At 40.9% G+C, this 61,112-nt stretch overlaps 1 protein-coding gene across 1 annotated transcript; it reads right to left on the bottom strand.

Moving 5' to 3' along the window:
* Window positions 1-4,622: 4,622 nt before the first annotated feature.
* COL1A1 (collagen type I alpha 1 chain) lies at window positions 4,623-50,777 on the bottom strand. Its single transcript, XM_060780820.2, has 51 exons — window positions 50,531-50,777; window positions 47,989-48,180; window positions 46,310-46,344; window positions 46,141-46,176; window positions 45,430-45,513; window positions 45,252-45,320; window positions 43,988-44,032; window positions 42,540-42,593; window positions 42,194-42,247; window positions 41,212-41,265; window positions 40,104-40,157; window positions 39,480-39,533; window positions 39,340-39,384; window positions 37,861-37,914; window positions 37,674-37,718; window positions 37,311-37,364; window positions 36,311-36,409; window positions 36,154-36,198; window positions 35,966-36,064; window positions 34,923-34,976; window positions 34,710-34,817; window positions 33,192-33,245; window positions 31,657-31,755; window positions 29,864-29,917; window positions 29,649-29,747; window positions 28,950-29,003; window positions 28,059-28,112; window positions 27,891-27,944; window positions 27,366-27,419; window positions 25,507-25,551; window positions 25,294-25,392; window positions 24,286-24,393; window positions 22,677-22,784; window positions 21,609-21,662; window positions 21,455-21,508; window positions 19,529-19,636; window positions 19,363-19,416; window positions 18,589-18,642; window positions 17,489-17,650; window positions 17,029-17,136; window positions 15,085-15,192; window positions 14,371-14,424; window positions 14,134-14,241; window positions 12,630-12,683; window positions 12,231-12,338; window positions 10,811-10,864; window positions 9,910-10,017; window positions 9,533-9,815; window positions 8,532-8,722; window positions 7,577-7,819; window positions 4,623-6,572 (listed from the first exon to the last, which is right to left on the bottom strand). The coding sequence occupies exons 1-51, from the start codon at window positions 50,610-50,612 to the stop codon at window positions 6,426-6,428; spliced, it is 4,350 nt and encodes a 1,449-aa protein (XP_060636803.2). The 5' UTR covers window positions 50,613-50,777; the 3' UTR covers window positions 4,623-6,425.
* Between the last annotated feature and the right edge of the window lie 10,335 nt (window positions 50,778-61,112).

Raw genomic sequence — 61,112 nt, 5'->3', positions numbered from 1 at the left:
CAGGGAGTAGAAGCAGGGAAAAACTTAATCATTTCCGACTCACTTCATGAGTCATAACAAAAATGGCGGAAAAAGCTTCAGAAGAGCTAAGGGACTTCCAGTTTTCTTAAAAACTTCAAAATCATTTTGAAAAGGTAATTTTTCCGAATTTATTCTTAATTACGAAGATTCCGACAGTACCTAACCATGCCTAGCAGTCTGCTGTTCTGAGTTCTCAGAGCCCTTCTATACAGCCCTATATCCCAGAATATCCTACATTACCTGAGTGTGGACTTAGATAACCAAACTCAAAACAGATATTGTGGGATTTTCTGCCTTGATATTCTGGGATATGGGGCTGTGTGGAAAGACCCTCAAAAGCAGCCCCCTCCCTGAGTGCCAAATATCACAATAATCCTCTTCCCACCAAGAAATGAGTCTGTTTCCTTTCTTGGCAGACAGAAACACAGACAAGATAGCCTTCATTGTCTCTTTTCCAGGAAAGTAAATTAATGACTTTCTCTAGAGAGAGAAATGCAGCTGGGCTTTGGTTGCTTCTTTCTCCAGAGGAAAGAGCTAGACTCCTTTCTTGATGGAGTGAGGTGTATGACTCTGCACAGCTGTACTTCTCAACAGATTTGGTACCCAGAGAGGGGTGTGCTTTAGACCAAGTAGCAAAACCAAAACAAAATTTAGGTGGTCCTGCATAAATATTCTACTCTTCTCAGTTACCTCTCATGAATACTCCTTTCTCACTTCTTTACTAAGAAAAATGATAGCAACACATACTTAGTCACTCAGTAGCTTGCTTAGAACTCCTGCAGGGAAAAGAACATGGTGATGACATGGAAAATCAGGCCAGATTGGAAGGCCCCTGGCTGGCAAGGCACAAAAGGCCTGTTGTAAGGAGAGATGAACTGTAACATAGGCTGTTTTGCTGGTCTTCCTATTTGAGTGGGTTTCTGTGCAAAAGGAAATGATCACTGCCTGGCAGGAACTTGGGGCTGAACTAGAGTGGCCACGTTGGTGAGTGCCACAAAATAATTCATTGGTAATAATTATTATGCCATTTGCATGCAATTCAGAAAGGAGTACATTCAAGATAACACATGTCATATAAGTATGGTGGGCTTTTAATATCTGCTTGAAATTGGTTTCAGGACCCGACATGGATCCCCAAATCCTTGGATGCTCAAATCCCAATGGTATATGACAAGTTTTCCCCTATGCTTTTGGTTTGTAGCAACTGAAACAAGCTGATAACAACAAGAGAAAGTGGGAGAAAGAAAAAGGGTGATGTTTTGAAGCAGCTGAAAAAATGTTAGACGATTAACTGGGATTATCTCTTCCAAATCAGTATAGTTGGAGAGAAGAAGGCTCAAGAAATCAATAAAGAGACTGTGTCTAAGGCAGTGTTTCTCAGCCTGGGGGTTGGGACCCCCCCCCCCGGGGGGGGCATCATGAGAGGGTGATAGGGGGATTGCCAAAGACCAAAAGAAAACACAGTATTTTCTGTTTGTCATGAGGGTTCTGTATGGGAAGTTTGGCCCAATTCTATCATTGGTGGAGTTCAGAATGCTCTTTGATAGTAGGTGAACTATAAATCCCAGCAACTACAACTCCCAAATGTCAAGGTCTATTTTCTCCAAACTTCACCAGTGTTCACCTTTCGGTGTATTGAGTATTCGTGTCAAGTTTGGTCCAGATCCATCACTGTTTGGGTCCACGGTGCTCTCTGGATGTAGGTGAACTACAACTCCAAAAGTTAAGGTCAATGCCCACCAAACCCTTCCACTATTTTCTGTTGGTCATGGAAGTTCTGTGTGCCAAGTTTGTTCAATTCCATCATTGGTAGAGTTCAGAATGCTCCTTGATTGTAGGTGAACTATAAATCACAGAAACTACAACTCCCAAATGACAAAATCACCCCCCCCCCCCAAAACCCCACCAGTATTCAAATTTGGGTGTATTGGGTATTTGTGCCAAAATTTGTTCCAGTGAAAATATATCCTGCATATCAGATATTTACATTACGATTCAGAACAGTAGCAAAATTGCAGTTATGAAGTAGCAACAAAAATATTTTTATTGTTGGGGGTCACCACAACATGAGGACCTGTATTAAGAAGTCGCAGCATTAGGAAGGTTGAGAACCACCGATCAAAGGAGTATAAATTGCCAAGGGTGTTCTTTTATCTCTATTCAAGCTTGGCTGGTGGCTGTTTCGAAAATACAAACAACCCCTGATCCGCTGTGTATTTAGAGGCTCATGCACAAGCAGTGGGATAGCAGCTGTGCTTTGCTACCCTCACAAACCGGCCTCTTAGAAAAGGGTAAAATATTTGCCATGCAAGCGTGTGATGCCTCCGGTGTACCTTCCTCCTTTTACAAAGCATCCTTTGATGGAAAAGAACCCCTCTTCTCGCTCGCTCCTGAATGAAGGCCATTGAACTATGTCTAGCTATCTTGGCATGTGGTAAGAGGACGCCAGCTCTCATATTTGACAAGGATGGAAGACTTTTTTTGGTTTATTTAGCTTTGCTCCCTGCTCACAACATCGAGGAGGAAAAAGATTCAGACAGCTCAGTTCATTTTTGAAAAGATCTGGGGAACGGGAGACAGCTAGACAAAGTGCAAGGACATTGACGGGTGCAGGATGCACAAGGCATAATGGAAGATGGAAAATACAAAGGCAATGAGAGTGAGAGGCCAAGAGTTAAGAGGAAGAAAAAAAAAATCCAAGAAAGAGAGGCTACTGAGGTGGAGCAAGGAACTATACTTGACAAGGCTGTGAAGATGGAGCAAGAACCAAGAACCTGCATCTCCTTAGAAGAAGGATTCATTCTGCCTTGAACTTCTGTTACCGAGATATCAGCGTGTTATGTCTATACCAGGGCTCATTGCATGTAAAGCAGTACTACGAGGAAAAATTTCTGAACATGCATAGAGTGTCTTCTGCTCGCAACTGAGCCAACACAGCTTCTCATCACACTTTATGGATCAACGCATAAAGGAGGGTGGAGCTGGTCTGTGGGTGGGTGCATATATGTGTGGTATGGGATTGTGCATCTCATCCTTCTTGCCACTTAAAAAGAGTGGGAGAGCTTATTTTTACCAGATGGTGGTCCTGTGAATTGGAGGTGTCTCTTGTATGGAATTGCTGGAGAAAAAAAAGGTAAGTCCTTTTCCATCTGTAAACACCATGTTGTGTTTTTGAAATATCCATGCCATCAGGATCGTGGAAGAAAAAGAAGAAAATGGGTGAAAAATAAATCCTAGGTACTCTTCAAGATGGAATATGCCCAGAAAAAATAAAAAACATGATAAGTGGGTCAGCTTCATATTTTTAGGACCATCATCTTCCTTGGCATTTTTGGTAAGTCCACATTTCATCATTGTATTTGATCCCAAATTGGATTGGTTTTTGTTTTTGTTTTTGCTTTTCTTATTACTGTTGCGGCACTTTGCAAAGTGGAAGGAAAGGATTTGTTGGGTTGTTGTAGGCTTTTCAGGCTACAACCTCTGAGGATGCTTGCCATAGATGCAAGCGAAACGTCAGGAGAGAATGCTTCTAGAACATGGCCATATAGCCCAAAAAACTTACAACCACCCAGTGATACCAGCCATGAAAGCCTTCGACAATACAAAGTATTTGTTGCTTTCACATCTTATTGCTCTTTTGAAAAGATTTGAAGGAATCCATGTAGGGGGAGAATGCAGAAGCATAAAGGAAATATTTGAAATGGCCAGAGAAGTCCTTCATCACCTCTCCATACTGAACTGGTGGACTTGCTAGTGCAAGGCCTGAGGTGAAGACAGAGCAAGTGAAATGCTTGGTGGCAGGCAGATAAAAACAAGGAGATAAGTGTTGCCTGTTTATTAGTTTGTTTTCTTTTTTGCATTAGAAATGTAGAGGAGCAGGGCTGGTAACAAGCTGTGCTAATGCCATGGCTTGTGGCAGCTTTCTGGAGGGGCAGATGGGGAATATCAACCTATTCTAAGGAGGTGCAGAGAAGGGAAAGGGAATTTCCAAGCATACAAGAAGAAAACAAGAATGAGAGGGGAGGGGATCATGCAAAGTGTTAAATAATAGAAGAATTAAGTGGACGAAACCAATTCTAATGTCTTTCCCTGAATCCCTTTCCTCTCTTCAAGGCAAGGATGAAGAATGTGCAGTTGGCCAAGCATTGTTGGACTGAAACTCCCATCATCTTGGCTGTGCCAACTAAACCTGATGGAGTTTGTAGCTCAGCAACATTAATAAAGCCTTACAGTGCTTTTCAACCTTTGGTCTTCTAGATGTTAGGAATTTCACCTTGGAGTGCTGAAATCCAAGACATCTGGAGGGGAAAAGTTTGAGGAGCGTGGCATCCATGCTTAAAATGTCAATTGTCATGACTGTCATGGAACCCATTGTCAAACAATGGCACTTTTGCAAACCTATAGGACAGGTCATACAAGTGTCTGCCTGTCTGTCTGCCTGTCTCTCTATCTCTCTATCTATCTCCATCCCTAAAGTGGTCTATGTTTAAAGTATTGACACATCAATAAACTGTAGAAACCATTGTTGTTTCCCCTCCCACCAACCAAAACCACACCAGCATCTGGTCTGGTGTGACAGAAAAAGTCTGAAGAACAACTGGTATTTTTGGATCATTTCACATGCTTTATTTCAGCAGTCAAAATAATTAAAAACATCTCAAATTATTATACATATACAAAATAGGTACAGAATCTTCGGTCGCTCACACTCCCTAGAACATCTGCCTCTTGTTAAAGAGAGGAATGGGTTTGCTTGAAATTGGAAACCCACCGAAAGACAGAGGGGACCCAGAGTTGAAATGGGGGAAACAAAGGAGATGAAGTGAATGAGGAGAGGAGAAAAAGGATGATGGATCAGCAGCAAGTGAGGACCATGAGTCAATGAGAGGGTTGGTGCAAGAGTTTGCTTTCAAAGGGTGGAAGGAAAGATGGAAAATCAGAAAGGGATGATGGTGGAGATGGAGAAGAACTGGATGAGTAGGAGGAAAAAACAAGCCAACAGGGAATCCACCAACTTTACAAGAGAAAGACAGAAACTGCTCAGACCTCGATCCCTTTTAGCAATGTTTGATTTAGTTGTTTGTTTTCTTATCCTGTGTTGATTTTTTGTTGTTGCATGTTTTTTTTAAAAAAAGACTAAAAATAATTAGCACCTTTTGAAAAAAATTCACAAGTATTGTTGGGTAGCAAGGCACCAAATTTGCTTGCCCCCTCCACTACTCTCATTCCTATAGCACCAAGTGGCCCCCTCTTTGCAACACATTCGCTCGGGGGGCAAGGTTTTTGTTTGTTAAATAGATTTCATCATCTCAAAAAAGAATTCCATGGGACCTGGAAATGATTAACATAGCAGACTAAAAAGTGAAAAATAAGAAGACACAGTTAGCACCTTTATCTAAACTTGGAGCCCTGGCCCATTCCCTCCTGCCCTAAGGCAACCTGGTATGGTTAGTCTTTATTTAAATTCGGAAAACCCCAAAACTACCCCAAAGAACTTGAAACTGACAATGGTGAGGTAGCTGTCCATACAACAATAATATACATTTAACATTACATTTTCTCTGCTTTTTTGGTATTACTGGACATTGTTTTCCTACAGATGTTCACCAACAAAATCTATATAACTCTTGCAAACCTATTTTCCCTCTCTCTGTTCTTTCAGGGAGGGAAATCTCTGGCATCTTTCACAGGGACATGAGCTATGACATCTCAACAGTTCCCTATTTTGAAAACTACTCTTATTAATACGGGTTTTATCAAATTTTCTTTCTACTGCCGGCTGGACAAATGAGGAAAAAAATGCACATTTATAAAAGTCTGAAAGAATAATCTTTTCAGTGGTATTGCTCTGTAAAAAAGAAAAGAAAAATCTTTCTGCAGAGAAAGATGACTAGTAGGTAAATTTTGGGATTTTTCCAACTCCAGGTTAAAGAAGTCGGACTTACTTTATAGGATTGCGATGGGCAGGTTCTACCAGTAGTTTAGTATTACTCAGGTTGTAAAAGTAGATATTTCAAAACTGGTAGAAGTAGTATATCAGGTGTTAGTTGGTTTGAACTAGATGGCTTTTATATATGTCTTTCTGGAATGTGCAAATCGTGGTCCCAAGCTATTACATGCTCTTAACAAAAAAGAAGAAGGAGAAGAAAAAATTAAACCATTCTGTCTTCGGGGATTTTTTAATTAAAAAACTCAAGCAAGTGGATGCACTTCCTTAATTATTTTTGAAAAGTCATTTATTTTTATTTTTTTGGTTTAATGCTTTTTTGTTTTTTTTAACGGAAACAAAAATAGTTTTAGAGATGATGGATAGAAAAAGACACAAATTCAAGTCCATGTGAAATTTCCTTCTTTTTTGGCTGTTTTTTATTTTATTTTTTAAACTGTCAGGTTTCCTTTTGGATTTACAAGTAGCAGACGGATCCAATCTCAAGGCCGAATTCCTGGTCTGGGGCACCAACGTCCATGGGAGCCACATCAATGATGGGCAACCGGGAAGTTTTTGATGTTTTGTATTCGATGACTGTCTTTCCCCAACTGCCAGTGTGACTCTGCGGAGGAATGGAAAACAGGAAGAAATCAGACTTCTGTGTACTGCAACAACAGATTTCTAGGGTTCAAAGACAGAGGAATGGCCCTTGCCTAAATAATCTTTTCTGGACATTTGTGTTCTTAAAACACTGGTTGCGTATCAACGATACCTCTTCCATCATGATTGCTCATTGAGTCTACCATGCATGAGTCAAACTTGGAATTTTTTTAAAAAAAGAACTCAAAGAATTCAAGGAAGCATGAGATAAATGGACCAAAACAATGAAGGAAGTTGTGTTTTCTGTCATGGCTGGATTATCCCCTCTGAATACCCCCAAACTTAAATCTGGAAGAAATTAGTATGCATACATGGGTGGCCTTTTGTGCTCTGTCAACACTCTCAACCCACCATTGCTTCCCAGCCCAGAGTTCTGAGAGCTGGTTAAGAGCTGCACAGTTGCCTTTGTGTCAAAAGGCAATATGTGCCTGGGAAGTTAAATACAAAAACAAAATTATACAGGATCCTCTCCTTTGGTCTGATCCAAATGGTGGAAACAATTAGAAGATTCGACAGATACTGCTACGTCAAGGTACATATGGGTATATGAGGGTGTCTTGTGGGATCACTCAGGAAAGACTAGGGATGCTTTTTCATTATGCACCATGCCTCAATGCACACAAGCATCTACTCTAGCTGCTTGTAGAGAAATATTTCACTGCAATGGCTACATTTACTGGGGAATCTACCTACTACAACCCCAATTTTCTTGTTCACTGTCTATTTCTATTTTGCCTCAGTTCTTATAAACACCTTGCCTTCCCCATGGGCTGTATTACTTCAATTTCAGAGTGTCAACAAAAGTTTTAAAGTAGGTACTGAAGCAATATGGAGTAAACCCTTCCCCCAGGAATGGAAAACTGTTATCTCCAAAGACCTCTATTTCTGTACCAGACAACTGAAAAGGACTTGGTGCTATATCTTTTTTGCAGTCTGGCTGACTCATCCAAAGGCCCAATGACTCACCGTGCAGCCATCTTCAATGACTCCATAAGTGAAGCGGCTGTTGCCTTCTGCTCTGATCTCGATCTCGTTGGAGCCCTGGAGGATCAGAGCCTTCTTCAAGTTGCCAGTGTGTTGGTCCATGTAAGCTACGCTGTTCTTGCAGTGGTAGGTGATGTTCTGGGAGGCTTCAGTGGACATCAAGCGCAAGAAAGTAAGTTGGATGGCAACGTCGGCTGAGTTGGAACCTTCACTACCATATTCGAACTGCCAAGGGAGAAAGAGAAAAGCAGGAAGTGGTTAGTGTTTATGTCATCTTCTCTAAGAATCTCCCTGTAAATCCAAAAACGTCTACATACCCCCTTTGCTTTCCCACCACATGCCTGATCCCTTTAGCAGGAGAACAGGGGAAATCTAGCTTATGGACAAAGTCTAAAGAAGTCGAGTCTGGGCATCAATGACACATAGAGAAAGTTGGGACAATAAGTGGATCTTCAGCCTCCCTTAATAAAAACTAATTCCCTTTCCCATTTGTAGTTCTTTGAAAGTAGTCTACTCTGGCATGATAAGCAGCATTTTTGAAAATGGACTTTTCTTTGACTTGTGAAGGCAAAGAATCTATTGCCTGAATGCTGTTCTTGCCTTGCTTTTGATTTATCCTTCCATCTATTTTTGTCATTGTGCCTATAGAATTGGAAACAAATTCATGGTTTATCAAATCCAACCTTCTGCAAGCAATAAATACTCTCCTCAACACTTTTTGGTCCATAGAAATTAGACACAAATATACTGTTATGGACAATCCTGGATAGATGGCTGAAGCTGACCTCAAGGGATCACTTGAGTACTTTTACTATATCAATGGATCAAACTCACCCTACCTAATCTGACTCTAAAGTAATTTCTTAACTTCTGATCAATGTACAAGTTTGACAGTCCTAGCAAAACCTTTCCTATCTTCACAGATTTCTGGTCTCACCTGGAAGCCATCGGTCATTGTCTCGCCGAACCAGACATGCTTCTTCTCCTTGGGGTTCTTGCTGATGTACCAGTTCTTCTGGGCAATGGTAGACTGAGATGGCTGAACACAGGTTGCTCCAGTATCCATGTTACAGTAGACCTTGATGGCATCCAGGGTGCAACCTTGGTTGGGGTCAATCCAGTACTCGCCTGATGAGGAAGGTTGAGTGAGTATGTTGATAAAGAATGAATCACAGAAGAAGCAAATGGACCACAGAGTTCAACCCGCTATTCCAAAAGGAGGCAAATCAACTTCTTGTCCCCTCTGCCCTTTCATCTGCTACAGATTATCCTATGCTGGTAATTGTCAATATGAGTCAGAAAAAAAATGTTCAAAGCTCACTAAGAAAACAGGCCATTGTCTTAGGGGCAAGCCGAGGACTATACATGTATGTCCACAAAAGAGTAGTGGTGACAGGTATTGCAAAAACACAAAACAAACAAACAAAAACCAACCAACCAACAAACAAAGATAATTGGGTTATTGTTCCAGACTTCAATCATCTCCAAAACATTTTCTTTTTCTGGAAAATGTCAGTGAAAAGATTGAGTGGCCAACATTTCTAATTCTCTGCAGAAACTTTGGTAATCTAATTCACTCTTTGAGAAAGATCTAAGCGAAAGAGGACTATACATAGACAGAAGCTACCTGTAATATTACTAGTTCTGTATAAATCAAGCAATTCACACTAAAGAACAGATTGTATGAGAAGATTCTCAGAAGATATTTGCTGATACACTGACTGACCTGTTGTAATGGAAAAATTATTTCTAAACTGTGACCTGAGTTAACAACTATGACTGATTGCATAACCAGACTCTGAGAGAAATCAATGAGTAGTGAGAAGAGAGAAAAAGAAAGAGCTGCATAAGACACATTTGGTCCAAAATAAAAGAAGATTCATGACATTAAGAAGAGTATCACTTTGACAGCTCAGATTTGGTTTTTCTTCCACTCACCGCTCTTCCAGTCTCCATGGCACATCTTCAGGTCACGGCAAGTGCGGGCTGGGTTCTTACGGGTTCCCTCAGGGCTACGGATGTTCTCAATCTGCATGGACAGGCTCTTGAGGGTAGTGTCAACTTCCAGGTCACGGTCACGCATCACATTGGCATCATCAGCTCTGTAGTAGCGGCCACCATCATGAGCTTTCTCCTGAGGAGGCTGGGGCATGAAGCTGAAGTCAAAGCCACCGCTAGGTGGGCCTGGGGGACCAGGTGGGCCAGGAGGTCCGGGAGGACCCTGAAGGAGGAGAAAAAGAAGAGTTGGAACAAAGATCTCAACTAGTCAATGCAATCAAGCTGTGACCACCTCTACATTTAAATGCAATACGTACAGCAGGGCCAACATCACCAGTACGACCACGGGGACCAGGTGGGCCAATGGGACCAGGAAGACCATTCAGACCATCTTTGCCAGCGGCACCAGCAGAGCCAGGAGGACCCTGTTAGGAAAGAGGTAATATATTATTGTTAATGGAGGTTCGATCTGAAATGAAGAAAAAGAAAATATCCACAGATACACTAAGTTCTATCTGCAGCTATCCAAGTCTCGTTTCCATGATGACTGTCCCCCTAAGCTAAACTCTAGAAATACAAGGTAATTATTTGGCATGCTATGGTATTTCAGTACTATATAATGCATAATTAGGGAGCAGGGCCGGATTGTGGACATGGCATTACTGCAATTAAATTGATATTTGCAGCGATTCCCATATGAAGGCTGTGTGTGTGTTGTAGCTTCTACATAAGGGAATATGCCATATTGCTCCCTGCAATCAGATTCTTTCAAACACAACTTCCCAAACTTCTCAGTTAGGGGGAACACATTAATTGTGTCACAGAAAATATCTCCTCACTCTCTTTCTCAAGTCACATCACAATGAAATCAATTGTTCAAGATTGCCCCCAAAATAGGCACTGCTAAACTCATTCCCATTCCATTTACTGTTCTAGGATACTTTTGTGGCTAATGAGACAACCAGATACTACATCCCATTGCTCTTGAGTGGGATATGTAGGATGTAATCAATAGAGCTTCCTCTCATACATGTTTGCAAAGGATGTTCTGCAGCATCAGTTGAGTAACGATGCTATGACACAAATGTGCAGCATCTTCACAATGTAGTGAATATATTACAGCTATTCAGTCTTTTTAAAAATTGCTCCTTGCATGATTTTCAACTCGCCTCAAATGTACATTCACTATTTACCCGGGCGCAAAACTATTCCACTTACTCTTGGACCAGCAGGGCCAGAAGAGCCGGAGGGACCTTGTTCACCAGGAGAGCCCTACACAAGAGAAAAAAAAATTTCAGGTCAACATGATACCAGTTATCCTGGCAAAGTGAATAATAGTGTGGTAAGAATGATATAAGAGTAATGGAAGAGATTTTATTTTAGTGCAACACACTGATCTGACTTGGCACTTCAACCACAATGGATCGAATTATGTTGATTAGTCTTCAATAGGACAGATATGTTGAGTCAGTTGTTGCAGGGTGAATCAACAGATGGGTAAATCTAAATGATTTAATGGCTCTACTTGAGACAGGAGTAAAACCAGAATTTAGGCCAAATATGCTATTCCAATTAGCAAATTCTGGAAACTTCACAGGCCTCTCCTACTGCCAGAGGGAACCAGGAGACTGTGCCATTGCTGTGATAGGCATATATATCTCTTATTTCCTGCAACATATTAGCTTTGATTTCTAGTCCTTACAGGGATGGAAAACTACAGAATGGAAATAAATGCATGCAATCAGTTGTACATCTATGAGGAGTGTAAAACCCAGAATATTTCGGCTTTTTTGGAGATCTAAATAGTTGCTCAGTACTCAGTGTCAGAAGTCTTTCCCAACATTATGTGACTCACTTAGAAAAGTATTTGAACATGCTATGCTATCATAGCACAATGACATCGTAGTAATATAATGTTTGCATTGTAAAATATTGATTTTTTTTTCCTCATCAGAGAGATGAGACTGCTTTGTTCAGTATTCATCGGGAAATGCAGTGACAGTTAAATGCAAAAGGACAGAAGTCTGTTTCTAGCAGCCTCAGAAACAACCTCACCAACTAGGAGGCCATACTATAGATCTTTCATGCACATACTTCTCTGTGCAAAATAGTCTTAAAGTTACCTGACAACTTATGGCAACTTATGGCAACCCCATGGATTCCATAGGGTCTTCTGAGTCAAGGAATAGTGATTTTGCCACTATTGAAATATAGCTTAAGGCACCTGGTATTCATTGGTGGTTCAATCCAAGGACTAACCAGGACTGACTCTGCTTAGCTCCCAAGATCAGAAGGGACTTGGGGCCTTCAGGGTATTTAGGCCCTAAATCAAAGGTGTATATGAAGACATTTATTGTTTTTATTTACTTCATATGGGCAGTTATTCTGTAAATTACTGACGGGACTAATTTTTTTAACAATTGCACAACTGACATTATTTTGTCTCCATTGTACTGAGCTTAGGTGGGAGACTCATCCTCTCCAATCTTTAAAATAGCAAATGAGAATCATACACAAAAGATGAACTATCTCACTCAGGTGCCCATTCTTGGAAAGACAAGCCCTAGGACACCTCTCTAGAGGCTCCCAACAATTAGGACAGCTCCATGTCCCAAAGGCAAGGTCTATCAATACTCACAGGGGGACCAGGGGGACCCTGAAGACCAGAAAATCCTCTGTGACCCTTCATGCCTCTGTCTCCTTGTTCACCAGTCTCACCCTTGTCACCACGAGGACCTTGTGGACCCTGGAAAGGAAGAAGAAGAATTAAAAGCTCAGCAGGGAAAGCACTGACACATGAAAAAAAATCCACAAACAGGCCATTTTATAAAGCTGTAGAGCCATACTCAATGTTCAGTTGTCTTTGAAATGGAAAAAATGTGGACAACAAAAGTCTGAAGCATGTCTTGCTAGTTATCATACAATGCCAGACATTTTGAATGCTCTAGTAGTAACTGTCAAAGCAGTATATTGAACAGTATATCATTCTTTCATTTAAAAAAAGAAGAGAAAGGAAAAGTTGAAATTTCAAACTTACATTAGGACCACGAGCACCAGCAGGGCCAGCGGGACCAGCAGGGCCAGCGGGACCCTAGAAGGGAAGAGAAAGGAAGAGTGTACATATTGTTAGTTAAGCATCTTCTCTTGGAATTGGATACTTTCTTCAGGAATGCAACTTTTCAAAGGAAGTCTATTCAAAGGCGGTCACAGATCATATATTCGACGCAAGGAGGAGCCAAGCAATTTTTATGTTGACGTACTACTCTTTATTTCTTTTTTGGTAGTGCAACTATGAACCTAAAAAAACATCTGGCGCTTTGATCAACAGTGGTTAGGTTTTATCAACAAGAACTGTATGTCTATGGTTGGACATGTTTAGCCTGCAGAAGAGAAGGCTGAGAGGAGACATGATGAGGGCCATGTATAAATATGTGAGGGGAAGTCATTGGGAGGAGGGAGCAAGGTTGTTTTCTGCTGCCCTGGAGACTAGGACGTGGAACAATGGCTTCAGACTAAAGGAAAGGAGATTCCACCTGGGCATTAGGAAGAACTTCCTGACTGTGAGAGCTGTTCAGCAGTGAAACTCTCTGCCCCTGAGTGTGATAGAGGCTTTTAAGCAGAGGTTGGATGGCCATCTGTTGGGGGTGCTTTGAATGAGAGAGGGTTGGACTGGATGGCCTATGAGATCTCTTCCAACTCTATGATTCTATGATTCTAGTACATGATATGCTGGTGTTTAAGAAATATGGGCAAAAAATTAGCTTTTATTTCTGAGAGAATAAAATCTGTAATCTGGTGCATTTATTTGAGGAGTATCTAGGAGACTTTTTCCCCTGCCGCCATGCATTTTACCTTCAGTTCCATGTGGAAAAAGCAGAACTAATCAATAAACATGGAATTAAAAATCCCTAAATTTGTAGTGAGGTCTTGGAATGATCAATGGGATTCAAGTAAGAGACACCATGTTGGGGTTTTACTCTCCTTATTTAGAATGCAGAATCATAATGAAGATCACAAATGAGTAAAGCATTTAATCTTCTAGCAGAAACTCTATAAAGTAACTGTAATGCCTTCCCTCAGCTTTTAAAGCACTCTCATATGGTGGAACTAATGGTCTTAATCTAATGAATATGGAGTCATGGATGGGTGTCGTTCCATATTAATTGAAACAGATTGAAATAGCATCCCTCTAGAAAATATGAGCCTAGACTATATTATGAACTCATTAAGCCACATGGCATGGTTTAATGTGCTGTTTGCAATTGTGATATGGCAAAACAGATTGTGGAGATAGTGGCTGTAGTTATGGGGATTTGCCACATCACTGGAAATATTATCTTCCTTTACCTTTCTTATTAAATACAAACATGGAGCTTGGATAGCCAGTAGTTGTTTCACATTAATTTCTCCAGCACAATGCAGTCTTACAAGTGTGATATAGAAGGATTTGGATCAAGGTAAATGAAGGATTTTAGAATTCTGAAAAGAGTATCTTGTGATAGATTTAATGGTGCAAGAGAATGAAAGAAAGTGCCACTTACAGTCTCACCACGGTCTCCATTCTTGCCAGCAGGGCCAATGGGGCCAGGGGCACCAGGAGCACCAGGAGCGCCAGGAGGACCAGATGGGCCAGTCTCACCACGATCACCCTATTTGGGAAAGCAAAAGGGAGATGGCCAAAGTTCAGAATCAGTGTGCAAATCAGCCCACCATTACCAAGCCTTGCAATATTGGCCATCCACAACCCAACACTCACTGAATGTGTATAAAAGTCTCACCTTAGGACCAGCAGAACCATCACGTCCAGGAGCACCTTCTGCGCCAGGAGAACCCTATTTACAAAGAAGAAAAAGAGACAAGGAGATTTAGAAAGAAAGCAAGAAAATGGAAATAACTTTCTAAGATACCAGTGGGTGAGCCACACTGCTACATTGAGCCAAAATCTACAGACTCTCAAGTCCAAATATATTATTCATTTACCATTTATGTTGAATAATGCAGAGAAAAAGGAGTAAGTGGCTTCATAAAATTAGGATTTATAAATACACGAAGTTGCCTTCTATCACATTTTTCTCTACTTCATGAGGGCAACACACCTCTAGAACCTTTCTCAGGTATTTTTAAAAGAACATTTCCAGGACTTAACCTTATAACCTTCTGCAAATGCAGAATTCAGTGGGTCAATTAATTCTATCCTGAAACTGCTATTAGTCTTCTGGGCATGATCATCAATTCTGACTGGCTTCAAATTTTCAAGTTTCTGACAGAGATTTTCTATGGTGCTGCTACTTATCTTTCTTTTAATGGAAGATGCCAAGAATGGAAGATGAGACACCTTGCATAGGTATTCTGCAACTTAGCTATGGCTCTTTTCTAAATTACAGAGTTTAATTGAACTTTGAAAAAAATAATACAACTGTGGTTCCTCAGAAAAATGGAATAAGGAAGCGGACTGAAGTGAACAGAGCTCCTTTAGGTATACAAAGCCTTACCTCACGTCCAGCTTCACCAGGAGGTCCAGCCAAACCAGGGGGTCCCATTGGGCCGGGAGGTCCACGTTCACCATTAGGTCCAGATGGGCCTTGTTTGCCAGGCTCGCCCTATGAATATAAGAAAAGAGGTTGAGAACATGAAGGAAAAGAGAATACGAAAAATATACCCATACACAGTATGTGTGAGCTTGTTAATTAGCACTCAATGCAGATTAAGAAGAAGCCCAAGCTATGCAAATTTTAAACGATGGTCATGTGCCTAGAATTTGGAAAAATACCAAAGTGGATTGATCATTTGAGTGGATTGATCAACTAGGATATATGATAGCTGAACCAAGTTAAAATGGGGAACACTCAAGACCAGAAGTGTGATTTGAGCATCTGAAATAGAACATCCATGTTTTTTCCTCTCTAGCATTAAAAACAACAACAACAAATTAAATATATGACAACTTGCTGTTTTTGTGAGATATATATTTGGTACTATTAGGTACTTCATCATTTCGGGAGCACAGACTGTTATTAAGGGATGGACATGGCTCACGTTTAGATTTCGGTGGAGTTTATTGGTGTTTTATGAAGCTTATAGGACTACACTATGACATGCGAATTTCATATGGATTGCTTCTTGATCTGATGAGTTTGTTTTAAGACTGAAATATATTGTTTGATAACATTTCCCAATTTTGAAAACTGATTCTTAGAGAATGTCTAAATATTGTCTTGATGCTCAGTATTCCTCTTTCTCATTCCATAAATCCAATCGCATCCATAATAGGAAGAGTTGTATGTCATATCACATATATACAAACACACACATACACAAGATTTTGTGCATGTATTTGAGTTAGGAAAAGTGCTTAATTTTTTCCCAGACAAAATTCATTTCAGCACTAGTTTGCAACAGCTGTGGACTTCTCTAGTTTATGGAGCTATATGGACAGTTTTTGAGAATATAATTTCAAGAATTTTTGAGTTTTCATTTCTAAGAAACTGTTGCGTTCCTAGACAAGGACTAGCCCTTAAAACACAGAACATCTGTCAAATCTGTTTTGAAGGATGAGCAGGATTTCTTGGAGCTGATGAATGCTAGGGGACATCCTGTCTTTGGCCTTGTGTTTCAATATGAACTTCTCTAGAGATAACAAGACCTGTTCTGAGTTTTTGACAGTTTACAGAATTCACATATGGATCTTAAACTGGATTCATGTATGTTAAAGAGGAAGAAAAGAGGAAACTGAATTCTAGGGCTCAGTGTTTTGGTCAGGAAATGTCCACCCTCAGATCTGGTTCTAAGGCTTGGAGATAGATGTATGTGAGATCAAGGCCTATATAAATACATGAAATTAATAACTATTTATCTGAGGTGCAGCATGGAAAACAATTTGGTCTATATTTCCTTCAGGATAATGACACTGTTCAGCTTCAGAAAACAAAAGGACCCCTGGATTAATGCATAATAACACATTCGCGACAGAGAGGACTGTCTCTTTCTGTCCAAAATCCATTATTATGATTATTTTGCATGAACAGAAATAAAGACTGGCACTGGACTAGAAAGTTTCATTCTGAGGTTTCAGCTGCAAATGGAAAACTCATTTCAGGAAGTCCATCAGTGATGTCACTATAGACTTTCACATAAATATAAGATAAAACCGGAACCAAACCTTTGTATTTTCTCCTTTCATCATATTTCCCTGCATTCTTTGGGCCTGTTGCTCCAAGTACATAGTTCATATTGGATCAATGGATTCTGAAGACTTTCCTAGTTAGATTCTGAAAACTTGTTTTGCTTATAGCCTCAATTTTGCCTCAAAACACTTAAGCAATCTCGGTCTTTCCCTCTGCTGCCCTCCTAAATATTTTTTATCTGTTGTTCCCATGAAAGTAACTTGAGACAACCTCTTAAGAGCTGAGACAGAAGTACCAAATGGAAATACTCACAGATGGTCCGGGAAGACCGGGGAAACCTCTCTCGCCTCTTTGTCCAGGAAGACCAACCACACCACGTTGTCCAGCAATACCTTGTGGGCCAGGAGTACCAGGGGCACCCTGTAATAGGAAAAGAGAAGACCTTTCAGTGAGAGGATAACAGAGCACTGCTCTGGTTGAAGAGACAGATTTCATCAATAACATGCTACACGATTGAACAAACAATGAAGAGCAGACTTCAGGAACAGAAAGATTAGCATGAGTGTGACCCAGAGAAACCTGTGGACACCATCATAGTGAAGCCAGCAATTTCAAAAGAAATGTAAACGTGAAAAATTAAGAGGTACTTAATGTTGGGTTGCTTCCAGGAAGCTTCCATTAATTGTAACAAAAAAAAAATTCACAAAGAGGAGGTGTCCAACTAAGCAACTTCATAAAGACATGGGAATTGTGGAAGGCAACATTGACTTACAGCAGGTCCATCACCACCAGGAGATCCCTTCTCGCCAGGAGGTCCAGGTGGGCCAACAGGTCCAGCTTCACCAGCACGACCAGCAGGTCCAGTCTCACCACGTGGTCCTTTGGCACCTTCCTTGCCACTTGGGCCTGGTGGGCCGGGAAGACCGATGTTACCCTTTAGGGAAAGGAAGAACACAGACCAGTTAGTGACCCTCATAACTATAGACAAGATGCAGAGTTCCTTACAATGATATTACAAAGAAGCTTTTTTGGGAAAGAATGTCTGGATGGGTTGTAACCATGTTTACTTCACTCATCATTTTGGGAGCAAGAACAACTAGCCAGCTTATTTAAATTTCAGTTATAGCAATATATATCTAGAACTTGGACCACTGCATTTTGAATCTGATGCATCTTCCAGGAAGTCTTTACGGGTACGTTTGAATTGAATTGGTTATTACTGTTGTGTGTCTCCAAATCATTTCCAATTTATAGTGATCCAAAGGAGACCCTATTGTGGGTTTTTCTGAGGTTCAGAGTGCATGACTTGCCCAAGGCCAAACTGGCTTTTTATGGCCCAGCCGAATAGATAAAATCTAGAATACTGTGAATTTAGAATAAAAGTTGTTTTGGCCTGAAAACTATTTCAGCTCCATCACACACAATTCAAAATGTCTGTCAGTCCTCAAGGTTTTTTCTTTTTGGCCAAAATTTGAAAACATAGATAAAAAGTTTCTACTGACTAAATTTGTGAAATTAGAATACTTTTCAAGTTTTGGTTTCAGACTAAAACACTGATTTTACTTCAGATGAAATTAATTAATTGCCTTGAGTAACCTGTTGAATTGATTTTCTTGGGGCTTATGTGTAGCAAACTTAGTCTAGACCCACCCCAATATATATATTAAGGTCTGAACGTCTGCAGCACTATTTTCACAAGTTTATCTGTCCCTTTTTATGATCCCTGCTGGCTTTTTCTCTATGCCGAGTAGTGGAATCTTTTGGGAATTTTCCCCTGAGCATCCCATCCTATCAAGTATCTAAGAGTCATGCAGTTGCTTTCCAAATTATTGGCAATAATTTCAAGCAGTGTGTGTACAGGAAGGTACTTACAGATGGGCCAGGGGGTCCAACTCTTCCAGCGGCTCCGGGGAATCCAGTAGCACCCTGTGAAGGAATGGCAGAGAAGGGGCCATTTTTAATGACGCATTACTGCAAAAGGCAACTTTCAGTATGTATGTGTGTAATGGTGATTTATCACTCAATGGAATTGATGTAATGATCTGTACTTGAGTCTAGTTTTGTTTTCAGGAACTTCTTTGCAGTGCTAAGTCTCCTTCCCTGAAAAGATTATTTCCAACTCAGGAAACACCACTGTTTCTATTCTATATGGAAATGATGAAATAGTCTTGCCAACTGAGAGCCTCATACATATACCATGTACTGTGTAATATATGTACTAGGTTACTTACAAACAGGTGGTACTACAGTTTCAGCTAGGACTTGATGGGGGCAATTCTGGAATGTGACTGTGTTCCTATCATGTATCGGTTAGGAGCAGATTGGTTAGTGAGGTCTTTGAGCATGTGAAATTCCAGCTTCCTTACTATGAGTTAGCTATCCCCTTTAGACACAGCACAATTATCTTGGGCAGATATTAGGAACCCTGTCTTTCTCATCTAACATAGATACTATGTTTTTGGGGCTCAAGTTGATTTGTATCTATGGTTTCTCCATATGAGATATTCCTGATGCTGAGGGTTCCATTAATTTTTCCACCCACCGCCTATCCTTAAATGTACTTGCATGAATTGGAATTATGTTTCTTGGGTATTATTCTATGTGAATAATGGTTTGAATGCACATAATGTAGATAACAGTACTTACAGGGGGTCCAGCACTTCCGCGAGCACCTTTAGGTCCAGGAGCACCAATGGCACCCTGCAGTAAATAGAAAGAAATTAGCACTGAAGCAAAGAGTCAGTGTTAAACAAAAGAAAGAAGGAATTTTACAGGAATAACTGGGGAAAGGGGACAACAAAGGATTACTTACAGCAGGTCCAGGAGGTCCGGTGGCTCCAGCAGGGCCAGGAGGACCAGCATCACCTTTAGCACCAGCATCACCAGGTTCGCCTTTAGCGCCAGGTTGTCCATCAGCACCCTGTTGAGATAAAAACAGTATCAGATGATGAACAAAAGAGGGAAGGAGATGGAATGATAAATACAGCTTAATATAATGTGTATCTCTGCATCACACAAGTCTATCTGATTTAGCCACACCCCAAAAGGAGGGGCATATAGCTTCTAATAATCTGCTCCCATTTCTATTCCTATGGTTCTCTGAACCTGTAAGGAGGGATTAAACCGGGAGAAGTGGAATCAGTAGTTGATTTGCTCAACCTGCAGATGGTGAGTGTGTATGATCAGGTTTGGGGGGATTCAGTTCCAGATTTTCTAGGACAGTCTGATCAGGTTGCATTCGAGCAGAGATGAATTGCTCAAGCACCAAAAATCTGATGGCTGGCATCTGATTTCTTATGCATTTGATTTTGCAGTTGACTGATTTCGGGCATGGCAATTCAAGCTCTATTTGGCCAACCCAATTTGAATAATTCTTCCCATTCCTTTTAGAGTAGTTAGCTTTGTGCCTCAAGGCATCACCATGACTCCTTTGTTCTCAACTCATTGCCTGATGCTTTGATCTTTAATCCTTTCTCAGAACTTTTAAAGACAATCTGGGCCCATAACCTGTTTGAGTGCATGCAGCAATTAGTGATCTTGATTTAAGGAGCAAATAAGCCCGGAGAAAGAAACTAAGCTTTACTATAGGAACTCAATTCTAAGGAAATGTACTCAGAGTGCTGATCTAACCTAGCTACATCTTGGAAGGTCAAGAGAGGACTAATGGGAAGAATAAGAGGTGAATAAACATCCATAAGAGTATCAGTTTATATCACATAGGGGCCAGGATAGGTAGACATAGAGGGACTACACTTCAGGTCACTCAAACGATCTAATCCTATTAATACTACCCACTATGAAGCATTATTGCATTTCCATTACATTTATCTTACTAACTGCATTATCCCTGAAATACAAGTAAAACTACTAGTAGTGAAGTATGAGTACAACTATGTTGACTAGGATACTAGTCAACATACTTGGAAACCAACAGGGTGGGAAAATCTGCTAGTTCAAATCGTTCTTCTCAGCTGTTTGCTTACTGGATTACCAAACATCAGTATAGGTTAATCGACATCCCAGGGTTGTTGGATGAAGAAACAAGAGAGTTATCAAGTTTTTAATAGGCCAGAAGTGTCCTGTGGCTGAACCTCTAGTTCTAAGATTGTAGGTCATTTGGTCCCCAAAAATATAGCTACAATGAATTCAACTAGGTGAGTTGCTATTTAAATCTTTTATGTTTTGAGCATGAATGAGAGGGGCTTCCCTGTGAGTATTCCAACTCTATGATTCTCTTCCAACTCTATGATTCTATGATTCTATGGGAATTCTATGGAAGCTTTTAAACAGAGGTTGGATGGCCATCTGTCGGGGGTACTTTGAATGCAATTTTCCTGCTTCTTGGCAGGGAATTGGACTGGATGGCCCATGAGGTCTCTTCCAACTCTATAATTCTATGATTCTAAGATACTGAAAATAGGCCTTTGTCAATCAGCAGCATAGTCATGCTTCCCTGATTACCATAAGAATGAACTAGAATATGCCCAAATAGGAGATGTTGTTTGTTTTATTTAATGGAGCAATTTCAGTAACCTGGAGCATTTCATTTTGCTCTTATCAGAGGTCACTGGGGGAAAAAATAATATCTTACTATTTCTCTGATAGTCAGCTTTGTCTGATCACTGCATTGCTTTCATTCCACAACAAAAGAGCAGGTTTGTTTACCCACTACCATGCCCTGGGAATGGAATACATATTGACGGATCAGTAAGAAGTGAACTTGGGCCATCATACTCACAGGGGGGCCAGCAAAACCGGCAGGTCCAGCAGGGCCAGGTTCACCACGATCTCCCTGGGAAGGAACAGAGAGATACAAGGTCAGGAAAAATCAGGAGAAGAAAGAAAAGACAGAAGGATTGGATTGAGGATGTGGCCCAAGATGGAATACTCACAGGGGCACCACGAGCACCAGTAGGTCCAGCAGGGCCAGAGGGACCAGCTTCACCCTAAGATAAAAAAAGAAGAAAAGGCAACATTAAGCTCCAAAAATCAGAAGAACTCACCAGCTATTCTAAACAACAAGATAAAAGCATTAAGACATGTGAAGATTCCAAGCAGAAGCTTCCTACAAAAACGTGCTATTTGAAAAAGATATTTTTAAAAGGCAATTTATATATTTGCTATCCTCAGCTGGTTTGATAAAATTGGCTGGGATTGAAGAAATTTTATCTCCCCCCCCCCCTTTATTCACTGAATTGCATGGATGATTGAATTCAACATGTGAATTTATTACATGGAAACCTTCCCAGGGGTTGACTGGAAAAAAAGCTCAAAATTTTTCATATTTGTGACTGTAATGCAATAAAATCTGGCTGGTGAAGGTGAAGTTAGGAATTGGATTAAGACACACAGAGGGAAATCCTGCAACTTTGGAAAGGAGGAAGTTGGAATCCTGGCTATGAAGAACTTATAGGAATGGATGGTTCAATCAGCTCATAGAACGTGTCAGTTTTGTATGAGAATACCAATCCTTTCCATCCCATTTCTGAATGTTTGATTATAATAGGAAATATTACCTTCTTTCAAAATATGTAATCTTAGATGTAGAATTCAGTGAAATCCAGCCATGTCATTGGCCTTTGGAAGCCTTTCTTTATACTCATGTAAAGACACAACAGCTGTCTATGATACATTTAAGTTGAAGATCTTAACAGATCAATTGGCAAGTGGTCACCTCTGAGGCAAACTTTTATGTCTACTTGTCCTTACTACCTACATATTTCCTTCCATTTTCCACATGCAAGACCTCTAGTAGGACTGAAGCTTTGAGGTTCAGCCAGCCAGACATAGACATCCACCTGTATCAAGCATATAATGTGATACTGGCAAGTCTACACCCCTGACCCTTGTTTCCCACCCTATACTTACAAAGGGATGTATAAATTCATGAAAAGGTCCTCCTTGGGACCTGCCAACTATACACTTCTGGGATGAAAAGGTTAAGTCATCAGAACACTTGCCTTGTCACCAGGAGAACCAGCAGGTCCAGGTGGGCCAATGGGTCCAGTCAGGCCTCTAACTCCATCCTTGCCAGGAGCACCATCAACACCTTTGGCACCTGGGTCACCCTAGGGAGAAAGGGAGACAAAACAGATCATGAAGCATTCAAAGGAAGAGACATTGGCAAATATTGGGAGGAAGAATTCTATGGGACTCAATATGCCCCATATTTGAAGACCTGAGAGAAATTCAGCACACTGTAAATTACCCCAAGCAGTGAGGGAAGGTATCTACATATGACTGGATTGAATTTAGGATTATATTTTAATTCCTCCTTGCTTTTATGCCAACAACCTCCTGGAATGATTATTGTCAGGGACATAGTAGCATAGCTTAATAGTTACATCAATCTCAATACAGTTTCTGGCATTTCTGCTTGGACAGAAGTCTACATGGCAAGTCTGGAAAAAGCATCAGCATAAGATGATGTAGATCCATTGAATGTAACCTAAGGATGGCCAAGAGGTGGAGGGGGGTGGTGGAGGGTTCTCTATATGTTGTTGGATACTTAATTTCCATCATATCTAGACAGTATGACTAATAAAAGCAGACATTTATTTATTTATTTATTTGGGGTTCTTGTACCCCGCCCTTCTCACCCCGAAGGGGACCCAGAGCGGCTTACACAGTAAAGGCAACAATTAGATGCCAGCATCATAACAATCATCACAACTTACAGTAAAATTTCACAATTAATAACAGCTTCATGCATTATTTCAGTAAAAATCAATAAAATCAATAAAATCAATACAAACCTAAATTCCTCCCTTACATTGTCAGTGTTTGCTGTCTCATAGTTCCGTTTTTAATACCATTTTGTCCATCCTGCTGGTCTTTAATTGCCTGGTTGCCCAAAGGCCTGGTCCCACAACCAAGTTTTCACCCTCCTCCTGAAGGAGAGGAGGGATGGTGATGCTCTGATTTCCCCGGGGAGTGAGTTCCACAGGTGAGGGGCCACCACTGAGAAGGCCCTGCTCCTCGTCCCCACCAGCCTCACTTGTGAGAGCGGTGGGGTCGAGAGCAGGACCTCCCCAGATGATCTCAAGCTCCGAGGTGGGACGTAGCGGGAGATACGTTCGGACAGATACACTGGACCGGAACCGTACAGGGTTTTATAGGTTTTATAGTCAATGATGGAAGTTCTACTGCAGCATGGATCCCACACCCCAATGCAGAAAGTACTGAGCTATATAGATCATCGATGTCTGCACTACCCTGATCCGATTTCAGTTGATATGGGAAGCTAAGTAAGATAACGCTTAGTTAGTTGGAGTATGAGACTCCATCAGGGGTCTCTAGGCAGGTCAAGGAAAGTATTTTATCTGAAATATTGGAATGCCACAACCATCAGAATTTGAAGTCATGCCCTAGATGGACCAATAGCATGTTTCAGTATAAGGCAGGGTCCAATGTTTTCATGTCCCTGTATGATGAGTTTCTGGGTATGCTAGCTTATTGTCTACAAACTTTCCATCCAACTGACAGCTATGCTCCTCCCCCACACTTTATAAGCTGAGTACATTGGAGACTGTAATTTTGATAGTGTTCTTTCAAGGACTAGATACTTACTCTGTCACCCTTGGCACCAGGCAGACCAGCAGCACCACGTTCACCAGGCATACCCTGGAGGCCTGGAGGACCTTGGTTTCCGGGAGCACCAGGAGCACCAGCATCACCCTAGAGAAGCAGATTAAAACATGGGTATGGATCAGTAAAAGAAAAGGTTGAGTTATCAGAGCTACCTGTCTCCCTTCTGTGTTCATTCCCTTCTTAAAATACTCGTTCCCTTCTATCAAACAATGTTTAGCTTCTTTGATGCCCACACCTGAATCCTAATGGTGGTCCTAACTGGAGCAAAAAACAATGAGTCCATACTTGAAAGGACTTATTAGATCTTATTTATGTAGTAGGTCTACTTTAGGTGAAAGTACTAGTAGGAATTTGGATTATAATCTTTATGCTTGGAAAAAAGGGAAGGTGAGTTGTTTACATAAAAGTAGCAGTTTCTCTGGATAGTTTTATTCTTCAAAATGGGCGTTATATCTATTCCTGTGAATGGAGGTACATTATAATGGACTCACATAAACTGATAAGAGGATTCTAAATACTGTAGGTGCTCCCATTCAGGGTTAAAACGGGAGCTGGGTTAGACAGGAGCTGTCTAAGGAAAGGCTGTTTTCCCTATCTCCTAAACATGGGATTGTGGATGATTTAATGGATGTCTTTTTGATCTGAAACATTTATTTCATGTATTAGCAGAGGAAACACTGAAGTAGAGGAAGATCAAGATAGGGTCCATGGGAAAGAGTAGGAAGTTGTAGTTGGAGTGCTGGATTATGACTCTAGAAACCCAGTATTCATACCACTCTTTTCCAAGTCATGGAAACCCACTGGATGACAGCGGGCACGTTCTATACTCTTTTGTTCAAGGTAATGGCACATTTCTTTGGCCATATATCTACATTAGGGTCACCATAATTCAGTTTACTAGAAAGTTTATAACAGCAACAGAGGGATCTTCACATTTCTCAAAATCCCATCCAACCCCTATCTCACCAATCTTCACACATCCCTTACCTTAGCACCATCGTTACCAGGAGCACCATTAGCCCCACGGGGGCCAGCAGGACCTGCAGGGCCTTGGACACCACGTTCACCAGGGAAACCTCTCTCACCCTGGAAGGAATTAAGAAGCCTGGTTATAACTCAGAGATCAAAGCAAGTAGTAGCAAAAAGATTTTTTAAAAATCTAATGAGGATCAATGAATTGTGAAGAAGCTCTTTACTTACTCTTGCGCCAGATGGACCAGGAGCACCAACATCACCGGGAACACCCTGTCAAAAGAGTAACAACAGCAAAAATTAGGATTGTTAAAGTTGCCAACATCCAGGTTAGTCTCATTCCAAGAGGAGATTGTTGGAGAGTTCTACTATGCAATACATGGGGAGGTTCTTCTGCCTCATGACTCAGTGTGAGAATAGTTGAACTTTACATTTCATCCACTGTGAAATTCCAGAAACATTGGAAGGATGGGATCAAGTTTGAGAAGACAGGATTTCATCGATGTGAGCAAGGTACATAGGGGAAAAGTGTAAAGGAAAGAAGCGGCTGCAATAGAATACAGATATGGCAATATTTTACTATTTCTATATATCACAATTGCAATTGATGACCTTTCTAAAATTTCTTGTTGGAAATATGAACAATTTTGTGAATAAAATCCAACATGGACTTTCTACAATAGATATGGATGGACTGCAAACTCCAACATTTCTCACTATTGGTTATGCTGGAAATGGCTGATAGGCTGATGTTCAAAGCCCACAAACATCTGGAGGCTGTATGATTCTCAACATTGCCTTGGAATATTTCAGCCTTGGAAGATTAGAAAGAATCATAGAGTTTTGGACATTGAAAGGTTCTATGAATTATTAAGAAATGCCAGCTGTTACACTAAAAAATAATCACTAGGCCTAAACTAGGATCTCTGGATAGGAGGGTCCTTGTGTATTCCATTCTTTCAGAATGTTTCAACTCCACCCAAAAGTGGCATGATGTTTAAAATTTCTGAAAGTGTGATTTGACAATTAGACCGGAGGATCTACTACATCCCTTTTAAAAAAATAATGGAATCATAAAGTGGAAGGGAATCTAGGCTAACCTGTGGATTCAGGAAGCCATCTACTTCAAGATAGGTGGCCAACATCTGCTTTAAAACCTCCAGTGAAGGAGACACCAGCACTGATGCAATCTATTTCACTATGAGACGATTGGTCAGAGAAGAGATTGTAGATGGTGACATAGAAGCATTAGCGTAAAAATTGGGTTATTATTATTACTGAAGAACAAGTCAGAAGATGACTTTGTAGGTTGCTCTGGATGTTTATCATCAAATTGATTGGCAACACAGGAGCTTCACTGATGTAAATATTTCAGAAAGTCTTTGTACTGGAAATCATAGCACTCCTCATTTGATATCACATAGGAAAAGTGAAAAGACCTCCTTGACAAAAAGAAGATTGATGTAAACTCAGCCACAACTATGTGAAATTAATTCATGTCCTTTTCAATACCCCAAAGCATATGCAGATGCAGAGGAGGTGGGAAAATAGCGCAGCTGCTGTGCAGTAGACGAAGACTGGAAGAAGGCATCTAAAAAGAAGATCACCTAAGCAAAGCGTCTCTAAACTCATCACAGGAGGGCATTATCTTGAAGGGCCCAGAAAAGTAATACCTAACCCTTAACCCTTCACTTCAGTAACAGTTAGAGGATGAAGTTGTGTTCATTATGTGCAAAAAATGCAGGCAAAGGAGCAAATGGGAGAGAAATCCGACCTCCTAATAATGCATAGGATGTCATTGAGATAGTTGTACTTTCTACATAAATGTAAAACCAGACTACTCAGAAAATGTAGGCACCACACATGGAGGAAGTATGACTTTTCTGGGCAGTTAAGGTGCTCAGTTCAGACTGGCAACTATATTTAGGCCCGAGCATTTATCTTTCACAATTGTGCACAAATAGTCCCATCATTTATTTATTTATTTACTACACTTTTATCCCGCCCTTTTCAGCCCGAAGGCAATTCAGGGCGGTGTACAGACTGGCAACAATTAGATGCCGAACACACATAAATACATCATTTACCTGTTCACCAGGCTTTCCAGATTCACCAGGGGCACCAGCGGGACCGGGGAGACCCTGCAGAAGGAAACCAAAGATGTAAAAACCATTATAACTCATAGGACTGGAAAATGAAAGCAAAGAATGTTTGCCCAAAGAAAGTTGGCTCTATCTTTGGATTTGTGATCTATAAGCTGCCTGCATTGCTACGAAGAGTGATAAATAGTGCCATGGATTCAGAATGCTTAAATTTTCCAGCTGTCTTTCATTTTTTCAGATTTTTTTCAGGCCATTCCTAGTCTTTATTATTGAGTAAAGGAATGTCTTTCAACAAGTCTTTTCCCTTCTGCACTTCCCAGAAAATTTGCAAAGAAATCCAAGGTATCTTAAAACCCAGGGAAAGGAAGAAATTGTGCAGAATAGAACATAGATATGTAAACAAAAGTAAATATGTACTTTTTTTTTTACTATCTCTTAATTTGTGTCTTCAAATCTGGATCTTAGCTGAAATAGCTCTCACTATACCAATTTTTATATAAAACCTCTCACCTGGAATCCAGGAGCTCCAGCGGGACCTTGTTCACCTCTTTCTCCAGCAGGACCCTGTGATGGGAAAACAAAGGAAGAAGGGTTGTGGAAAGGCAGAACTCAGTAAGGGTTATCCTAAAATAGCCATCAATAGTACAGAACATTTGATTAAAGGTAAATTTTACTTACAGTTGGGCCAGGGGGTCCCTGTGCGCCAGTTTCACCATCTTTACCGGGAGCACCCTGGGAGAGAAGAAGTAGAGAGAGAAGGTTAGCAAAAGCAGGGACAAGATCAATTGAAAGATATCCTAAGGTAAATTCTCCTTCTCATGCCTGTCATAGTCCATCCATCTGTTTAAAAATATCGTTTGAATGCTTTGGCCACTCTTTATAAGACTGTGTCATGCTGTGATTTTTATTTATTATTTGTTATATATTTAAAGCATTTATATTCCGCCCTTCTCACCCTGAAGGGGACTCGGGGAGGAGCACCATATAAATACGGCAAACATTTAATGCCGGAATAAAAACAAATTACAACTATACACAAACATTAAAATCAGCTGTGCCCAGTTGATAAAAATTTTTTTTAGAAACCATCTCAAACCAGCCATACTGGATTATTACTTTATTGTACTGTCCCAAAGGCTTGGTCCCACAGCCAAGTTTTTACCCTATACAATCTCATCTGTCTTTTGTTATTGCATTTCAATGTGCCGTATGTCTTGCCTAGTCTAGCCTTATCTTTCATTGCCATCTGGCCAACATATGGGGCCATTCTTGTCATACACCCGCCATCCCCTCTGCTGTGGTTTCCTTCATTATATACATTTCATTCTCTTCAGGAAGGATCAGCTCGACTGCCTCCATGGAACAACTAACACACTTCTGCTATCCAATCCATATTGTAGTGCAATGCTCAGAGTAGGGATGACTAACATTTTCTCTCTGCTTTAGGGCTCGCTCTGTTGATGAATAGCAAAAACTACTTTGATTTTTGCTTTAAAATCCTTCTGAGGATGTTAGGCCAGATGGATTAGAGAAAAAGTGGACAGGAGTGACAAGAGGTAAAATACTTACAACAGCACCAACAGCTCCAGGAGCACCTCTCTCGCCAGGTTTGCCAGGCTCACCCTAATAAAAGAGGAAAAGAGAAATCTTTCAGAGAAGAAAATTTTTGAGAACATTATGAGCCACAAACACATAAGAGGCTCCTAGGCCTGCAGTTTCATTTTATCCTTTAGGTATTAAACTGCATTAGTACAAATTCAGGATGTGGATATTAAATACATGCAGGATGTGCATCCATGTGCAAACAATGCACAAATTTCAACCACAAATGAATGTGACTATTTGTAGTGGTGTTTTTTAAATTACTTTATAAAAACCAATATTGAAACCAATAGACAAATGGTAATACAATTTAGGAAACTTCTAACTCAGCTGAATGATAGTGCCCCCCATTCAAAATGGGACCAAATAATTAACATATACAAGCACACCAAATGTTGATATCTTTGGCAATTACTCAAAATGACTGGAAAATATCTGCAATATAGCCAGTGGTGGCCATTATTTCAAGAGACCCTGGAGATAGAAATTGCAGAATGATATCATTTTTTGAAAAGTCTTAAAAGCTTTAATGGTATCCAGAAAGGTAGTCATTTTGGTCCCTAAATTGTTTTTGTGTTGAGCACTTCATGGCAAACCCTTCACTTGCAGAAGAGGGCCATAGTTTGTGGAGCTTGCATTCATAAAATGCAGCAAAAGGCTACTTACAGCAGCGCCTTTTGGTCCAGGGAATCCCATCACACCAGCTTGACCTCTTGCACCAGGTGGACCTGCAGGTCCGGGGCGACCATCTTGACCAGCAGGGCCCTATAAGAGGAAGAATGAACCACAGATGTTAGAAAAAGAAAATAAAAGGCGGGGGGAAAGTGACAATTCCCTCTGGAAAAGGGAGAAATATTTTTAAAAGACATTATACTACTTACAGTGGGGCCAGTCTTGCCATCGGGACCAGGGCTGCCAGGGCTACCAGTCAGACCCTAAGTGGGAGATAAGAAAGGAAGTGAAAAACCAGCCTTTGGTTAGATTAATAAACAGAGATTGTTAACTAGGAAGAGCAGGATAGTTTGGATCTCTCTGTTTTTGTTGCCTCATGGCACTACATGCTCTGAACTGTAGCTTGTTTTGGGGTGATGCTCCTGAAGAATGTGAAATTGGGCATCCCTGTTAGGCCAGTCCTATTTAATATTCAGGTTCAGCACAGTAATAAAAAGGCTGTTCTCTCTTTGCTGTTATATACTTTATCCAATAGGATTTGTCATGATAACCTCATCTGAATTCTTTTTTTTTTTTTGAAACCCACAGCCAACAGGTTCAAATGGGATTTTGTAATACAAAAAATAACTTTTCTAAGCTCCGCTCTTCTGGGATAGAAATACACTGAGTTTGAAAAATATTTCCGTACATATCCTTTATATCTTGTATTCCTTTCACCAAAAACATGACAAACTCTTTATAAAAGCTTTTCCGGCAATTTAGATGTTGTTGGTCTCTCTTAAATTAGTTCCAGATTGAGTTGTGCTTTATGTTGTTTTTTTGGTTTTCTGGGATTTTAAATTAAATCCTATATGTTTTTAATTTTTATTTGAATTTCAAAAAATCCTGAGCAGCTATGGGAAGGGGGGAGTCACAAAGAAATTGAATTGGCAGGTAGGTTAGGGGGCAGTTTGTGTCTTGAAGTGAGAGGCAGGGTTCAAGTTACTTAACGAGTGAGGATTTTAAAAAGCTGATATGGTTTAATGGATTATTCAGATCTTGATGCGACTAAGGGTGCGACTAATGTGGACAAAATGGGGACTTTTAGGGAGAAGCGCTTTGGGTCTGACCTATCTTTGAGACTGCATCCTTCTAGGAACCAGCACGGGCACTAAGATCTACTGGGGAGGCCCTCCTCTTGGTCCCACCACCATCTCACGTGTGGTTGGTGGGGACGAAAGAGGGGGCCTTCTCAGTGGTGGCTCCCCGGCTTTGGAATGCCCTCCCCAGAGAGATTAGGCTACCCCCCACTCTCCAAGCCTTCCATATACAACTGAAAACATGACTTTTTAGACATGAAATTCAAGGACCTAGAGATTTTTCACCGTACACTTTATGAGACTGATATTGATTGAGTTTGTTTTATATTCAGCAGCTATTGATACATTTTATTGATCTCAATCAGTGGGGTTGTGATGTTTATGATGGTTGTTGTTTTGTTTTTGTTGTCTTTGCACTTTTTTTATATTGTGTGTTTGTACCTTCGAGTGCTTTGTGAGCCACCCCAAGCCCCTCTGGGAGATGGTGGTGGGGTTTAAATAAAGTTTTTAAATTGTTATTATTTATTAGAAATTTCCACTGAAAATCCCTTTACTTTTACTTTCCCTATGCTAATTCCCATTCTTATTACTTTAGTGCAATTTTAAGGGCTTCTTCTACTTTCTAGAATGATTCTCAATCGATCCCAGATTTCAGTATTTAGTTTGCGGATGCTATTGTGCAATGTTATGTTGGGGGAATCAAAAAATACTTTTGTAAAGGTGTGATTTTGCCCTACTTTTGGGTGTCTATTCCTGTCAAAAATAGCCCAAAGTTGGGAACTGAAAGCTATCATAAAACATCTCCTTCCTTCTAGATCTGCTCAACTTATTTTATTTTGCCATCTTTGTTCCCCTATCTCCCAAAACAAAACAAAGACAAATCTCTTTACCAGGCGGTACCAAATCCCATGTCATGCACTCACCTTGACTCCAGGGAGACCAGGTTCACCAGGGCGTCCAGCTTCACCAGGAGATCCTTTGGCACCAGCAGGGCCAGGAGAGCCACGTTCACCAGGGGGGCCCTGAAAGAGGAATTGTGGTCAAGAGAAGACATTAGGTACAGCACCTGACTGTTGACTAAGGAGTGAAAGAATACTTGAAAATGCAGTTTCTTGATGAAGATAATCCTATAGGCAGGTATAAATTGCCATAGTCTGGAGCTTATTCTGCAAACTTCAGTCCAGCATGGGCATGTGGGTTTGTGTGTGAGTATAATAAAATAGCATTTGGTACATATAAGACGGGTTTTATGCATAGGTAAGAATGTTGTACATGCAGAAAATGCTGATTTTTAACAGGAAATTTGTTTTCTATGCAGAAATAACATTCTTTCACAGAAAACAACTGTCCTGTACAGAAAACAGTATTTTCTGCATGAAAAAGTTTTCTATGCAGAATGTGAATAGTCTTCAATAACTGCCCAACTTTCAACAATTTCTTTTCAGCCAAATTGTAAAATAATTTGTGGTTCCCAACGAGGATGAAATTTATGAAGATGTACATCTTGTGGACGTTGATTTATCTTCCACAGTTAAAAAGCCTTCCGCACAATAATTAAAAATTAAATAATTAAAACTAATTAAAATCCAAGGATCCAAAATGAGCAAGAACTTGATCAAAGAAAGATGGCCAACACTAGACTGTGCAATGGCATATGGAAGGCTTAAAACTGATAATTTTCTGGATATTCTGTTTGCTTATGAACTCTTTAGCTCTGGGTTTAAATCTCCATCCCTCAATCCATGAGTTTGAGCAAGTTACTTTCAACTTCCATCTCCAAAATGAAAAAGAATGTATTAGAATTCTCAGAATTTTGCAGCCAGTATGATAAGACCAATGTTTTAATTATATGGATTAAAGGGAAGAAATATGGTACAGCAGTCATGGGCAAACTTCAGCCCTCCAGGTGTTTTGGACCTCAACTCGCACAATTCCTAACAGCCAGTAGGCTGTTAAGAATTGTGGGAGTTGAAGTCCAAAACACCTAGAGGGCCGAAGTTTGCTCATGACTGTGGTACAGGAAGACTTGATCACATTGCAAATGACAAGATAATCATACTGGAAGCCCCTTTGCCGAGAGCACATTCCTGCTGATCCTGGTTTAATATTTTCTACTTTGCCCTATATTCTAAAATTCCGAGTTGCTTATTGTTGTTCATTCGTTCAGTTGCTTCCAACTCTTCGTGACCTCATGAACCAGCTCACGCCAGAGCTCCTTCAAGGTCAAGCCAGTCACTTCAAGGATGCCATCCATTCATCTTGCCCTTGGTCGGCCCCTCTTCCTTTTTCCTTCCATTGCCCCCAGCATCATTGTTTTCTCTAAGCTATTTCTTCCCATTTGATATTTCTTTTATTACAGCCTTTATTACAGTGCCAATGTGAGGTGTGAAGAAACTGAACCCCTTTTGATTTTATACCTTTTTTCTACAGAAAACAACAGTACGGTAGTAGAACTCACCTTGGGACCAGCAATGCCATCAGAGCCAGGGAAACCACGGCTTCCAGGAGCACCCTGTCAATGGGAAAAGGAGAAAGTCACATAAGTGGCTGAATGCCTGGAAGGTGAGCTGCAAAGAGGGACTTTCCCATCAAAATATCAGAAGAGGGTTATTGTTTTTGATGTAGACAAAGGGCCCTTCCACACAGCCATATAACTCAAGGCAGAACATCCCACAATATCTGCTTTGAACTGAGTTATCTGAGTCCACACTGCCATAAATTCCAGATCAAAGGAGAAAATGTGGGATTTTATTCAGCCTTGTGGAAGGGGCCAGAGTGATTCCTAATACGTTGAGAAATCACTGACCTTAAAATCATTGTTTGGAAAGAACTAAATGCTCAAGTGCTGAATATGCCATAGGAAGCTTTAACATTGCAGTTGACTGTTACTCAATAGGACTGATGACTTGATTTTAAAAGTGTACATTGTTTCTTCTCTATATCATCATAAAATGACAACCTCTTTGAAGCTGTTCAACTGCAATTCCCATCAATCCTCACCCCATAGCCAGTGGTAAGGGTTGTTGGGAGCAGCAATCAACTAACTTCTAGTAGGCCATACACTCTTCATCGCTGCTTGACAGTGATTTTTTCTTAACACACCTGTCATGGCATTTCAGCACAAATACAAATTTTAAAAAATGGTGGTCATATCTAGAACCTGTTCTGAATGATTTACAGAGGAAGGAAAATGACTATAGTCATCTTTTGAATAATGGTGAACACCAAAGTCTCACCAATTTTTGTTGTGGGTTTAGAGCCCTAAAACCACAATAACTTTGATAGATCATAGCAAAGGTCTGCCCAGTATGGCATTCTGGTCTGCCGATGGCCAACTAGACGCCATTAGGTAGTCTAGAAGGAGAACGTGTGTACATTAGCACCCTCATTCCTGTGTTTTCCCAGGAACTAATATTGAAAAGAATACTGCTAGACAATAGAGGAAACTATAGTAATCTTGGCTACTAGTAGCACATTACATTCATATAATTAATTTTTGACACTCAACAATTGATACAGGGCATTGGCCCTCCAACTACTGCAGTTTCCTTTTGAGTGCTGCAACATTCTATACTTTTGGAATAGTTTTCTTTTGACAGAATAGCCCTGTTTCCTGCTTGCTATGTCTTTCTTTTTGGTGGATTTGGGTTCTAACATGTCATTTGACTAATCTATGAACCAATGTGATGTTGTGTTTTGGGAGCAAAGCTGGCACATTGGAGACCATTGTACAGCCATGGAAGCCCACTGGTCACAATCTCTCACTCAGAAGAAGCCTCTGAGCAAATCTTGCTAAGAAAACTATGTGATAGGTTTGCCTTAGGGTGACCATAACTCAGAATCGACTTGAAGGCACACAGCAGCAAGAACAAAGTGCCATGGGTATAATAGACAGACCTATGACCTGTATGTGGATTGGTCTTATTCACTGATACCATGAGCTTAGAAGAGCCCAGAAAATGAAACTTCTACATACGCGTTCACCAGCAGGTCCAGGCAAACCAGCAGGTCCAGGTTCACCACGAGATCCTCTTTTGCCTTCCTCACCAGGTGGGCCAGGTGGGCCTTGGATACCAGCAGGGCCCTGTAAGATAAAAGGAAAGAGGACGAGATCAGTATTTATGGCAGGAAAACAAAGATGGAAGAGAAGTCAAGTTACAATTGTATTCCAGGTGAGAGGCACACTTACAGGTTCGCCTTTAGCACCAGCATCTCCTTTGTTTCCAGGAGCACCAGGTTCACCCTAAAGATGGTAAGAGAAGACCGAAACAGAATGGTCATGTATATGTCAATCAGTGGAAGTAATGATGCAATGAACTTGTTTCTTGCCTTCCATAAAAACAAGAGATTTTTTTTGCCCTCTGAGCCCTCTTCTACACTGCCACATAAAATCCAGATTACCTGGAGTATACGGCAGTGTAGACCCATATAATCCAAAGTTCAAAGCAGATAATATGGTCTATCTGCTTTGATAATTTGGATTATATGACAATCAGAAGAGGCCTAAGATAACTCTCAGCAAAAGTATCCATTAGTAACACACTCAAGAGAGGATCGGGGTTGGATAAGATGCTAGGAGTCAGCTGAGAATTGTTTTGACACTTGCCTAGAAAGAATTTGTTAGAAAATGGTGTCTAGGGGAAAGGTTTTTGAGAACAACCTTCTGCCCCCAAGCAGTGTCACGTCAAAACTGGCATTGTAATTAATACATTCTCTGTCGAGTTTGGAATGGGACAGCCTGTGAAATAACTATAGAATCGTTAGCCACAAACATAGATTTCTGCACTACGATGTCTCGCTTTGCTGCTTTACCCCATCTGCTACACAGATTTAGCTACTTTGAAAGGTTGTAATTTTCAAACTATCAAAAGCCAGCATGTGCTGACAGGGTGGCGTAATAGGATTCCAAAGTCAGAAAATATCTGCAGGCTTTATTCCTCTGATCAGGTATAGAATTGGAACTAAGTGGTAGCATTATGAGAATGTCGGCACTGGGACTATTAAACAATCACAGCTGGGGAGGAAGTGAGAATGGGAAATCCAAGGGGAGATAATGTCTAAGTTAGTTATATTGTTATAGGAATTTGTGGTATCTCCATGTGGATATAGAACTTGGGATATGCCAGACAGCCCACCCAGGTATCCAGCCTTTGATTTTTTTTTCAGACTTTTGAAAATAAGCTCAATATGAGTGTTGAGTCAAAAGGTGAGTTAAAATGAGAAGGTACTTACGCTGTTACCCTTGGGACCAGGAGCGCCGCTGGGGCCTTGAGGTCCAGCTGGACCACGAGCACCAGGGAAGCCAGGAGCGCCAGCAATACCGGGAGCACCCTAAAAGAGAGGGCAGAGATGGTGAGGTTGGTGGCAAGACAGGGTGCTGAAAAAGTGAAGGAAAGTACTAGGATACGGAGACAACTTACAGTTGCACCTTTGGCACCAGGTTGACCATCAGAACCAGGGTTGCCCTACAACAGAAAAGGAAGAGAAAAGGATCATCATCAACAACACAATTAAAAGAGTCTGAAAGGTGTAAGAATGACAAATAAAAGAAAAAAAAACATGGATGGTATAGCTTACAGAAGGACCAGCAGAGCCAGCAGGACCAGGTGGGCCAGGTTCACCACGAGCACCTTGTGGGCCTTCACTACCACGGGAACCTTGAGCACCGGTTTCACCCTGAGCAACAAAAGAAAGAAGATGGATTATGAGTGCATGTATTTCCTCTAAAGTCTCATGATGACATGTTCCTTCTCAGCCAGACTGTGCTATGTCACACCTAATGCTCAAGCCTCAAATCTTCATCTTCCTATCAGGATCACTGGTTCAGTACTACAAGACCTATGACTTGGTTTATCAGAGCCTAATTTCCTCCCCAAAATCTAGAGATCAAAGATTTGAAGTTTATCTAAGACAGATAAGGTAGACCTTTCAAGGTCTGTTGCTGTGGTCCACTGAAGACCCCTCTTAAGCATTTTGATTCAAGAATGTTGTGGTTGTTGCTCTTTTTGGTATCATAAGTTGAAGGTATAACATGGGATCCCCCCCCCCCCCATATTTGCATCTTCTCAAAGGGGTATATTTCAGACAGTGGGATGGGAAGTAACAGTGTCCCTCAACATATTTCTATCACATATTAAAGAAATATGAGAAATGGGTATGCAGAACCACACCTTTCCTAATATATAAGAAATGGATTACTCCAGTCTGTAGATTCCTTAATCTTGATTCCTTAATGGATCATTAGAACTCAGCCACAGTGAGGTAAATGCAGCATAAAGCGAGATTATGGTGTTTTTCAGAAAAAGGACTTATCATTGTGAGGAGCTTAGCAGTGCAAGAGTAGTCCATAATCCTTTACTAGGAGCAATAAAATACTTATTGCTGTTTTGCTAAGAAATCTAGGGCAAAAATAATACCATAGAAATCTTCATTTAAAAAAGAGAAGGAGAATACTGACAAATGCACCTGTTAGTGCTGTTTTTTTTAGAACGGATGGAAGTGAACTTTCTGTTTCGATGCTACTCTGATCTTCACAAAAAAGGTCCTTTAAAATGACAAGAGATTGAAGTGTCCTTACCTTAGGGCCAGCGGCACCAGGGAAGCCAGGAGGACCAGCTGGGCCAGTGGGGCCCTGAAAGAAGAAAAGGAAGACATTAAGTGGTGGTCATAGAGTTTTCCTTAGTGTCTCAGATTCCAAGCATTGGCCATCCGGTCTCAAAAAATGGGCCTTTGTTTCAAAATTGACAGGAAAAAGGAAACTGGCACAAAACAACCTGTTCCATCCCATTGCCTGTTATAATGCAACGATTGCCCAGATCCCAGTTTTGGTTAGGTTGTGTGGCCCTGGTCATAATTTTGTATGGCCCTTCTTTTGCCACAAGGAAACAATCTCTGCTCAGGCAATATTTGAGAAGTAGCAGAACTTTGCTGAAATACTTACTGGAGGACCAGCAGCACCTGCAGCACCATCATTACCACGAGCACCCTGTAAGAAAGAAGAAGGGAAAAAAGTTTTGAGTTGCAGTCCCTGTATTACCAAGACCTAGAAGAAATGGAAGCTGGTAGCTGAAGCTGGTTCACAAAGTACCAACATGTAGCTATCTAGCAATGCAAAATGATATACTTACAGCAGGGCCAGCCTGACCAGGACGGCCTCTCTCACCAGGAAGACCACGGGGACCCTAGTCAGAGGAAAAAGAAATAAGATCAGAGGAGAAATAGCATTGTTCTCAGTATCTTTGTTATGCATTTATCCTTTCCCTTAACCTGCTTGTTCTGGTTCTTTTTGCCATACATCAGAATAATAATAATAATAATAATAATAATAATAATAATAATACCCCACCTTTTCTCTGCACAAGGAGATTCAAATTGGCTGAATTTATTATTTCCATTAGTCTGCTTGTTCTTAAACATTCACAACAACTTTCTATAAGTGCAATGCCACCTTCTTGCAGGTAGTGAAGGATTCCTTAGTCATTAAGGAACTGCAGCCATGGCGAAGGCATTGCTTGAAAGTCTTGTAGCACTTAAGTTTTATTTGGCATAAATATTTATAAAAGCTAACATCATAAGATATCCATGTCTCTTTCTCCATACACCTCATGTGCTGCAGACTGAACCTCATTTTTTACAGTTCTCCATTTCTCTTAGAATGGCGCTTTCTGGATCCACCTGTAAACCTTACTATCTGAAATTCCACACAGAAATCCCCAGTTTGGTATAGTAATCTTACTCAAAATGTCTCCCTGTAGCCCTCATGTCAAGATGTTCTATCCCTGGTGTAGGAAGCTGCCATTACTCATGTAAGGTTAGAGTTAGACTAAACAGCTAATTACATTTTAGCATTACTGTGCATTAGCCACCACATAAAACCTGGTTCATCGGAAAGTTCTTCACAGGCACTAACCATGGAACAAACTATAAGAACAAACCTATAGCACTAGACAACTTCAGACAATTGGGCCTCACACAACTTCCAACAGTGCTAAAGCTTGTTGAAATAAAATTTTAGCATACTCTATTCCAAGAGCACAAAGACTGAAATATTTTTTTCATGTCAGGAACGACTTGAGAAACTGCAAGTCGCTTCTGGTGTGAGAGAATTGGCTGTCTGCAAGAACGTTGCCCAGGGGACACCTGGATGTTTTGATGTTTTACCATCCTTGTAGGAGGCTTCTCTCATGTCCCTGCATGGGGAGCTGGAGCTGACAGAGGGAGCTCATCCACACTCTCCCTGGATTCAAACCTTTGACCTGTTGGTCTTCAGTCCTGCCGGCACAAGGGTTTAACCCATTGCATCACCGGGGGTTCTGACTGAAAGATGTGACTATAATATATAGAACCTTTGAAGCCGTATTATGGTAAATCAGACTATTGGTCCACCTCACCCAAAAAATTCTACTCTGGTTATGTCAGTAGCTCTGTGGAGTCATTGAGCCCTTCTGCAAGCAAAGCCTGTGCTGTACCATTGAGATGTGGCAGGAAATGGAGAAGGTTTCCTCCATTTCTGTACACTTGTCTGCTGAAATTCAACCTAAGCTGCTAACATATACATGAATTAAAAGGATTACATGGAGAGTAGAATGAAGGACATGTATACTCACCACTTGTCCAGGAGCACCATTTTCACCAGGGCTACCAGGCTCACCCTAAAACAGAAAGCAGAACAGATGGTCAATACATCATGGGAGAGAAGACAACGTATATAAACTGAAGGAGGTCAGTACTTAAAGCAAATACCCACCTTGGGGCCAGCTGGACCAGCATCACCTTTAGCACCATCAAGACCACTGAAACCCTAAAAGGAGAAGAATGGATGAATGGAGAGAAAAAAAGAAATATTAGAATCAAAGAACAAAAAGGCATAGTTTGTCCTTAACTAAGAAGGCTATGGTTCCCATGATAGACAGCCAAGCAAAAATATTTCCATATTAGCAACCTTACAGAAGCTAAATTGGCCTAGATCTGGTCTGTGCAAGGTAAGAGATATCTTTTGAGATGTAAGAAAGACAGGATGTAAATGTACACCCAAATGCCTTAGCGTTTGACTGAGTTATGGATGTATTTATTGGACTTGGGCCAGGATTTGGCTGCTCACAAGAATGGGGGGAAAGGGCCACATTCTGAAGTTGCCCTAACCATTTGCTTGGATGTGATTGGCCACCTTCATGTTTGTATTAAATGCCAGCATTGAGGCAATTAACATGTCTTGGCAACAACTGCATGCAGTGGTTTTTCCCCCGATGGCAACAATTCATAAAAGTTCCCAAAAAGGATATGGCTACCCAAGAAATAAATTATCACTAGAGTACAAAAATTACACTATTCGTGAACCGAACTAGAGGTTGAAGAATTGGTAAGTACTTACTCGGTGTCCCTTCATGCCTGGCAGGCCAGCAGTTCCGGGAAGACCACGGGCACCCTGAAGGAAAAGAACAATAAATTATGTAGAAGAGAGCAAAGAGAAGAGGAATTTGTTCTTCTAGTTCTGTTGGCTATGTGTAGATGGGAAATCTTCATGCCATGCACTGGCATATGATTGATGCATGTTTAATCTGTATTTTAACAGGAACCAAAAGTCTTTGTAGGATGATGATTAAAAAACCCCAGAGAGATTCAACTGGGGCAGATTACCTGCATTCTGGTTGGACCATCTTAATGGCCCACTTTTATCCTCCAAAAATGGCTCCCTGAACATTACTTTTGAATACAACTCACAATGAAAGATTTCAAGATGGAACTACCCACCAAGAGCTCGCAATTCTCAATCTATCTGCATTCACCTAATACAGTTAACAGAGTCAATGGAGTTCAGATGTGGTTTCAAAATCTTCCTTATTGTGAAATGATCACCTTGTTGCCTTGAGGAAACTGCCTATTACTATGAGGATGAGTTGAAATAGTGAGTCTTCTATGTTGCACTTGCATTAAGTAGTGGAGTGGTGGTGGGAAGAATTATGATGCTTAAGCTTCCTTGTATCAATGCTCCCTACCACTTCTTAGGTGGGCAACATGATCTTTTCAAGGTCATTCATTCTCACTCTCATTAGCTCCTTCCAGAATGGCCAGGAATGCTGGAATTTGTAGCTTAAGAACATCTGAAGGGCCAGAAAGTCACTGTATCTAGCTCAACTTGTTCTTTCAAAGGCTCTACTACAGTGGTTCTCAACCTGTAGGTCACCAGGTGTTTTGGCCTACAACTCCCAGATATCCCAGCCAGTTTACCAGCTGTTAGGATTTCTGGGAGTTGGAGGCCAAAACATCTGGAGACCTACAGGTTGAGAACCACTGCTCTACTACAAGTGTTGGTAGCTGCGTTGCTCTCTCAAGGAAACACAAGTTGCTCTCTCAAGGCAACATTACCAAAGTTTTCTATAAATTGGATAGCTGTTCAAGTTGTGATGCTTCATAATAGGGCAGGTGCTTGATAGCCATCCCATCATGTTCTTGCAAACCAGGAAGAAAAGAGATCTTACCTGTGGGCCAGGAGCCCCACGCTCACCAGGACGGCCAGGTTTACCAGCTTCACCCTTGGGGAAAGAAGAAAAGAAAAGATCTAAGCCAGTGCCAAAACAATTATGCTTTACAGCTGTTAACTAGGGGGGAACTATTGAATGAGATTCTGGCCTTGTGAAGGATGACCTAGATTCTTTTGTATCCTATGATGGACTGATGTTGAAGATTTTGGGCCAGTCTCATAAAGTCAACAAGTATAGCCAGCTCAGAAGTGAAAGATGGTAAATGGCGTAATGGGCTATCACAGAGAGGAGAGAGCAAGCCTATTCTCTGTTGCCCTAGAAGGCAAGACCAGGTCTAATGGTCTGAAGTTACAGGAAAGTAGATTTCAACTGAATACTAGAAGGAACGTGTTGACACTGAGAGCACTTTGGTAATGCAAGCAATCGTCAAGAGAGGTGGTGGAGGTCTCCTTTTCTGGACATCTTCAAAAAGAAGTTGGAGAGCCACCTGATAGAGTTGATTTCATTGGGATCCTGTTTTAAGCAAGGACTAGGATGATGGCCCTCATGATGGCCCATGAGGTCTCTTGCAACTCTATGATTCTGTGACTCTAAGAAATAATCAGACATGTTGGTGAAACTCCATTGGGTAGGTGGCATGGAGTTAAGAGACTGCAACCTCAATGGAGGTTGATATTACAGACTGCACTAGAGCAAAGAGACTGCAATGCATCCAAAGGAGTTAATATCATCAGTGCACAGTGTTGCAGTTTCTAATGGAAGACACCCTTAGAAAGGCTCCTGAAGGTGGCAAGGACCCTCTATCTACATATTTTGATACCATGTCATTTTTCTAGAGATAGTGCAAGACTGGAACATCATGGAACAATTTCAACTTTCATGCCAATGATTTGCTTGACATTTTGGACACACCCTGTCTTTGGATTATTACAAAGAAAAGAGTTTCCCTCCCCTCCAGAAGAGAGACAAAGTCACTCACATCATCTCCGTTCTTTCCAGGGGGGCCAGCTGGACCGCGGGGACCCATTGGACCCTAGAGAATTTGTTAAGAAAAAAAAAAGATGAGTTTAAATCAGAAGCAACAAGACATTCTTTCTCTCATGTCCCTCCCAATTATATAACCCAGATATTAGAAAAAAATGGATCCAAATAAGGATCTATGCATGGCACTGTGTTCCCAAGCTCCCCCATGTGGCGGAATATGAGAACTGCAATGAACAAGGAGATTCCTGCTCTGTTCTGCTTGGCAATAAAAATAATAATGCAAGCACAAAAAGAAAGGGAAAAAGAAAAAAAAAAAGAAAAAAAGATCAGATGGTACTCACAGAAGCTCCAGCCTCTCCGGGTTCACCAGGGGGACCTTGGAAACCTTGGGGGCCCTGGAAGAACAAAAATACACCTATGTTAGAAGAAAAGGACTGCATTATTGTAACCCAACGTATTTTGAGTACTTTAGGGAAGAACACTAACAATTCCAACAACATTGAGACCTCCATTCCCGCTGTCTCCACTGCTGTCTCCATATTGTTATCTTCTGCTCTCTTGGGCTTTTTACTGAGACCCCGCTGGTTTACTGACACCCTACACCTCATATTATTATCCCAATTTGTTTTTTTTGTGTGTGTGTCAGGAATGACCTGAGAAACTGTAAATCGCTTCTGGTGTGAGAGAATTGGCCATCTGCAAGGACGCCCGGATGTTTTGATGTTTTACCATCCTTGTGGGAAGCTTCTCTTATGTCAACGCATGGGGAGCCGGAGCTGATAGAGGGAGCTCATCTGTGCTCTCCCCAGATTCGAACCTGTGACCTGTTGGCCTTCAGTCCTGCTGGCATAAGGGTTTAACCCATTGTGCCACTGGGAGCTCCATTATCCCAATGAATTCCCTAATAACAATTAACTCAAGTTAGATCTCATGGGAACTATGCAAAGAAATAAAAGATGGCTACCTCTGAACATAAGCAAAGGGCATCAAAGACCAACTAGGGCTATTTGTTTGGAGAGAGGGTTGCTGCAAGAATCCATGGATTCTGTGATTTTTTTTTGTTTGAAAAGAGATTTCTGGGAAGGAGGTGGTGCCTGTGGCCCAATGTAGGGCACACGTTTTGGTCCTCATGGTTTAAGACCCCATATAAACACAGGGCCATCTTCTATATTATAGGGATTTTGGTCCCTGTGATTAAAGATGTAACACAGATATGTAACACAGATATGCGATTTTCTTGGCAGGGGGTTGGACTGGATGGCCCACAATGTCTCTTCCAACTCAAGGATTCTATGTTTTTATGACTATCTTATATAATAGAGGAAAGTAGACGTGGCAAAGAAATCTGTTTCTGTTCTTGGCTGCTCAAAATCTTGCAAACATTCATGTGAATGGAAGAGGTAACTCAAGAGGGGACCAACTACTGATGCAACATGTAAAAAGAATCTCCAAAGCAGTGTCGCATTCTGTGCTCAGATTAGTTAGATTCATCAACTCTGCAACCACTACCAATTAAGTAGAGGTTTTAATATTCTCCAAAATATTTCTGGTATTCTCGACAATCGAAAGCTGAATACAGAATACAGAATCCTTACTCAGTCAATGGAAATTATACTCCTCAATTCATCGCCCAAGAAACAAACAAACTTGGATTATTAGTGTGTTGAGCATTGTTTTAAGTAATGGAAGACTACTAATGGATTCCTACTTTCACATAAAATAGTTATATGCCTATCTAAAGGCATTTTTAAATGACCCTTTTCCCAAGAAAAGAGAGAAAAGTACTTACAGGGGCACCAGGGGGACCAGGAAGACCACGGGGACCAGCTGGACCCTAAAAAAAGGAAGAAATACATCTTGTCTTGACTTCAATCAATATCCATGCACCTAAGGCATGCCCTGAAAATAATACTTTCTTGACATCACTTTATTGTTTCAAGTTCTTTTTTTCTTATGAGCTAGGTTTCAGTATCCCTTTACGTCATTTGCTGAATTACTTCTTTTCCATATTCTCTAAATAACCCATCCTTCTTGCATCGGCTTCTACAGCTATTCCCAGCTGCTTGGATCTTTGATGTTGAATTGTTTATTTAAAGTGGATCAATAACACAAAATGAGAGTTTCCTACTCAAGCAAACAATGTTAAGAGAAGCAGGGAGAAAATTCAGCAAAAGTAATAATGTATGTGAACTGACTTTGTGCATCCTTACACCGATGCTTCATTTGAATGTGTATTGATGAGTACATATTTTTAAAATTGGAACTATCATATCCCAGTTATAGACTTAAGGCGCGACCCCCCCCCCCCCCCAGTCTCAGTTCTCAGTTCCAACTTCTGAAATGACCTATTTTATAGGGATGCTGTGAAATGTATTTTTCAACACTTGGTGGAAATTACAGATTGGATCTAGGTTTAGGCAGATCCATTGAAATAATTAGAACTTAAGTAACTCATCAATAACTTAAAAGCCATTGATTTCAATACTTGTATTCCGACTAAATCTGAAACTAGCCCACTGGGATTTGATGGACTATATGGCCCATCATTCCTGATCACTGACCCTGCTGGTTGCAGTGAGTGGGGACTGGAATCTATCAGTATCTGGAGGACAAGTCCCCACGTGATATAAACACACAACCACAAATATTATAGACATCATGGTTGTCAATTCAATAAACTCACATTCCTTTTCTGCAATGAAAAGAAGATTTTACATTCTTATTCTGCCTTTTCTGTTACAATCTATCCTCAGGGGAAAATGGGGATATCTTTGGCTCTTCGTAAGAGGAAGATAGGCTTTTCCTTTGGTGAGCATATGAAACTAGCACCAGTAAACAAAATATACCCATATCTTATGTATCTGCGTTTTTATGATGTCTCCATTTTGCCCTGCGGATTAAGGAACTGAGCAGATCCCAATGGAGTCTTTGGTTGACACTTTCTAGAGTGTTACCCATTTCCCCTTTCAGACTGGCTTCCTACATTACTTCTTCCTGTCCAAAATCTTTAGGCAACATTTCTCCTGAACCTTCCAGAAAGCATCAACACTTACCATGGGGCCAGGAAGAGACAGGCCACCGGATTTTTCATCATAACCATAAGACAGTTGAGGAGCAAAGTTCTGAAAGAGAGGAGAAGACAAAGAAGAGAGAACATTATTAAGGTTCTTACAAAGCTATTCTTAAATATGAATTTGGAATAATCAAGTTAACTGGAGAAAGCCAACTTACTCCGCCGAGACCAGGGGGGCCTGGAGGGCCTGGGGGTCCAGGTTTTCCGGGACTGCCGTCTCTGCCGGGTGGGCCTGGAGGTCCCTGGAGACAAAGACAATGAGAAGACACCATTGGACATGTTGACACTATAGCTCCTTTATAGAACTTGTTGAAAAAACCCCTCTCCAAGGATAAATGCGAACAATAGCTTAGCTAGACCTCTCTCTCTTCCTTTGTCCCAAAGTCGAGAACAAGACTGAAACTTGGGCACAAAATTTCTGGAGGATCAAGTCATTGTGGAATGATAATGAATGAAACCAAAGTGATCATAATCCTTATTTATTTATGCATTTATTTTTGGAAACAACAGTTGGGCATACAGAATTGCTGCAGAGCATTAGAATGGGGCTTGTTTTGGGAATGTTGCATTTTTTTTCATCCCAAAAAAATCTTTCAACCGATGTTGTAAAAGCAAGTTAATGCAAACTGTAATGTGCGTCCTACAAGATGGAGATGGAAAAGTGTTGGAAAGAACAGTCTAAGCAGAGAAGACATCTTCTCACCCAGAAATGGAAATTTCAAAATTTCAAATTGTGTCTCAAATTTTATGATTGTTTTATTCAACATTTTGACATCCTATCTCCTACTTTGTTGTTGTTATTGTTTTTTAAAAAGAACAACATTATAATGTAAGATACCATCAACTAAAGCATAATTACAAATACCTACCGTGTCTCCACTTGGGCCTCTCTCTCCTCTAGGACCCTATCCAATAGGAAGATAATTGTGATTAATACAACAAAATCAGCACATTCAATGGAAATAGAATTTAAAATTGCAACCCCCCCCCCCAAAAAACCCCCCAAAACAAAAAGAAACCAAAAAGAAAATACTTTACCTCTACTCCAGTTTCTGGGTAGGAAACAGATCCGCCTTGAATACAAAAGGAAAAGGACTGTGATGAATATGAAAACATCTCTTTTCGGTATGGATCACTGTCATCCACAAAACATTACAAAGACAATCAAACTACTACTAAATTCCACTGGGACAGGCTCAATTCATTCAATGTGTTTGATCCAGACTTAGAAATGTATAGAATCAACCCACTGATATAAATGGAACGCATTAATCAACACTACAACTGTAGACCAGTTGATTTATTGGTCCACAGCTATTATTATTTTATTATACTGACACAAAAACACAGCAAACACGATATATATGCTAGATATTGACAAGTCGGCTGTACAATCAAGGTTGTTGTTGTTGTTGTTATTGAGTGTATTATTATTATTATTATTATTATTATTATTATTATTATTATTATTGGGTTTACTCAATCCAGATCAATCCAGGCTTGTCTTCTGGCTACAGGACCTAAGTTTATTTTGATAAAATTAGCATCTCTTCTTATTGGAACTGTCAACTAGTGATCTAAAGGATATAATTTTAAAAATCCACATTCCATAAACAAAATTCTAGCCAGATGACTGCTCATAATCTGCCCATAAGGTCTACTAAATTTAAGATGACAATGACATAGTCTAAACTCCTTTGCACTCTTTCTGAAAATCCTTCCTGACCTTTACTTTTTGCCAACTTTCTGCATACATGCAATGAACATATGCAAATGCATTTATACACAAATGCTTGTATTAAATACAAATTAGTAAATATACACAAACGAAGATCAAACCTTTGATCTTAGACTGGTGCAATGGAATGTTGTGATTCAAAATGAAAACAATGCCTTAAGGGCCCTTCCACACAGCTGAATAAAATCCCACATTTTCTGCTTTGAACTGGAACATATGGCAGTGTGGACTCTGATAACCCAGTTCAAAGCAGATGTTGTGGGATTTTCTGCCTTGATATTCTGGGTTATATGGCTGTGTGGAAGGGCCTCTAGATGACAGGATAGGTGAGTGAATAGGTAATACTGGAGAAATTAACAGAGGGTTGTTGTGAGTTTTCCAGGCTGTATGGCCATGTTCCAGAAACATTCTCTCCTGACGTTTCGTCTGCATCTATGGCAGGCTTCTTCAGAGGTTGTGAAGATGCATGGGTGAACCTCGGAGGATGCCTGCTATAAATGCAGGTGAAACATCAGGAGAGAATGCTTCTGGAACATGGCCATGCAGCCCAGAAAACTCACAACAACCCGGTGATTCCAGCCATGAAAGCCTTCAACAATACATCAAAATGAACAGACTTACGGGAAAAACGTAGACAATATATCTCTATATGAGTGGATAGCTGATGTTTGATTCAATGGTTATGGACTACTGAATAAGAGGGGGAAAATAGAGGAAATAGGTGACTTGGTGGACATTGGGATACATTAGTGGAAAGTAAATAATTTGTCTGAGCAAATGAGTGAATTAGTGAAATTGGCTTGTTTAAGTAAGACTAGTCTTGAGTGTGAATAAATATGCTTGTGGAGGGACAGCTTTTTCAGTAGCTTGGTAGGACTCCCATTGAGTGACATGATAAATGGATTGGTGATGGAGATATGGAAGAAATAGTGGACAATTATGGACGGGCAGGATGGAAGAGTGTAGGGTAGGCCGGTACCTGATTCAGGACAGACTGGACAGCATTCTCCAAAAGGGATCTCGGGATTTTGGCAGTCTAGATCTTCACAGACCATGTTGTCGCAAAGGATGTTGCCGCTGTCGCAAACGCAGATCTGGCAGGGTTCTGGTTTCCAAACATCTTTGTCATTGTACCTTAGTCCGTCCTGTGTGCAGCTTCCTTTAGATGGAACTAAAGAAAGAAACAACAAAAGAAGCAAGATGCATGGGCGAACTGCTGAAGGTTGACTGAAAGCCAAGAAACATCAACAGAATAGATGAAGCAACTGAGAAGCCAATGGAATAATATAGTTTATGATGGACTGTCCTGGAAACCAAATCTATTTTCATCCATTTATTTCTTGATTGTGGGCCTCCCTTTTTCTCCACTCTCCGCATACATTGACTTTTGCATGCGTGTGTGTGTGTTTTAAAACCTCATCTGTTTTTCATCAAGTAAACTCTAGGACACAGGAAACGAGCCAGCCCCTCAATAACTCCTTCCAGTTGCTTTGGAATTTAAACAAAACCTCCGGCCAGTTGTTATATCCAACTGGTAACCTCAGCGCTCTGGAGCTGAAGCCAAACCAAACACACAGGCAAAAAGAGAAGGAAATTAACAACCTTCTGAATAGGAAAAAAGAGATAGAGGGAGAAAGTCTGGAATTCAAATTGAAGGAGGACCCATGCAGGGGGAGAAATGGTATCCCGTTGATATCATGTGTCCTCAGGAAATCGGATCTACTGCAAACAATTTTGGAGGGAGGAACAATCGGCAGGTGGAAACCATTTCAGGGAGGTTTCTCGGGCAAGATGTATGGCCTCCTCACTATCCAATACCTTATGCCAGCTTGTTTGGAAATCGTTATTTGGTGGACTAGTGCATGACTATCCAAGCCAAGCATGTCAACAAGAAGAGAAATGCAGAAGAGAGATGCCACTAAGGAATAAGACAATTTTGCTATCACTTTTTATTTTTCAAAAGAAAACTGGAAATATGGGATTTGCAATTGTTTCTCCCAGGACAGTGTGACTTTCTTCTAAAACAGAGCCCTGGACTCTTGATATACGCTCCTGACCTAATTCATCGAGATTTTACTTTATGAGTGCGAGGAGGGATGAAAGAAAATTCACGATTCAATAGGATTTACAGTTAAAAAGAAGGGCCTCAACTACTTTGAAACATCAAATTCACATCTACCAAGATCTTCCTGGAATGTGGCAAAGAAACTACATCAACCACTAGATGGCAGCAAAAGTCCCACATCTGGATACAAGATATCATCATTTCACATATTCTCTGTTGGTATTTTGATTTTTCGACCCCCACTAGGGGTGAGAAGAGCTTGCTAGTTAACCATCCTTAGTTGTTGACACTGAAAAGAGCTCATCTTTGTCCAGTGTGTGTCTTGTTCAAGGCCATTCTCCAAAACCCCACCCAAGGTAAGGCTAAGTCAATGAGAGCGCTCAAGGCAAAGCTAAACCTCCCGGTGACCACTAGATGTCGCTACTGGATTTTATTAACCAAAGTAAGTCATCCTTCCAATCCTTTACCATCCAAATGGCTTTGTCTATGAAGTGATGTCTAGACTTTTGTGCTTTATAGGTTGCTGAAACATTTTCCTTATGAATCATCTCAAAGCTCCCCCCACTTTTTAAACCTAATACTCTCCTGATGGCTTTTGCAGATGTCTACAACAAGGCAGGAAAATATTCTCCTACCCTCCTCTCCCTCCTCACAACTTTTCTGTTCTAGCTTTCCAAGAATGCAAAATGACTTTTCCATCATTCACTGTAGTTCCCCCTCCCTTTTCCTGTCCCCCTCCAACGATAATCCCCTCCCAGTCCCACCCGCCCTCTCCTTTGCTGAACTTGGCAAGACAGAGCAGAGCTTCTAATTGATCCAACTTGTTGCTTTGCCCCAAGGGATGTGTTTGGGAAGGAGAGAAGGAGAAAGGGAAGGAGGGGGAGGAAAAGAAACCAAAGGAAGCATGCCCAAGGCTACACACAGCTGGTTAAGTTTGCTTTTAGAAGTGTTTTTTTTCCTGCACAGGACACTTCCATGGAACCAACACTTTGATGGAATACAACATTTAATTTTACCCAGATATTACAAACTTTCTCTCCTTGCTTTCATACCAATCCCAGATGCTCTCGGAAGGTCATGAACATACATTGACCTTTTCTCCAAACCAGCTGTAACATGCACTTTCTTTACTCGGTCTTATCTTTAGGTTATCCGAGCGAAGTAGGAGCATACAACAGGGACCTCAATTAGTTTACAAAACCCAAAACATTTCTTTCGCCTCTGTTCCTTGCGCAAATAGTTCCGCAGAAATGCTTTGACCCTCTGCTTGCTCCACATCTGGATTTTATGCATTTTGGATTTTAAGGAAACAACATTGCATTTCTTTCGAAAGAGATAGAAAGAGATAATCTGGGTGGAAAGGCTTTTCCTCCATCTCCTTATAATCCCAACGGACACAAAAATGGCTATTGAGCGCATACGCAGTGCTGAGAGGTATGTAAGTTATGGTACTTACTGTCTTCTTCGCCTTGGCCATTGGTGAGTAGAACAGTTGCTGCTATCAAAAGCAGTAACCGGGAATCCACAAAGCTGAACATGTCTAAATATTAGACATGAAGACTCTTTGTATCCTTGGTTCTGCTTTAGTGTCCAGTCATACAGGAACGGTCTGACTTATGTAGTTCCACTCCAGACCCCAGCAGAAACTTCCTACTGACTCTGTCAACTTCTTAGGCTCCCCTTTTATACGGTCCAGTGTCCCAGAGGAGGATCCCTCTCTCACTTGCTTCTGAGGGCTGTGGGGGGATCTTGGGCCAGCCCCTCAGCCAATCAGAGGAAGCCAGCCTGCCCCCAACACCCCCCCCCCAACACACGCATACAGACTGCACACATAGGCACCCACTCCCAAAAAGTTGGAGAAGCAAAGCCAAGCCCCTTTCTAACCAATCACAAAAGCATGGACCCTGAAAACCTCCCTTCCCAAAACCAGTGGGTTTTCGAGATTGGAATGAGATTCTGCAGGAGGAGGGAGGAGTATAACAGGATATGATTTGGCTCTGTGTGTCTGGTGAGAGGGGAACTAAGGGAAGATTAAGGGAGCAAAATCATTTGGGGGAGATAGGCGTGATAAAGAGAACTTGGAAGTGGAAGGAGCCTTGCAAGAGTAGAATGTCAAGATTAGAAAAGTGTAAGGTGGAATGTATTGTTTTTTGCACAAACTAGCAAAGCACCTGTGCAGGTGGAGCACCAGAGGGTGGTATAGAGCAAAAAGTGTATTTGTGCATGCCTTTTCTTAAAACAAAAAGAGAACAAAAGTGATGGGACAATGCATGCTTTCCCTAAATTCCAGCGAATCCTTGCTGTATTACCATTTGCTATAATTCTCTCTCTCTCTCTCTCTTTCTCTCTCTCTCTCTCGTTTACTCGCTTGCTTCTCTTTTGGGATTACTACACTTTAAAAGAAGTAGAGTTGTTTACAGCTTTAGGGACAATTAAAGCATGCTATTAAAATGCATTTTAGTTCTCAATTTCATATAAAATATAAGAAGAGATTGCTGCTGTGTGCCTTCATTTCCGACATATGGCAATTAAGGTGAAGCTACCATGAAGATTTCTGGGGCTGAGAGTGTGTGACTCTTCCAGTGAGATTCCATGGCTGATTAGGGAATCCTACCATGGTCTCTAGAGTTGTAGTCCAACGCCCAAATTCCTATATAACGAATTATTGATAAAGAACTTATAGTTGTAATTAAATAGGCAAAATTGCAAAGGAAAGGGATATCCTTGCAATTTTAGCATCCCCTTGTCCAAAGCTCAAAGTACTATATAACAAATTATTGTTAAAGGACTTATAGTTGGAATTAAATAGTCAAAACTGCAAAAAAAAGGGATATTCAGTTCTTGTGGGTTTTTTCGGGCTATATGGCCATGTTCTAGAGGCATTTCTCCTGACGTTTCGCCTGCATCTATGGCAAGCATCCTCAGAAGAACTGGGTGATTCCAGCCATGAAAGCCTTCGACAATACGAAAGGGATATTCTTGCAATTTTAGCAACCCCTTGTGTGCTCAGGGTCTTTTGTGCATGCACAGATTTTGTGGATCTTTTAAAACTTCTCTGTTCCCTCATCTGTTTGTATTCATGCATGGGAATCTCAACTATGAATCAGAACATACATGGAGCGCTGAGACAGAATGCCTAGATTTAGCACTGCTTGAAAAAGAACGTCCCAAAGCTGAGCTTGATTATTAGATGGAAATTCAATGAAAAATCAATGGAACCTATTGTACAAGTTATGCAATCAATAATAGAATGGGAACCATACGATCTCAATGTACGCTTCAAACCATTGCAAACACATTTCATTTGAAGCCAACACAAGTTGCACTTAGTATTGTGGATTCGTCTCTCTCCATGTCATAGCTATGGCTTTCCACTTTCCGAAAATATGAAAGTTTCCACACTTTAGGAAGTATTTTTCCATATTATATGGTCATTTTATATTTAAAGCTGTTCGACTATAAGGAAGCACATACTTCAGGACAAAGTTTAAAAAAATAGCACATGTAAAACACAATGTAACATATCATCAAATAACATTACTTATAGCCCGAAAAAACCCACAAGAACCTAACATTACTTATTATTTAGCCCATCCCCTTTTTTAATTGAAATATTCACAACTTTTCCCTCAGTATCCAAAATTATATGAGAGGAGTTTCACCAAGAATTTCCTAAAATAATGACCTTTATTAGAAACTAATTTTTAAAAGACATGAAATTTTGCGTCTAAGCAGACAAAGCTCAAACCTAAATTGCAAAAATGCTTTCTGATTGAAAGAGAAGTATTTCAAGAATCTTGGGGAAAAATCCAAAATTGGATTTCTTATTAACCAGCCATTCTCCTCCTCTCTTGTGGACCGGAGGGCACAGTCTTGGAGGAGGGAAAAAAATGGCAAAGATTCATGACTGTTCCAAAGCGCAAAGAGCCACGTTGGTTGGAAAAAGAAGCAGCATCGTGACAACAGCACACAAGATACTATGCAATTTTTAGAAGCTGCAATTACTGGTGCATATAAATGTGTGTGTATATGTGTCCTTACCAGGCTATGGTAAAATGTACCTTTCAATCTCAACTCTAAAATGAGGGCCAGAATGATTCTAAATGAAGAACATCCTGAGACAAAATATTTTAGAAGAGGGCACAACTTAAAGGGAAGCAATGTTCTGTGTAAAAAAATGCACATGCACAGAAATGTAGCTGTATATATTCGATTTTTCAAAAAAACTGATAAGCAACATAATTTGGGATGTGTGTTGCTTTAGGCTTTAAAAAAATCAGTAATGCTTTCATAAAGCCCCAACATTCTGGAACAAGTTATAGAATCAAAGAATTTTTTTTTTGGTCATGTCAGGATCAACTTGAGAAACTGCAAGTCGCTTCTGGTGTGAGAGAATTGGTCGTATGAAAGGACATTGCCCAGGGGGATGCCCGGATGTTTTCGATGTTTTTACCATCTTTGTGGGAGGCTTCTCTCATGTCGCCGCATGAGGAGCTGGAACTAATAGAGGGAGCTTATCTGTACTCTTCCTGGATTCGAACCTGTGACCTGTTGGTCTTCAGTCCTGCCGGCACAGGGGTTTAACCCATTGCACCACCGGGGGCTCCAATCAAAGAATGACAGGGTTGGAATGGGCCTCAGGGCCCTTCCACACAGCCATGTCACCCAGAATATCTAGGCAGATAATCCACAATATCTGCTTTGAACTGGGTTATTTGAGGAGTCCACACTGCCATTTAACCCAATTCAAAGCAGATAATGTGGGATTTTTTACAGCTGTGTGGAAGTGGCCTACATGTAGCCCTAATGGATACCACTCCACCACTGAATTTCATCCACCAACTTTTGCTTCTTTCTCTTTTAAAGTTCTACCCATTTTCCATCCAGACTGTCATGCTCACTTGCACTATACTCCATTCTCCTCTTCACCCAATTTTCCATCCTTTTCCCAGCTGTTCCATTGTGACTGAGACCAACCAGTCCACAAATAATGTTTTTGGGGAGATTTCTTCCCTCCATCCTGCCCCCTCCCACACATACAAACTTTTGGGGTCTCCTTAAGTTTAATGGTACAATTTTAACTACAAAGGTACGTACACTGGCTGAACTTCATCAACATAGGGAATAGTTATGATGACACCATCTTGACCACCATTTTGACCGCCTACACTACTTTCAATAAATCCAGTCTCATCTGATTTTGTAAATGTAGCATAATCAAGCCTGCTTTGTACTGGATGGGGCAAGATCACCAGGGATTTATAAGAAGGACAAGGGAAGAATATTGTATGACACGAAATGAAGTTCAGAAGAGACAAATGCAAGATACTTCACTTAGGCAGAAAAAAATGAAATGCAAAGATACAGAATGGGGAACACATGGCTCAACAGCAGAATATGTGAAAAAGACATCAGAGTCCTCGTGGACAACAAGTTAAACATGAGCCAACCATGTTACACGACAGCTTAAAAAGCAAATGAGATCTTGGCTTGCATAAATAGGAGTATAGTGTCTAGATCCAGGGAAGTCATGCTACCCCTCTGTTCTGGGCACCACAACTGAAGGAAGATGTTGACAAGTTGGAATATATCCAGCGGAGGGTGACTAAAATGATCAAGGGTCTGGAGAACAAGCCCTATGAGGAGTGGCTTAAAGAGCTGGGCATTTTTAGCCTGAAGAAGAGAAGGCTGAGAGGAGATATGATAGCCATGTATGTGAGAGGAAGTCATAGGGAGGAGGGAGCAAGCTTGTTTTCTGCTGCCCTGGAGACTAGAACGCAATGGAGCAATGGCTTCAAACTACAGGAAAGGAGATTCCACCTGAACATTAAGAAGAACTTTCTGACTGTGAGAGCTGTTCAGGAGTTGAACTCTCTACCCCGAAGTGTGGTGGAGGATTCTTCTTTGGAGGTTTTTAAACAGATGCTGGATGGCCCTCTGTCAGGGATGCGTTGAATGCGATTTTCCTGCTTCTTAGCAGGGGGTTGGACTGGATGGCCCACGAGGTCTCTTCTAACTCTATGATTCTATGACTGTGAGAGCAACCATCAATAAAGAGAAGATGACCCATGTACTGATTCAATAGAAGGTCACTTTCAGTATTCCTCTTTTACTTCTAACTTTGCTGTTGAATCAATGCAATGAATACATAAACCTATCTATACCATTCATTCAGGAACAGTGGTTCCCAACCTGTGGTTTGTGGACAACCAGTGGTCTGCAAGAACTAAAATATGGGCTGCGGCCTCATCATTACTACACCATTGCAGTGAGGGCAACTAGTCTTGCAAAACCCTCTTATTGTGCTGAGACGGTTTTTCTGTGGGCGAGCAGATGACGACTACTGGATGGCATATATTCTGTATCAGAAACTAGAGCTGATGTGGTCTATCCAATGCAATTTTCTGAATCAGCACCCCAAATAACCAAACCGAATCTAAAGTTGACTAAAAACTGATTCGTAACCCTTTTGGTACTAATGTTGGAAAGTGGTCCTTGGTCAAAGTGGTCCCTGGTCAAAAAAAGGTTCTAGAATGATGGCTGTCTTGTTTATTTACTAAAAATGTAGCATCCCCGACTTCATTGAGTTTCCCTTCTCAAGGTGGCTAATCATACAGTATTCCTTAAACATGTGCCTATATTTTAATAATGGACCTCAGTCAGGGACAACAAGAAAGTGGTCGACGTGTGTCTCATCACGATGGATTACTTTGATAAGAAACATATCAAAAGGACAAGTATCTTTCATCATAAACCATTAATTTAGATTCTTTGGCCCTCTGCATTGTGTTGGACTGCAACTAACACCAGACTACCAACAAAAACAGTGAATAGGAATATTGGGAGTTGTATCCCTATTGATATCAAGAGCTATGTGATTCATCACCTTCATACATTACTTTTTAACACTCAGTCACTGTAATGTCAAAGAAACAATATCTTAAAGTGCCCCCACCTTCAAGTCCCTATTGGGATAGGAAGTTTAGGGATGGTGGAAAGTCAATTTTCAGAATGAGATGTATATCTCATGGTCCTTCCATTTGCTGAGGCTGATAGAAATTTTTCTTCCCAAATGTTACTCTGTTCTGAGTGGAGTTTTGAGGAAAAACCAATGGTAATACACTGGTGGCTATCAACAAAATGCCATCCAGTTATGTGAGCCTCATTTTGTTCCACAAAAAACAATAAATATTATTGACAATAATACCATATAATAATTAAGTAGCATTGCTCTAATTCATGATTAGTAAAACGGAATTGGTAGTCACCAACTGAGCATTCATATAGACAAGGGGTGGGAATTCTTCCACCTTCTCGATTGTTGCTGCACTACGAATGCCAGCAGGCATAGTGTAGAATGATGGACACTATAGTCTAACAACAACCGGAGGTCCACAAAATGGGTATAATATTATTAAAGTAGAAGTGGGCAACTTGTGGCACTCTGACTGTAGCTGGAATGTCATCAGCTCTATCCACTATAGGCACTGCAGGTGGGAGTCTCAGCTGCTAGTCTAAACTAGGGTAGAATCAGATTTTAGTATCCATGGGGGTGGGGGTGGGGGGTCCTGGAACCAAACCCCAGCAGGTATCAAGAACCTATATTGAAGCAATTATATTTACATAAGAATCAGTGCACCTTTTAATAATTGATGCAAGTGGGTCTACTCTGGTTGCAACTAGCAATCAGACTTTGGTTTAAGTCAGAGATCTGAAGTCACACAAGCAGCTCTTCCTTATACTAAAACTACCAGAATGAGTTTTATTGTTTATTGTTTAAATTGTTTATTTGTTTTTGTTTTCCTTTATTAACTTGTCATTTATTTTGTACATATTGTTTATTGTGTGAGCCGCCCCAAGTCCTTTCGGGTAAATGAGGTGGGACAGAAATAATAATAATAATAATAATAATAATAATAATAATAATAATAGATGGTTAAAAAAATTATTCATATTATTATATATCTCTGTGTTGACTGTGACTGCGGTGGTGTAGCGGGTTAAACCATTAAGCTGCAGAACTTGCTGACCTGAAGGTCAGCAGTTTGAATCAGCAGGACGGGGTGAGCTCCTGTTGTTATCCCCAGCTTCTGCCAACCTAGCAATTCAAAAACATGCAAATGTGAGTAGCTCAATAGATATCATTTCCGCTGGAAGATAATGGCGCTCCATGCAGTTATGCTGGCCACCTGACCTAGGAGGCGTCTACGGACAACGCTGGCTCTTCGGCTTGGAAATGGAGATGAGCACCCACCCCCAGAGCTGGACTCAATGTCAAGAGGACACCTTTACCTTTACTGTGTTCATTATCTCCCCATTTCATAGGGATAGCACATAACACACATTTGTGCACATAGTCCATTTGTCTCATGTCTGCTATCAATTTAATTTGATTTGATGACTTATAGCTAAAGTCTAGTCTTCCTATAAAGGACTTCGCTTTTTTACATAGGGACTAAATGACTGCATTTTCTAGTTATTAAATGTATCCCTGAACCACCTTTCAAGACCTTGATCTACCTAAGATGACTGACATAAAAATCAGTAAATAGAGATTGGAAAAACACATTTCTATCACAAGTCAGAGTACAATATGATTTCAAATGCCTAAGATGCCATAAAACCTTTCAGTTGAGAGCTGTAGAGTACAAGCAAACATTTCAAGCCTTACAATAGTAGGGACTGAAGAGCATGCTACCTGCCTATCAATCCCATGGATATCTCATGATTAAAAAGATACAGTTTCTAAGGCTGCAATCATAAGTACAAGATTGACTGCTAAGTCACCACAGTTAAGAATGTGCTATTAGAAAAAGCCTTGAGATAAATACTATATTATTCCTATAACTTTTCAGAAAATATCCTGATATAGTTAATCCCCACATCCAGAGAGACAATGTTGCCTTTGAAAGTTATTCTTAACAAAGATCAGCCAGAAAGTGTCCCTATATCTGTAGAAATTATTCTGGGGCAGAAATCGGCTTAAACCGGATGCCATTTCACACTATACAATCAAAGGCACGATAGGTAAACCCTTGTGCTGGCAGGACTGAAGACTGACAGTTGGAGGTTTGAATCCGGGGAGAGTGCGGGTGAGCTCCCTCTGTCAGCTCCAGCTCCACATGAGAGAAGCCTACCACAAGGATGGTAAAGCATCCTGGCATTCCCTGGGCAACACCCTTGCAGACGGCCAATTCTCTCATCCCAGAAGCGACTTGCAGTTTCTCAAGTTGCTCCTGACATGAAAACAAACAAAATCATAGTGCTATTGTTCAACTTTTAGTACCACTGAGCATTCAAAATGCCTGTCCCTACATTGCAAACCCCAAGATACCATAGGTTGGAACCTTGGCAGTAAAAGTGAAACATACATACATAATTTTGTAATGTGTTTGTAAATTCCTGAAGAGTATGATGCGATTTAGAACAGGAATGGGTGAAATGTATGACTTCCCAGACATTACTGGACTCCAACTCCTAACAGTCCCAGCTAGTATAGCCAGTGATTAAGGCATGTGGGGGTGGAAGTCCACAAACACCCCGAATATTAAACTCGAAGCAGAGAAATCAGGCCATTTTAAAATGGAAATGATCAGCAATTGTTAGAGCTTGGGACCCCCCTTCAGTTTGTGATTCATGGTCATTTTGCTAATATCTGGCCTATTCATAAATAAAGAAGATCTAAAAAAGTTTAGAGAGCCATAGTGGTTTGAGCATTGGACTACAACTTTGGGAACTCTTTGACTCTTTGACTTTGGGCACTCTCTGAGACTCAGGCTGGATCTACACTGCCATATAATTCAAATTATTAATGCAGGCAATGCAGATTATCTGGTTTGAACTGGATTATATGAGTACACTATTATATAGTCCAGTTCAAAGCAGATCAGGCCCGTAGCCAGGATTTTGTTTCGGGGGGGGGGGGGGGAGGGGAGGGGGCGGCTGAGTTTGATCCGGGGGGTGGTGGTGGCTGAGTCTGAGTAAAAGAGGGTCTACCCTAGCAAACCTTTTATATCGTTGCCCCAATACCCCTATGTATATGGGATATATTGAGTATGGTGATCAGATCATGACATGAATAAACATAACAGTTTAAATAATGCACCAGTAAGGCCTTCTCACGGACCACCATGAGAATTTCGGGGGGGGGGGGGCTTACATGCCTGAAGCAGATAATCAGTATTTTATATGGCAGTGTAGATCAAGCCTCAGAGATAAGCAGAGACGCCTGAACCAATCTTGCCAAGAAAAGACCATAATTCAGAATTTTTTTGCATGTCAGGAGCAACTTTAGAAACTTCAAGTTGCTTCTGGTGTGAGAGAATTGGCCATCTGCAAGGATGTTGCCCAGGCGATGCCCAGATGTTTTGATGTTTTACCATCTTTGTGGGATGCTTCTCTCATGTCCCCGCATGGGGAGCTGGAACTGACAGAGGGAGCTCATCCGCACTCTCCCCAGGTTCGAACCTACGACCTGTCAGTCATCAGTCCTGCTGGTACAAGAGTTTAAATGTCTTAAAGGCACTCAACAAGAACAACTGAAAATGTGTCCTTCTTCATTTCTACCACACAGGGTTAATCACAAGCAGTCCCATCTCCCCAAATCTTCCATTTGAAAAGATTTCCCATTTCTGCATTTTTATTCAGATTTCTTCAAAATTGACATGTCTTCCAAAGTCAAAGTGACACGTCAGAAGGAAGAGGCATGGGTTTTCACTCTGGCACTTCTGACCCTTGGTGTGTGTGTATGTGTGTCAGATGGTATGTGTGTTTTAACAGGCTGCAATGAAATGCAAGAGAACTCCACCAAAGCAACCTAAATTCTTTTTCCCCCTCCAGCAACATTACAGACTTCAAATATCTGGCCGGATTTCAAGGCAGTATCGCTGCATCCCAGACACGTTGCAGGAGACATCTCTCCTCCTCCTCCTCCTCTCATCAGGACTGCTTTTTTGGAAACTTGAAAAAGCTGGAGCCTTTCCAGAGTGAAGATGTGTCTTTAATTTTTCAGCATGACCAAAAAGAAAAGAATGTCATCATATATATATATATATATATATATATATATATATATATGGAGGGCAAGAGAAAGCAGAAAGAAATGAAGTGAAGGATGGGGGAGGGACGCCACCTCATCACTTGGCGTGAGCAGTTTGGGTTCAGGAATGTGATGGGTTTGCCGGAAAATAAAGGAAGAATAAAAGTACTGGAAAAGAAAGGAGGAGGGAGAAGAAAAGAGTACAGTCATCCTTTCTTTAGGAAAAGGAGGCTGGAGAGAGAAGTGGAGATGCAAAGGGAGACTTCAATGCCGTAACAGTTGAGCTCTGCAGTTCATGGCTCTACTAGCATGGAGCCGGTGCTTCACTTGCTTACAAATGTGAGTCTGTGTTGAGTGGACCTCCAACATACCCAGCAATGTCCCCATTCAGCAGGGAAGGTCCAATTAATTCTATGTCCTCTAAAATGTCTTGGTGTCTCTCTGCTCCTCCAACCTTCTATCTTAATTCAGTTGCTGCAAGCTAAGGCCTTATCTAAACTGGTTGGTTAATCTGGGGGCAGCCTGGAGCAGAAACTCTCAGTCCAGGACCTGGAAGTGGGCAAATGCACCATCCCAAACTCATGGTGGGAATGGGTCAGAGCCAGCCCTATGAATTATCACTTTCTACTATGTCATTGTCATCACTCCCAGATGGTTACAGAGCTCTATCATAAGCCGAGGTGCCCATGTGGCCAGGAAGAAGGAGGGACCCAGTCCTTACTGGTTACAGAATGCTTCCGCTGATAATGTTTTAAACAGCTACACTAGCTTCCAATAAGTTTCTGGTCCCAATTCAAGGTGCAGGTGATAACCTACAAATTCCTAAATTGTTCAGGACCTGCCAATCTTCATGATCACATCTTCCCTTATGAACCAATACACAGCCTGAGATCATCTGGGGAGGCTCTGCTCTCGCTTCTGCCACCGTCTCAAGTGCGGTTGGTGGGGATGAAGGAGAGGTCCTTCTTGGTAGTGGACCCCTGACTTTGGAACTCCGTCC

Source organism: Anolis sagrei, chromosome 6 (assembly GCF_037176765.1).
Source record: "Anolis sagrei isolate rAnoSag1 chromosome 6, rAnoSag1.mat, whole genome shotgun sequence".
Classification (NCBI taxonomy): domain Eukaryota; kingdom Metazoa; phylum Chordata; class Lepidosauria; order Squamata; family Dactyloidae; genus Anolis; species Anolis sagrei.
Note: the sequence above shows the minus strand (reverse complement) of the source record. Positions and strands in the feature narration are given on the sequence as shown.

What these genes read in the sequence shown, in the direction of transcription:
- COL1A1 (XM_060780820.2), bottom strand. Translation starts at nt 50,612, where the DNA reads ATGTTCAGCTTTGTGGATTCCCGGTTACTGCTTTTGATAGCAGCAACT. An exon ending in CTGGTTCTCCTGGTGACAAG is followed by an intron (nt 21,663 to 22,676) that starts GCAAGTGTTCTG and finishes TTTTTATCTTAG; the next exon opens with GGTGAAGCTGGTCCCTCTGG. An exon ending in AGGGTCCCCCTGGTCCCCCT is followed by an intron (nt 10,865 to 12,230) that starts GTGAGTATTGAT and finishes TCTCTTGTGTAG; the next exon opens with GGCTCTCCTGGTGAACAAGG.